Raw genomic sequence first — 69,032 nt, 5'->3', positions numbered from 1 at the left:
ATGTTTTGCAGGTAAGCCAAATTTGCTTTTAAAATTGAATTTTTGATCATCATCAAAAAGGGGGAGATTGTTACCAATAAGGAGTATTGGTAAATCTTGAAGAAATTTGTTTTGATGATGTTACAAGAAGTTTTAGTTGCAGAAGATATTAGAATTAGTTAAAAGCAATTTGTAGAAATTAAATGTAGTAGGAAATTCTTGTAAACCTTGTAAACTCACATTTTTAACTACAATAATCGATTATGATGAAGCAATAATCGATTATCACAAGTCATACTTGAATAATCGATTATCACTTCATATAATCGATTATCACACTTTTGAAAACCTATAACGGACTTGAATAAATCGATTATCACTTACAATAATCGATTATTCATGGCAGTTGGGAGCTGACCTTTGGCATTCAGTGTACTTGGCTATATATTTTGTTTTGGAGAAATTAGAACGTTAACGTTGTTTTTGAACTGAGAAAGCTTAGAACACTGTGTGTCAGAGGAACGTTCTCAGAAAGCTCTTTGTTCATTGTTCCCTTGCTTGGTCTTGTGAAAGGAGAGGCTCGCGTATCGTGTGTCGATAGTCGGAGCAGACTCTCTTCAAGTTAGCAAGGTGCTCTGCCTGATCTTGTGAAAGGAGAAGCTTGTGAATCGTTGGTCGATTGCTGAAGTGGTTCTCTTCAAGTTGGTAGAGTAGTTCTATTCATTTTTATTGTTCATTATCTTGTAATCTGTTAAACAATTTTTAGTGAAAAAGGTTAATCACTATTTATAGTGATTAACGACTGGACGTAGAATCTTTTGATTCGAACCAGGATAAAAATTCTGTGTTGTTCTTCTTATTCCCTATACTTATTTTATTGTACGTACATCAACGGTTTGGAAATTTGTCTCTAAGAAAATTAAATTTCTAAAACTGACCATCTTATTAAGAGTTTGACTGAACACGCTTTCCGCTTTATAAGTTATTCCGCTGTGCAAAATTCTATAACGGTACCGATTGTTCCAACAGAACGCTCTATGTGAAAACGAGAACAAGGACGAACGCTCAATTCAGAGAAATGTTTGGACGAACGTTCAGTGTGAAACCGAACGCTAACTGATGCGAACGTTAGGTGTGAGACCGAACGTTAATAACCTTAAATAATAGATTTTACGAACGAAAATAGACTATTTCAAACATACCAGATAAACAAGCTTGGCCGAACGCTCAACAAGGCAGTGGAATATGAGGACGCTCGTCCTCGACCAGGGATCATTCCAAATGAATGAATCCCATTATGCTAATTTATCAGGAAAACCGAACGGTCAAGGACCGTTCAGCAACGAACGCACATGATCATATGGAGGGTTCTTATTCAATATTCATTCATATTCCGGTTCATTTCTCATCATACAATATCAGAGTTACGTTCGTTCATATCATCATTAACTTTCACATTTCATACGATCCATATCATGTAAATTCATATTTCTCATTTCACCAAGAAAACGAACGTTCATGCAGTTCAGTAAATCAAATATCATGCATTTTACTCATACCATCAAATAACGGACGTACATATCAATTCATTCATAGCATCCATCATGCATTAATTCCATACAGTAAAATAACGAACGTTCACATACAGCATGCATCAAAAACAGTTAAATTAAATAAGCTTCCCTTACCTGGAAATGAACGAACGTTCACAGACGCACACAGACGCTCTTCACTCAAATCCTTATCGCCAACGCTCGTTAATCCCCTATACGAACGAACCCCAATACCAAAAATCAGAACCACTCTACTCTAAGAAAATAACGAACGTACAACTCAAAACTGAGTTTTCATGCACGGAGGACGAACGTCAGAATAAAGGGAGGACTTACCAGCTTTGCTTAGCCGAACGTTCTCCCTGGAAGTTCTACGCCGAGCGTCCTTTAGTTGTGCAGGAATGTTAAACGGAAGAGGATTAACGGTGGTTCTTAGAGAGAAGGTGCAGAGGGAAATGAAGAGAGAATGCTCAGAGGTCCAGGAAAGAGGGTGAAGAGGGAGATCTCTCAGAATTAAAATTGAGAGGCGCGTGTAAAGGGGTGGGAATATTCCGCCCCACTCAGCAGGACGCACGTCTCCACTCCACCAGTGCGCTCCACTTCAGCCCATACCGGACGGTCGCTCATTCTGAGCCGGACACGTGTATTCCATTTCTGAAATCTGACTCGTGCTGAACGGACGTCCATTCGCAGGCGGACACGTGTATCTCACTAACGTTTTCCACTACCGGTTCTGACTCAGCTCCACGTTCGACAGTGGGCGTCCGTTAGTGGCTGTCGGGCGCCGCTGTCGTCCATGTGCGCTCTGAGGTGTCGCTCTCGCCGCCTGCCACGTGGACTCCACAGACGCTCGTCAATTAATTTTTTTTTTTTTTGAAACCTTACACCCTCCAAGCCCTAGCAAAATTTTAATATTGTGTTGGGTTTTGTAAAGTTGTATCAATCGGTAGTAGATTTTACCTGAGTTTATATTCACGCTAACATGCGTTCTTTATCACCTGAGCGGGTTTTGCGCTAATAGTTCCCCAGCGAGATTTCATAAAAGAGCTTGCTTGAGCTTGCCTTGCCGCATGATTTAGGTCTTAGGAGCTCTCTAGAAGCGTGCCCTAAGACCAAGGTGAGAGCTCACGAAGATACTGCCTCACCCGCTCAGTTTAGGTCTTAGAAGCTCTCGAGGAGCGTGCTCTAAGACCAAGGTGGGAGCTCACGAGGAGACTGCCCCACCCGCTCGGTTTAGGTCTTAGAAGCTATTGGTGGATCGTGCTCTAAGACCAAGGTGGGAGCTCACGAAGAGACTGCCCCACCTGCTCGGTTTAAGTCTTAGAAGCTATTGGTGGATCGTGCTCTAAGACCAAGGTGGGAGCTCACGAAGAGACTACCCCACCCGCTTGGTTGCTTAAGGAGTGTCAAGTTCTGTCATCTGCATCGAAGAAAAATAACACACAAATTTCGAACGGTCAGAAATATGTAGCTAAATTTAGTTGAGCGGTTTGATCGAACAAGTGAGACCGTTCGGTCTTCAATTGAATGTTTATGCCACTGCCTTAGTGCCTTGTAACCTATAAGATAATATTAGCATGTTGAGGCCGAACAGCCGAGAATCTGTTGAGGCCGAGCGGGTCGAGATCCCACTGAGACCGAGCGGCTGATAAAATGATGAGGCCGAGCGGCCGAGAATCAATTGAGGCCGAGCGGCCAATAATACGTTGAGGATAAGCTGAGAATTAAATGAGGCCGAGCGGCCGAGATCAATTGAGGCCGAGCGGCCGAGCAGATATTTGAGGCCGAACGGCTGAGAATAAGGCCGAGCGGCCGAGATCAATTGAGGCCGAGCGGCCGAGTAGACGTGGAGGTCGAACGGCCGAGATCCCGTTGAGGCCGATCGGCTGAGAATCCGTTAAGGTCGAGTGGCCAAGAATTTGTTGTGGCCGAACGGCCTAGATCACGCTGAGGCCGAATGGCCGAAATCATTCTGAGACCGAGCGTATGTTCATGCCGAGATCATGCTGAGGCCGAGCGGCCGAAAATATATTGAGGTCGGACATGACCGCTCGGGCTAAATTTGGTTAACATTGGAGGCGGGATTTTTTTTGGTATTGCCGATCGGTTCCAATAAACTAGCCTGATTCTGGTTACCGAGCGGCGACTCTACTCATGTTAAGGTAACCTCGCGTTCGGGTTAATAAGCAAGTGTATGGTCCTATCACCTGCATTTCCAGACTGTAAAAAAGAATAAACGTTGACGATGATTGCGTGAACCTATTCGCAGATATCATAAAAATTAAACCATAGATGTTGAAACCGGTTACGCAGTGATCATCATCGAGGAGACAAAACTGCTCGGGATAGTGAGTTATGCATCTCCCTTTAGGGTTTGAACCAAGGAAAACGGCCCTGTTGCGGTTACTGCCACTGCTGAGGGTCGGACTTAGCCCATTGAGCTTCCCCTGCAACTTAGTCAGATGTTCCAATTTAAACGCAATTTTAAGCGGGAAGAAACAACAATGAAGTGGTCTCTTGGGCTCGTGGTCAGCGGTGACAAAGAAACACTGGTTGTCGTGGTTGTGGTGCGGCCATTGATGGCGCGCTTCCGGGCGTCGTCGGGCACCATGGCGAGATTATCGGAGAACATGAGTTTCCATAACATAGGAGTTGTCGTTTGTGAGACCCTAGATATTTAACGCACCAAATCCCACCCTCTGAACCCATTTAATGCACTGTGCCACGTCAAAACCCAATCTGCATGCGCCTGCCATGTGTCACTGAGGGAGCGTTCCAGATCGTTGGTGGAAAGCAAGTGGCAGGCAGAGAATGGACGTTCGTCCTGCGGGAGCGCTCTCTGAATTCTGCATGCGCTGACGCCATCTGTCACGTCCGGAGCTTCTAAAAACTGTAGTGGAAGCCAGGTGGCCGTACGTGGTTGCATGGTCGTTCGGCGAGGAAGAGAAAATGATTTCTCTGAAAAACACTTTCTCTCATTTCTGCATTCATCTTCTTTCTCACGAAACTCTGGCCATTTCTTTTCTCCAGCTTCTCTCTAAACTCTTTTCATCTTCTCTCTAAGATCACTCACCACCAGAACCTCTGCTTCCATTTCAGAAACCGTAGGATCGTTCACGGTGTCTGGAACTTTCATTTGAACCGAGCGGAACTGAAATCTGAACTGGTAAGTTTTCGAACCCTAAAACGCTCCGTTCAGAGTTGCATGCGGACGCTGGTCCTGCTGCATGTTAGAGTATAAGCTGAGTTTGTCTCCATTTCTTGTGGTTAGATTTAGTGAAACATTCGAAGAGCACGTTGAGGGTAGAAATCTGTATTTGGACAAGTTAAACGCATACGCTTAGGGAGTTCATTGCTAGACCAGGTAAGGGAAGCTTTAGTAATTTAATTTATACTTGTATGATGTGTGTGAAAGCATGAAACTGTACTGGATGTATGAACTGTATGATATTTAAGTATGCATGAACGAGTACTGTGAAATGGATGGATATGAATGATATTGTTTGAACTGGATGTTGAGAATGAAACGTATGATCTGGAATATGATTGAATTCTGTATGAGATGAAATGATAATATGAATTTTGTAATGTATGAGATTTATGGTGTAGAGAAATTATGAGTTATGAATCGTATGAAACTGTAAAGTTATTGAAAACTGAAAAATCTGGAAAATATCATGTTCTCTGATTGATCAAATACGCTCGTCCTTGTACGGTCATATACCGTTCGTCTTCTCTAAAATTGAATTAGAGTTAAATTCTTTCTTTTGGAAAGAATTCTGTTTTAGAACGAGCGTCCCCATTTGAAATGCTAATTGAGCGTTCGTCCTAAGTGGCGTTCGGTCTTAGACCGAACGCTCGTTCAAAAAGATACATGATAAGTAGCGCTCGTCCTTATGTCGAGCGTTCGTCCTTGATAAGTAGCGCTCGCCCTTATGTCGAGCGTCCGTCTTTGATAGCGTTCGACCCTCTGTCGAGCGTTCGTCTTCGATAAGCGTTCGGCCTTATGTCGAACGTTCGTCTTAAACGGCGCACGGTATTCTACCAAGCGTTCGTCCGAGATAGTGCTCGGCTTTATAACGAGCGTCCGTTTCTAAATCGCGCAAGGTCTCCTATCCAGCGCTCGTATTAATTGAATAATTATTGATTTCTAAATAGCGTTCGTCCTGATTTTAAATATCGTTCGTTCCGATCACAAATAGCGTTCGTCCTGATTTCTAAATAGCGTTCGTCCCGATCTTAAATAGCGTTCGTTTATACAGTTAATTAACGTTCGTCTTTTTAAAGAAGTGTAACTAAGAATGAAAGTGTGATGTTGAGTGAATTATGAAGTGTGCGAACCATATATGAGATGAGATTATGATTTTGGAATTTGAACGAGCGTTCCAAGGAGGAACGTCTCTATGAATGATTATGATGAGTTGTAAAGTGTGACCATGGTAAAATCGCTGATGGCTGATCATCCTGATATTCCGTGAGTGCTCTTCTCAGGTAGAGGAGAGTAGGTCATGCGTGGGAATGGCAGGAGGCCCTAGCCCTATTGAGTACTTTGAGGCTGATAGGGTTAACCTCGGTTGGCAGCTGATGAGGGTCCCAGTTACTACACCAACCGGGTGCATGAACGCCTGCGGTTACATGGATTCACACAGTCCGGACGGTCGGTCTTAGGAGAGTTTTGGATGGATTATATTATGCTTTGATGTATTGATGCTTGTCTTGTGTGTTAAATTCGTATGTTAAATTGTATGTGATATGTATGAATTAAATTACCTAAGCTTACCCTTGCAATTCCTTGTGTTGTCTACTGTTTATGTACGTCCGTCTTGTCAATGCAATGATCATCCGTTGTGGATGTGAGCAGATGGAGAGGCGCCACTTGAGGCTATGCTGGAAGAAGAAAATTTGGAGGACGCCAACCTAGTCGAAGTGGAAGTTAAGGCCGAGCAGTAGATCGCTCGTTTTTGCAGTTGTTAATAGTTTTGTTTATGTTTTAGGACGTTCGGTTAATTATGTTGTAAAACCGTTCGTTGTTAGCGTTCGCTATTTTGGGACTCGACGTTGTAACGCTGTACTCCTAGCCGTTCGGCTTGTATTCTTGTTTAGCTGTAAAAACTGTTGACTGTTTACTGTTAATTGTAATTAATTCTAATTAATGGTAATTACTATTTATTGGGATGTTACATTTATTGGTATCAGAGCAGTTTTGTTCTTTTAAGGACGTGTAGGTTATGAGTACACTATGTTTTCGTTGTGTGCTTGTATTGTGTTTAATGAGTTATGGAATTTTTTTAACTCTTGAACAATTCTAACGCTCGTTTTCTGATGAACCAGAGAACGAATGGCTCCTAGACTTCCTCCCCCACCTCAACCGAGTGAACCTGATGCTTCCAACAACTCTAGATTGTTGGAGAACGTCATTGAGAGACTCCAACAGCAAAATACCACCCTCATGGAGCAAAACGCCACTCTGATGCAGCAAAACCAAGCTGCTATGCAAGGTTTGGAGGCCTCGCGTGTTAATTCTGAAAACACGCAAAGGCAATTGATGGAGATTTTGGCTGCCACTAGAGGTGCGACTGGAGCTTCTTCTTCAAACGCCACTCAACATGCCACCCAACCTAATGCTGAATGGAGCTTGGAGAGTTTTCTTCAGCACCATCCGTCCAAGTTCAGTGGCAAGTGTCTTCCGGATGAAGCGGACCAGTGGCTGAGAGATATGGAGAGAATTTTCAACGCCAAGAGATGTCCGGATGAAAACCGCTTGGCATATGCGGAGTACTTGCTGACTGGAGAAGCCAGCCACTGGTGGGCGAGCGCCAGAGCCATTCTGACGGACGCTCACCAGCAGATTACTTGGGAAGTGTTCAGAAACAAATTCTATGAAGAGTACTTCCCTGACAGTGTCCGTTTTGCAAAGGAGGTTGAGTTTTTACAGCTGGTTCAGGGGGGAATGTCAGTCTCTGAATATACGAACAAGTTCAAACACTTGATTCGCTTCAACACAATGGCCACTAGTGAGGAGTGGCAGTGTAGAAAATTTGAGAACGGTCTACGCAGTGATTTGAAGGTTGTAGTTTCCAGTTTGTGTATCCGAACGTTTCCTGCTATGGTGGAGAGGGCCAAGGTGTTGGAGAAGAACCTGGCAGAGGCGGAACGGCACAAGAAACAGCAGACAGTAAGGGGGCCGATTGTCTCAAAGGGAAATGTTAATCAGAGAGGATCCCCTTACGCTCGTCCAGTCAACGCGAGTGGATCCCAAGCCTTGGCTACTGTCGGCCAGTCTGGACAGCCAAGGAGTGTGGCATGTTTCCAGTGTGGAGGACCACACCTGAGGTGGGCTTGTCCTCAACTGAATGGGGGAAAATACTGCACTAAATGCAAAAGGAATGGGCACTTGGAGAACGAATGCTATGTGGGAGGACGTGCGGCAATGAGGCCGCCGAACGCTGGAAGAGCCCAACAAGGAAGAGGTGGACGTGCACAAGCTACAGGAAGAGTTTATGCAATTACGGGTGCTGAAGCTGCTCGATCAGGTACGCTCATCACCAGCACTTGCTTCTTGTTTGGAAAGCCGTGTGTAGTGTTGTATGATTCGGGGGCAACTCATTCCTTCATCTCGAAGGCATGCGTTGAGAAACTGGGACTAGTGGAGAGTGAATTACAGTTCGACCTGGTGGTGTCAACCCCAGCGGCTGGTGGGATTAAGACGTCTACAGCTTGTGTGAGATGTCCAATAGAAGTTGAAGGGCGTAGATATAAGGTCAATCTCATTTGCTTACCCCTTCAAGACTTAGAAGTAATTTTGGGGATGGATTGGTTGGCTACCAATCGGATCCTCATTGATTGTGGAAAGAAGGAGTTAGTCTTCCCAGGTGAAGAAGAGGAGGAGTTGTCTGTCGATTGCGGTCAGTTGAAGGAAGACATCATGGAAGGGGCGAGCTGTTTTCTGATCATGACGTATGAAGACAACGAAGTGGAACGTTCGTCCAATGATGAGAGCAGTGGAGGACGAACGGTAGTGGATGACTTTCCGGACGTCTTTCCGGATGAAGTCCCTGGTCTACCTCCTATACGCGAGGTTGAGTTCACGATCGACTTGGTGACCACTGCTGCACCCATCTCGGTTCAACCTTATAGAATGGCACCCGCCGAGTTGGTAGAGCTTAAGAGGCAAATTGAGGAGTTGATGGATAAGAGGTTCATCAGGCCGAGTGTTTCACCATGGGGAGCACCTGTGTTGCTGGTCAAGAAGAAGGATGGCAGCTCTCGGCTCTGCATTGATTATAGGCAACTTAATAAGCTGACTGTCAAGAACAAGTATCCACTTCCAAGGATAGACGACCTACTGGATCAGTTGCAAGGTGCGTGCGTGTTTTCAAAGATTGATCTGCGTTCGGGCTATCATCAAATTAGAGTGAAGGAGGGAGATATTCATAAGACAGCATTTCGGTCTCGTTATGGTCATTACGAATACGTGGTGATGCCCTTTGGAGTGACGAACGCACCTGCAATTTTCATGGACTACATGAACAGGATTTTCAGACCGTACCTGGACAAATTTGTAGTGGTGTTTATTGATGACATCCTTATCTATTCCAAGAGCTTTGAGGAGCATGAAGACCACTTGAGAATCGTGTTGAGCGTGTTGAGGGAGAAAGAATTGTATGCCAAGCGTTCAAAGTGTGAATTCTGGATGAAGGAAATCCAGTTCTTGGGGCACGTCGTTTCTACAGGAGGTATTGCAGTGGATCCAGCCAAGGTGAAAGCAGTGCTGGATTGGGAGAGCCCACGTTCGGTCACAGAGGTTAGAAGCTTCGTGGGGCTCGCGGGCTACTATAGGCGGTTCATTGAGGGATTCTCTAAGATAGTAGCCCCTCTGACTTATCTCACCAGGAAGGATCAGCCGTTCGCATGGACTGATCGTTGTGAGGAGAGCTTCCAGGAATTGAAGAAAAAATTGACGAGCGCCCCAGTGTTGGTCATTCCAGACACGACCAAACCTTTTGAAGTGTATTGTGATGCGTCGTATCAAGGTTTGGGCTGCGTATTAATGCAGGAAAGGAAAGTAGTGGCGTACGCTTCTAGACAGTTGAAGGTCCATGAGAAGAACTATCCCACACACGACTTAGAGCTGGCAGCAGTCGTGTTTGCATTAAAAATCTGGAGACATCATCTGTATGGAGCAACGTTTCAAGTCTTTAGTGATCACAAGAGTCTTAAGTATCTCTTTGATCAAAAGGAGCTGAATATGAGGCAAAGGAGGTGGCTAGAATTTTTGAAAGATTATGAATTTGAGTTACTTTACCATCCGGGAAAGGCTAACGTAGTAGCGGACGCACTGAGCAGGAAGTCGGTTCATGTTTCAGCTATGATGGTGAAAGAACTCAATCTAGTAGAGAGCTTTAGAGACCTAAAGTTGCAGTTCGAGTTGGAACCGAACAGTATCAAATGCTGCACCTTTAAAATAACAAGTGATGTGTTCGACCGAATCTGGATGAAGCAACGTGAGGATGTTGAGCTAGTGAAGATTTTAAGCGCGCTCGGTACGGATCAGGCCAAACATTTCAACGCTGGAACGGACGGTATGTTGCGTTACTTGGGTAGGACGTGCGTTCCTAACGATGGCGAGCTGAAGCGAATCATATTGGAGGAAGCACATCATAGTCGTCTTAGCATACACCCTGGGATGACTAAGATGTATCAAGACCTTCGACGTTCGTTCTGGTGGCCAGGAATGAAGAGTGATGTCGCTCGTTTTGTGGCCTCCTGTTTAACCTGTCAACGTGCCAAAGCGGAGTATCAAAGACCGGGCGGCTTACTACAACCTTTGGAGATTCCCGAATGGAAGTGGGACAGCATTTCAATGGACTTCGTGACTCACTTGCCTCGCACGGTCAAGAATCACGATTCTATTTGGGTAGTAGTGGATCGTCTAACGAAGAGTGCTCACTTCCTAGCGGTCAACTTGAAGATGTCTATGACAAACTTGGCCAAGCTCTACATCAAAGAGATCGTTCGTCTACATGGAGTACCGTCCAGCATCATTTCAGACCGAGACACGAGATTCACATCTCGTTTTTGGCAATCGTTGCAAGGAGAATTGGGAAGTAAGTTGCGAATGAGTTCTGCCTATCACCCTCAGACGGACGGCCAATCTGAGCGAACCATCCAGACGCTCGAGGACTTATTGAGGACGTGCGCCCTAGATCATATGGGAGTTTGGGATGAAGTTCTGCCGCTCGTTGAATTCACATATAACAACAGTTTTCAAGCAAGCATAGGAATGGCACCGTTTGAAGCTCTTTACGGAAGGAAATGTCGAACGCCACTGTGTTGGTTCCAAGAAGGCGAGAATGTATTAACCGGACCAGAATTAATCCAGCAAACAACCGAGAAGGTGAAACTGATTCAAGAACGATTGAAGACGTCTCAAAGCAGGCAGAAATCCTATGCTGATAAGAGAAGAAGACCCTTAGAGTTTGCTGCTGGAGATCACGTGTTTCTCAGGTTGAATCCAATCACTGGAGTGGGAAGAGTCCTTCGTCCAAAGAAGCTTTCACCCAAGTTCGTAGGGCCTTATCAAATTCTGAAGAAGATTGGATCAGTTGCGTATGAACTAGCTTTACCACCTCAACTGTCCAATCTACATCCGGTCTTTCACGTTTCCCAACTCCGGAAGTATGTAGCTGATCCATCACACGTACTGGAGTTGGAAGATGTCCAACTTCGCCCAGATCGAACGCTGGAGATGCAACCAGTCTGCATTGAAGACAATCGCACCAGACTCTACAAAGGGAAGGACGTTCGTCTTGTGAAAGTGGTGTGGGATGCGAAGACTGGCGACTCAACATGGGAGGTTGCAGAGGCCATGAAGGAGCTATACCCTCAATTGTTCCCTGGTAAGTCCTAGAATTTTCGAGGACGAAAATTTTTTGTAGTTAGGGAGATTGTGAGACCCTAGATATTTAACGCACCAAATCCCACCCTCTGAACCCATTTAATGCACTGTGCCACGTCAAAACCCAATCTGCATGCGCCTGCCATGTGTCACTGAGGGAGCGTTCCAGATCGTTGGTGGAAAGCAAGTGGCAGGCAGAGAATGGACGTTCGTCCTGCGGGAGCGCTCTCTGAATTCTGCATGCGCTGACGCCATCTGTCACGTCCGGAGCTTCTAAAAACTGTAGTGGAAGCCAGGTGGCCGTACGTGGTTGCATGGTCGTTCGGCGAGGAAGAGAAAATGATTTCTCTGAAAAACACTTTCTCTCATTTCTGCATTCATCTTCTTTCTCACGAAACTCTGGCCATTTCTTTTCTCCAGCTTCTCTCTAAACTCTTTTCATCTTCTCTCTAAGATCACTCACCACCAGAACCTCTGCTTCCATTTCAGAAACCGTAGGATCGTTCACGGTGTCTGGAACTTTCATTTGAACCGAGCGGAACTGAAATCTGAACTGGTAAGTTTTCGAACCCTAAAACGCTCCGTTCAGAGTTGCATGCGGACGCTGGTCCTGCTGCATGTTAGAGTATAAGCTGAGTTTGTCTCCGTTTCTTGTGGTTAGATTTAGTGAAACATTCGAAGAGCACGTTGAGGGTAGAAATCTGTATTTGGACAAGTTAAACGCATACGCTTAGGGAGTTCATTGCTAGACCAGGTAAGGGAAGCTTTAGTAATTTAATTTATACTTGTATGATGTGTGTGAAAGCATGAAACTGTACTGGATGTATGAACTGTATGATATTTAAGTATGCATGAACGAGTACTGTGAAATGGATGGATATGAATGATATTGTTTGAACTGGATGTTGAGAATGAAACGTATGATCTGGAATATGATTGAATTCTGTATGAGATGAAATGATAATATGAATTTTGTAATGTATGAGATTTATGGTGTAGAGAAATTATGAGTTATGAATCGTATGAAACTGTAAAGTTATTGAAAACTGAAAAATCTGGAAAATATCATGTTCTCTGATTGATCAAATACGCTCGTCCTTGTACGGTCATATACCGTTCGTCTTCTCTAAAATTGAATTAGAGTTAAATTCTTTCTTTTGGAAAGAATTCTGTTTTAGAACGAGCGTCCCCATTTGAAATGCTAATTGAGCGTTCGTCCTAAGTGGCGTTCGGTCTTAGACCGAACGCTCGTTCAAAAAGATACATGATAAGTAGCGCTCGTCCTTATGTCGAGCGTTCGTCCTTGATAAGTAGCGCTCGCCCTTATGTCGAGCGTCCGTCTTTGATAGCGTTCGACCCTCTGTCGAGCGTTCGTCTTCGATAAGCGTTCGGCCTTATGCCGAACGTTCGTCTTAAACGGCGCACGGTATTCTACCAAGCGTTCGTCCGAGATAGTGCTCGGCTTTATAACGAGCGTCCGTTTCTAAATCGCGCAAGGTCTCCTATCCAGCGCTCGTATTAATTGAATAATTATTGATTTCTAAATAGCGTTCGTCCTGATTCTAAATATCGTTCGTTCCGATCACAAATAGCGTTCGTCCTGATTTCTAAATAGCGTTCGTCCCGATCTTAAATAGCGTTCGTTTATACAGTTAATTAACGTTCGTCTTTTTAAAGAAGTGTAACTAAGAATGAAAGTGTGATGTTGAGTGAATTATGAAGTGTGCGAACCATATATGAGATGAGATTATGATTTTGGAATTTGAACGAGCGTTCCAAGGAGGAACGTCTCTATGAATGATTATGATGAGTTGTAAAGTGTGACCATGGTAAAATCGCTGATGGCTGATCATCCTGATATTCCGTGAGTGCTCTTCTCAGGTAGAGGAGAGTAGGTCATGCGTGGGAATGGCAGGAGGCCCTAGCCCTATTGAGTACTTTGAGGCTGATAGGGTTAACCTCGGTTGGCAGCTGATGAGGGTCCCAGTTACTACACCAACCAGGTGCATGAACGCCTGCGGTTACATGGATTCACACAGTCCGGACGGTCGGTCTTAGGAGAGTTTTGGATGGATTATATTATGCTTTGATGTATTGATGCTTGTCTTGTGTGTTAAATTCGTATGTTAAATTGTATGTGATATGTATGAATTAAATTACCTAAGCTTACCCTTGCAATTCCTTGTGTTGTCTACTGTTTATGTACGTCCGTCTTGTCAATGCAATGATCATCCGTTGTGGATGTGAGCAGATGGAGAGGCGCCACTTGAGGCTATGCTGGAAGAAGAAAATTTGGAGGACGCCAACCTAGTCGAAGTGGAAGTTAAGGCCGAGCAGTAGATCGCTCGTTTTTGCAGTTGTTAATAGTTTTGTTTATGTTTTAGGACGTTCGGTTAATTATGTTGTAAAACCGTTCGTTGTTAGCGTTCGCTATTTTGGGACTCGACGTTGTAACGCTGTACTCCTAGCCGTTCGGCTTGTATTCTTGTTTAGCTGTAAAAACTGTTGACTGTTTACTGTTAATTGTAATTAATTCTAATTAATGGTAATTACTATTTATTGGGATGTTACATCGTTCATGCCGACCGGAACTATCTACTTCCTCCAACTCTACACATGTCTTTCATCGACAGATCAAGCTCCAAATCAGAATCTGCATCTTTAAGCTTTTCGGTTCTTGATACCACCAGTCTCAACTCCATCTTATTGGGAAAATAATTCCCCTTTTGTTTCAACTCTGACAAAGACACCGAGGAAGAATTATTGTCGTCGCGTTGAGTGCTGAATGCTGTAAATTGAAATGCAATCTGTGGGGGAAGATTGTTTCGCAGGGAAGAGAAAAGAAAAGATAAACCTATCCCAGAATCTTCAACCTACTCTTGCGATACTGGGTACAGCAAATTTTGAAACTTGCGTGTTAACGTCCCGTGCAGTCACCCTAAATGTCTCCAGATCCTAAGATAGGAATTCGGGCAACGGTAAGGAAGGCAGGATAGTCTGGAGGGAAGATCAGATTTCTTCAGAGTAATAAATGGCTTGTCGGCGTAATCCAGCACTCCGCACATTTTATCCATGATGACACGTAACGAAGCGTTGCTTTTCTTTGCCTCGTTCCCGACCAAACTATTTGGAACCTCTATTTCTTCCTTCAATTCAGCGAATCCCAGTCCATCATCAAGGGTAAACAAATGCAACCTTGAGATTCCTGATGTCGTCGGTGAAGATGAGCTTGAATTTCCCTATTGTCCTGAACGGATTACTCGCTTTGGTAAAATTGGTTCACCGAGCGCGGATATCGTCGGAGCCGCTCGGTCCCTGGTGAATTGTAGGTGTTTCTACTATCCTGCAAAATAGATAAGGTGACCGTAATAACATTATTGTCACATCTGTTTGGACTTTGGCCACATATGAGGGGCTCGGCAGGAGTTGGAAAACATTCACTGCTAGTCGGTTGCTCAAAATTGGCCAAGTGCTCGGTATGCTGTATTTTGCACGAGTAGTAAGCTCTCGTTTGCTAAATAGCTTGTATGCAGGGTCGCTTCCTTTGCATTGAAGAATAATAATTCCGTGCAAGTGAGACCGATCGATTTGGAAGATCAAAATGGGAAGTGAGACCGGATTGGTCGCTTGGATAAAATCGGTTCAGAGCGCTGATATCGTCGGAGACGCTCGGTACATAGAGACCGCCCGGAGTATTCAGGAGTTGAACACCTCTGCCATCGTGACGCGCTGGAATGCACCGACCGGGTGAGTTGGAAGATCCGAGCGGCGTAACATTTTCTGGAACCCTCATCATATCTTCATTCGCTCTCTACCCGAACGGCGCGACAGAGGACGCAAAGGTTGGCAAGACGCTCAATTTGATGTTCGGAAGCGCCGCTCGGCCCCGTCCTAACAATGGAGGGGTCATCATTAACGAGAAGCGAATTGGTAAGGGATCGGGAACCTTCTTCGTCGTGTGGACCAAAGGATGAAGGCTATGCTCTAACAGCGGAACCGAACGATGAACACAGCGGCCTGGCCATGGGAGGATATCTTCCTCCTGCAGAAGCTATCGGACTGGCTTTCGCGGCCGCTTACAGAGAGGATGAGGCTGTATTTGTCTGCCAGCGGGTGAGGGGTAATTACCTTCCTTGTCTGTGAAAATTTATGTTCTCATGTGCAAGCAGTAAAGCACATGATACTCCGAGAATGAACGCCAGACTTTCATCTTCTCTGTTGTAGCTACCATATTCTGATGCCAAGATGATTAGTGCAGTTCTTCTGTTGAAATGGATTACAATTTCCCCTAAAACCGGATGAGCAGAGAGACGCGCTCTTGAGTCCACTCTACAAGCCTTCCAAAGCTTTTGAAATAATGTCGTGCGGTGTCGCGGCTGACGGACCGCTGACGGGCCCAGATGAGAGCGCTGGATTGACATAAAACTTCCAATTGCCACTGTAGCAGCATCGTGATGATGGCCGTACGGGAAGCGGTGTGGTTTTTTAACTTTTATTTGAGTTGATCTTTGATCATGGGATCTATAATGTTGACTTCACTTTGAAATTTATCTGGTTGATTACGTCTGTTGGGCGAAGAAAAAATCTATATCATTGGCAGTGGCACTTTTTCAGGTGGATCTTACGGCGGACTGTCTTGGGAGAGTGTCCTTCCCCTTCAAAACATTTGTTGATCATGCCACCTGATTACCTGTAACATCCCGACTATATAATAATCAATATTATATAATAAGGACGTTAACATTCAAATATAGAGAATAGTCGGAATTTTGACGTGTAATTAAAGTGAAAAATTACAGTCATCCAAATAAAAGGAGTAAAAATTTAAACTTAAACAGTTGAAAGGATTAAACACTACAAGTGTTCAATCAGGAAACTCTAAGAAGACTATTCTGCAATATCAGCAACCTCCAGCTCTTGCTCCAAGGGATCTCCTCGACAACATCTGCTCCCATCCAAGTGGATGATCATCGCCAAAGAAACATACCCAAACATCACATAACAAAAACAATGCAAGGGTGAGCTAGGTATAAAAAGCATGTTATACAGATAGCGCAGTTAATTCAATGTTATCATACTTATATTCGTATAAAAGAGCAATTAGAGCATGTTCATAAAACCATAATTCCACCCACTCATACAACATGCAAAAGTCATCCAAACATGGTAAATTGACACCACAAGACTTGTTACTTTATACCCCGACTCGTCCGGACTAGAATGTATGTAGAGCTGGGGCGGGTTGTGCACTTGTGATGGCCTCTACTGCTTTGCAAAGCCATTGCCGAGGGGTTCCACCCGACCATACACAAGGCTAGTCCGTTACCGCAGAATAGACCTCCAGTGATAGCGTCTACCCTAGGACCTCCCACTACTCCCACCACACGCGTCAATCCTCTCTAAGTGAGAATGAAAGACCGTTGGAGTGTTAGGGATAACCCCCCATATGGAAGCCTCTTACATTCATTCAATACACTAACCGATCCCACCGAGAGATCTTAATTTTCGATTAAATCCTACCATTTTAAATCTCATGATATTTCTTTTGGATCAACAATGTACATCATAACCTACTTATAACCATACACTTTCAACCAATCTGGATCACATGAAGATGCATTCATAAATTGTAACCGAAATATTTAAATAACATAACTTACTGGATAAGAGAAAACATAACAGAAAATATCACCACTGGACGAACACTATTTGAATGAGCGCCAAAAGACCTTGGGCGGACACTGTTTGGACGAACGTCAGAAACCCATTGGACAGACACTGTTTGAACGAACGTCAAAAGCACTTGGACGAACACTGTTTGGACGAACGCTCAAAGATTAAACCTCCTGATCGAACGCTACACTCACAGGACGAACGCTCAGTATAATACTTAAGGACGAACGCTCATACTATTTATTTAAGGACGAACGCTCATACTGTTTACTTAAGGACGAACGCCCAGAATACTTAAGGACGAACGCTAGAATACTTAAGGACGAACGCTCAACATATAACTTAAGGACGAACGCTCAACATGTAACTCAAGGACGAACGCTCAACATGTGACTTAAGGACGAACGCTCAACATATATCTTAAGGACGAACGCTCAACTGAATACTTAAGGACGAACGCTCAACTCAAATTGAAGGACGAACGCCACACTCAAACTGAAGGACGAACGCTACACTCATATGGAAGGACGAACGCTACACTCACCAGGACGAACGCTCAGCTGAATACTTAAGGACGAACGCTCAACTCAAATTGAAGGACGAACGCCACACTCAAACTGAAGGACGAACGCTACACTCATATGGAAGGACGAACGCTACACTCACCAGGACGAACGCTCAGCTGAATACTTAAGGACGAACGCTCAACTCAAATTGAAGGACGAACGCCACACTCATGCTGAAGGACGAACGCTAAACTCATATGGAAGGACGAACGCTACACTCACCAGGACGAACGCTCAGTTGAATACTTAAGGATGAACGCTCAACTCAAATTGAAGGACGAACGCCACACTCAAACTGAAGGACGAACGCTACACTCACCAGGATGAACGCTCAGCTGAATACTTAAGGACGAACGCTCAACTCAAATTGAAGGACGAACGCCACACTCAAACTGAAGGACGAACGCTACACTCATATGGAAGGACGAACGCTACACTCACCAGGACGAACGCTCAAAGATTAAACCTCCTGACCGAACGCTACACTCACCAGGACGAACGCTTAGCTGAATACTTAAGGACGAACGCTCAACTCAAATTGAAGGACGAACGCCACACTCAAACTGAAGGACGAACGCTACACTCACATGGAAGGACGAACGCTACACTTATATGGAAGGACGAACGCTACACTTTAAGGACGAACGCTCAGAACAAAAACCGAACGTTCAGAATTTGGTTTTTTTGGACGAACCGTTCAGAAAATACCGAACGGTCAGAAATTTGGTCGAGCCATTTGGACGAGCGTCCAATTGGGCTCATCAAATTGGGCGAACGCGCGTTTCTGCAGAATTCTGCAGAATCGCAAACAGTTTTCCAGAAACCCATTTTCATCCCCAAAATTCCCATATTTGCATCAAACACAGCATAATTCAACAATCAAAACGAAAAATCTAGCTCCCCTTACCTCTTGAAGACTTCCTTTGTGAATCTTTGAATCAATCTCTTCACTGTGTTTCTCCTCTGCCGTTTCAACCCCCTGCCACAGTGTCCAACTCTTCCTCCCTTCTTCTTCTTTCCTCCTTCAAGAATCTCTAAAATGAAGAAGTGAATCTCCTTTCTTTGCAGTGGCTTGCCCGTAACCATCCAATACTCCCTCCAGTTATTTTATTGTGCCTCCATTCCCTCCACTCTCTCTCGGTCTCTCCTTTTCTCCTTCTCAGCAGCTTCCAACTTCTCCTTCCCACCTCTTCAACAGCTGCCCCGTGAAGCCCTTCCCTACCATTCCAATCATCAAAAGACGCCCCCACCACATCAATTATCAACATGTGCTTGTCCATACACCACCCCCAAAATTATTTAGGTCTTTACATTACCAACTGCTTCTTTACCCAACCCCCGGAATAATCAAGTTAAACGATACTGAATTAAATTATTCCATAAAAAATAATAAAACAGAATAAATCTTGAATATATTATGGTGAATGCTTCACCGGACTTTGCTCTTGAATGAATCAATCTTGAATATCATGATATTCAATTATTCATTAATAGTAAAATAAACTTATGATAGTCCGCATGTGTTTCTGACCCTTTGTATGCTAAGTTGATGGACATTGGTATATTAAATAGTTGTAATATCTAATATATATTGTTGGGAAACAGCGGTATTTGTTCCCTCCTCTGTGAACCCCAAAATGGGCACTATGCGGAAGCGTAAAAATGAAAGTGTAAGGAAAGAGAAAATTAACACTGGAAATTTTAACGTGGAAAATCCTCTCGGAAAATACCACGGGACCTAGTCCAGAAAAATATCTCCACTATGAAAGTAGGATTACAGTGTTTCTCTCACTCTCTGAGGATCTCACAATTAATCTCACCCTCTCGGATGGTATACAAAACTCTCACTTTAACACACTCACAAAATAGACTTTCTCTGTTTTTCACTCACACTAATATGGCTTCACTTCTCTCTTCACCGGTTTTGATTCTCGGTGGTTCTTCCCTTGCTCTCTGCTTCATGAATCTTCACGCTGCATTCCTTATTTATGAAGGAAGAAAGATGCAAGAAAACAAGAAATGGTTGGTGTAGTGGAGCACTTCATTTCCGTGAAACAAGGAGAAATGGGAGACATTTTCTCCAACTTTCGGTGCACTATATTTTGTTCAACAAGTGGTGGATGGGTCCCTTCTCGTATCCAATGATACCGCACGTCGATGTGCTTCGAGCGTGAATGGAACATGGGATTCTTGGTCAGATGGATGGTACTTTGATTATCACAGTTCACCACATAATCGTCTTGATTATGTCCTAATTCACTTAGGAAATTCTTCATCCATAGCATCTCTTTAGAGGCTTCAGTCACCGCTACATACTCTGCTTCAGCAGTAGACAATGTCACACATTTCTGTAGTTTTGACTGCCAAGAAACAGCTCCCCCTGCAAAAGTAATCAGATAACCTGATGTTGACTTCCTTGAATCGACATCTCCAGCCATGTCTGAGTCTGAATATCCGATTAGCTTTAGGTCTCCATTGCCAAAACACAAGCTTCTTTTGACAGATCCTCTTAGATACCTCAGTATCCACTTAACAGCTTCTCAGTGCTCCTTTCCTGGATTCGACAGGAATCTGCTCACAACTCCTACAGCATAGCCAATATCTGGCCTTGTACAAACCATTGCATACATAAGGCTACCCACGGCAGAAGAGTAGGGTACCTTGTTCATTTCTTCCTTTTCTTCTTCATTCTTTGGACATTGAGACTTACTGAGTTTGAAATGTCCAGCGATTGGAACACGAGCAGGTTTGGCATTGTGCATGTTGAACCTTTTGAGAATCTTCTCAATGTAATCTTCTTGAGATACACATAGCATTCTTCTAGAACGATCTCTGGAGATTTTCATTCCAAGTATCTTCTTTACTGCACCCAGGTCTTTCATGGCAAAAGACTTGCTCAATGCCTTCTTGAGAGCAGCTATTTTAATTTTGTTCTTCCCTACAATCAACATATCATCAACATACAAGAGAAGTATGATGGACTCACCATTTTCATAATTCTTCACAAACACGCAATGGTCTGCGGAGGTCTTCTTGAAATTATGTTGGATCATGAAGGAATCAAATTTCTTGTACCATTGTCTTGGAGCTTGCTTCAGACCATAGAGGCTTTTCTTCAGACGACACACCAAGTGTTCTTTGCCTGGTTCTTCAAAACCTTCTGGTTGCTTCATGTAAATTTCTTCCTCTAGGTCTCCATGTAAGAATGTTGTTTTGACGTCCAGTTGTTCAATCTCCAGGTCTAGTGTTGCTGCCAGACCGAGAATTGCTCTAATGGATGTCATCTTCACCACTGGTGAAAATATTTCATCAAAATCTATTCCTTTCTTCTGGTTGCACCCCTTCACGACAATTCGTGCTTTGTACCTTGGGCTTGGGTTGTTCTCTTCATTCTTGAGCTTGAACACCCATTTGTTCTGCAATGCTCTCCTTTCTTTTGGTAGTTCTACAAAATCAAAAGTTTCATTTTCCTTTAAGGATTGCATCTCTTCTTCCATGGCTTGCAACCATTTGCCTTTGTCTTTCGTCTCCATTGCTTCTACAAAGCTTTGAGGTTCACCTTCATCAGTAAAATTAACATATTCATCTGAAAAATACTTTCTTGACGGTTGCTTCTGCCTTGTTGATCGTCTCAATTGGGGTTCTTGAGGAGCATCCTCAATTGGTTGATCTTCTTCCGTCAGATTAGGTTGATCTGCTTCTTCAGCCATTTCATCAAGTTGTAACTCTGGTTCGGCTTGATGAGTCTCTCCCCCTAAGTTGTTCATCACAATAGGGCTTTGATCACTTATCAGCTTAAGTGTTGGTTTCTCCACTTTCTTGATGTCTTGGATTGTCTGATCTTCAAAGAACACCACATCTCTGCTTCGAACAATCTTTCTGTTTGCAGGATCCCATAATCTGAAACCAAATTCATCTCTTGGAAAACCAAGGTATATGCACTCTTTCGCTTTAGCATCGAGCTTTGCTCTTTCATCTTTCGGAATGTGAACAGATGCCTTACATCCGAAGACTTTCAAGTTGCGATATGAGGCCTTTTTACCGGACCATACTTCTTCTGGTATCTTACCGTTTAATGGTCTTGACGGTGATAAGTTGATCAAATCAGCTGCTGTCACCACTGCCTCCCCCCAGAATGTCTTGGGAAGTTTTGCGTGAGACAACATGCTCCTGACCTTCTCGGCAATCGTTCTGTTGAATCTTTCAGCTACTCCATTCATCTGAGGTGTCTTGGGAGGTACTTTCTCATGTTTGATCCCATGAGTCTTGCAATAGTGCTCGAACGGACCTCTGTACTCTCCACCATTATCACTTCTCAGACATTTCAACTTTCTACCAGTTTCACGTTCAACTGAGGCGTGAAACTCCTTGAAGATTCGTAGAACTTCATCTTTTCTCTTCAATGGATAGACCCACAATTTTCTGGAGTGGTCATCAATGAAGGTAACAAAATATTGAGCACCACCAAGGGACTTTTCAGATGTTGAGCAAACATCTGAGTGTACAAGATCCAAAATATGCTCTTTTCTTCTTCCACTTTCAGATCTACGGAAGGACACTCTATGTTGTTTACCTGCTAGGCAGTCTTCACATAATTCAAGTGGTTGTCCTTTTATACTTTGGAGATGATCTTTTGCGAGGATCTCCAATCCCTTCTCGCTCATGTGGCCTAGTCTTTTGTGCCACAACTCCTTACTTTCTTCTTGAGTAACATTCGTCTCTCCTTTGTATATTTTTCCTTGCATGCAGTACAAGGAGCCTTCCTTCTTGCCTCGAGCAACAATCATGCTTCCTTGACAGAGTTTCCATCTTCCATCGCTGAATTGGTTGTTCATTCCAGCATCATCTAGCTTACCGACTGAGATAAGGTTTAGACGTATCTCTGGTACATGTCTTACCTCCTTCAGCACAAGTTTGTTTCCATTTTGTGTCGTCAAAGTCACTTCTCCTATGCCCACAATTTTGCTTGTGACATGATTACCCATCTTCACTGTTCCAAAGTCTCCTTTTTGATAGGATGAGAAGAATCCCTCATGAGGAGTAACATGGAAAGATGCTCCGGTATCTACTATCCAAGTGCAGTCATCAAAAGCAATATTTAGATAGTTTACCTCAGTGATAAGGAACACATTCTCATCATTTGATACCACCGCTGTTGTAGTCTTTTCCTCCAACTTCTTTTTGGGATCTACCACATCAGGGTGTACAGTTCCATTCTTCTGATCTCTCTTCAGGAATCTACATTCTGGCTTCTTGTGACCATCTTTTCCACAATAAAAGCATGTCAGACCTTTGGAACGAGACTTGAATCTTCCTCGTGACTTTTCACGTTTTCCTTTGCTTTTGTTTTCACTCCTTCCTCTATTCTCAACAACATTGGCTTCTGAGTGACTACTCGATCCCCTTTCTTTCCTTCTGGATTCTTCATTCAGTAAACTGTCTGTGATGTTATCCAGACTGAGCTTTCCATCTGGTGCTGAGTTACTGAGAGTGACCACCAACGTGTCCCAACTCTCCGGTAGAGAACTAAGGAGTAAAAGAGCTTGTAACTCGTCATCAATCTTCATATCCGCCTTCATTAATTGGTTCACAATACCTTTGAAGGTGTTGAGATGCTCGATCATATTCTGGTTGTCAGTGTACTCCAACTTTACGAGTCGTCTGACAAGGTGAGCTTTATTTCTGGGAGTCTTCTTTTGAATCAAAGATTCAAGCTTTGTCCATAACTCATATGCATCGGTATAAGTCGATACATGCTCAAACAAGCTTTTGTCGATGTATTTCCGAATCATAGCCACTGTTTTACGATTCAGAATCTCCCAATCTTTTTCAGCCTTCCCTTCCGGAATTTCCGGATTTGTGATCGGCTCATACAAATCCTTGCAGTATAGATGATCTTCCATCATCGGCTTCCAGTAGGAATAATTATCTGCAGTTAGCTTGAACATGTCTCCTTCCATCTTGAGTTTCACAGGATTCTGACTTTTTCGAACCGGTAGCTCTGATACCACTGTTGGGAAACAACGGTATTTGTTCCCTCCTCTGTGAACCCCAAAATGGGCACTATGCGGAAGCGTAAAAATGAAAGCGTAAGGAAAGAGAAAATTAACACTGGAAATTTTAACGTGGAAAATCCTCTCGGAAAATACCACGGGACCTAGTCCAGAAAAATATCTCCACTATGAAAGTAGGATTACAGTGTTTCTCTCACTCTCTGAGGATCTCACAATTAATCTCACCCTCTCGGATGGTATACAAAACTCTCACTTTAACACACTCACAAAATAGACTCTCTCTGTTTTTCACTCACACTAATATGGCTTCACTTCTCTCTTCACCGGTTTTGATTCTCGGTGGTTCTTCCCTTGCTCTCTGCTTCATGAATCTTCACGCTGCATTCCTTATTTATGAAGGAAGAAAGATGCAAGAAAACAAGAAATGGTTGGTGTAGTGGAGCACTTCATTTTCGTGAAACAAGGAGAAATGGGAGACATTTTCTCCAACTTTCGGTGCACTATATTTTGTTCAGCAAGTGGTGGATGGGTCCCTTCTTTGTTTTATTCCAACATATATTTGGATGTTATTCTTGTTCGTCGTGAAACTCGAACAATGTTTCAAGCTAATTAATGAACAGGTTTTTTATTATTTCATTTTCATGTTGAAAATAATATTTCAAAAAATACTTATCTCTCTTGGTTGAAATTCCACGCCGAGATGACAATCTATGCTGTGTAGCTTTCGCTTTGCTTTGATGTAAGGATGTCGAGACCGAGAGCATATCTTGGTTCCTTGTAGTTCTTCAGTGGAATGCCGCTCGGCCCCACGATGGGCGCCAAAATGTTTCTGCGGAATTGGACCGGGGAAGATTCCAGCCGTCTCCGTCCTGAAACACTCCTCCTCCGGCGGTTGATGCTCCTTCTCTCTTCCTCTGCGGTCGATCTTCCTTCTAGCTTCCTCTGCGGTCGGTCTTCCTTCTAGCTTCCTCTGCGGTCGGTCTTAGTGTAAAGGGGGGGTGGACCTCCGCAGCTTCAAGATGAACCCTTCGGTCCTCCTTCTAAGTGTAAAGGGGGGGTGGACCTGCAATAAACACTCCGACGATCAAGTCAGAATGGATTTTTATCAATGTATCATTATACCAGAATAGATCCCTTGCCTGATCCTTGGATCATTTATTTATATGATTTTTAGAGTAGATTTTCTAATCATTTCTCAATGTCAAATCAATTTTATGTGGAAACAAGGGATTTGCTGCCCATTTAGGGAAACAAGGGGTCCCTCCACTGTCTCCTTTAATAATTTTGCACATTCAATCATTGTCTTCATAGTTTTTTAGGCACCCATCTAATCGGTCATATCACAAGAAACCCGATCGGATGTGTGTGTGCCCACGTCTTAGAAGGGTTTTTATCAATGTATCGCCCATACAAATATTGATAAATACAAAATAATTCTCCTCACGTAAGTAACACGTACTCAAAAAAGATACAAAATTTTATCAATCTCCTCTCTTTCTCTTCTTTCGCTTTCTCTTGATGTTTGTTGATTATTGGCTTAATGAAACAAGGTTGGTTAGACTAACAAGACAAGCAAGAACGACTCAATTCAACATAACATTGCAATTTTCATTTTCAAAGATGGTCCATCAATATAGAAAGGAACCATTTTAAACATAGTCAAGAAAAATAAATAAATTAAACTCGTAAAAATTAAAATTGCTGCACATAAAAGTTGCTAAATTTTTAAATCTATTAAACCACCGACAGATGTTCGGTCACACATTCTAAATGTCACAAACACGACTCATAAGATATTTTAGATATTAGGAAAGGAATGAGATTTTTGTTAAAAATAACAGATAGAGGTATTTAAGTAAAACATTAAAATTGTAGGGGTGAGAAAAGAAAATAAAGTACCAAAAAGAATTCAATGCCGTTTTACCTGAACGAGGAGTGGGCTTGGGCTATACTCTTTGGTTAAGGAGGGTACGAGAAGAAAATATTAAAATATTAATAAAGGTTTTTCTTACTGCATCCCATAATTTCTAGTTGCACTCCCATACTTTTTAAACTCACCATTCTACCCTTTGGTAAAGTAATTTTCATAATAAGATTTCCAAAATTTTCAAAACATGATTTAGGGAATAAAATATTTCAAATATAATTTTTAGAATATTTTTTTTGAAACGTGCATTATAAAATGTATTTCTCAAATAAAAATTGTAACATCCCAAAATACAGTAATTACCATAATCAGAATAAATTACATTTAATCAGTAAAACAGTGCAGTCTTTACATTTCTAAACGAGGGTCAAAAAGCCGAACGGCTTAAAATACAGAAATAAACGAACGCAACAGAAACAGGAGTGCAGGGACGAACGGTCTTACAAAACCTTGACCGAACGTCCATAATAAAACTAAAAGACTAACAAATGAAAACACGCGAGCGCTCTAAGGCTCAGCTTTAACTTCCACTTCCACCAGATTAGCGTCTTCCAAATTTTCTTCTTCTAGCATCTCTTCAAGTGACGCCCCTCCATCTGCTCACATCCACACGGATGATCATTGCAATGACAGGACGAACGTACATAGACAATCGACAACACAAGGAAAAACGAAAGGGTAAGCTTATGTAATTTAATTCATACATCAACATATACATTTAACATTTCAATTCACACACAACATGTAACTTAACATATAACAACATAGAACTATATATATATATATATATATATATATATATATATACTAGACAGACCGTCCGGACTGTATGAATCTGTGTAGTTACAAGCGTCCTTGCACCCGAGTGATGTAGTAACTGGGATACACCAAACAGCTGCCACTCGAGGTTAGTCCGTTCTTACGTCGCCCATGTTAACTTATGGACTAAGGACCTCCTGCCATTCCCACACATGAACTACTCTCCTCTACATGAAGATGAGTATCACGGAATATCAGGATGGACCAAGCGAGTCTTAACTTATCCACAGTCATACTTTACCAAATTTAATATTTAATATGTAAGAGTCGTTCCTCCTCGGAACGCTCATTCAAATTCCATAATCGTATAATCATTCAATATAGTGTTCACACTTCAACATCTTATAATTTATCATCATCATTATCTTCAGTTTTGAAATTATAAAATAACGAACGTTCATACTTCTGAAGGACGAAGACGAACGCTAAAGACTAGATTTAAAAAGATTCGCTGTCAATCCGAATAATTCAACACCTACTTATACGACGAACGTCAATGCTACCCGAATTTATTGAACGAACCGACTCTTAGAGATATAAAATAATTATTCAGAATAATTTAGGTACAAAGACTCTAGGCCGAATCCAATTGGATAAAGATACAACAAGACAACTATTTAATTATACTGAGAACAACCTGTTTAAAGGGATCGACTGCCAGTCAATGACCGAACGCGATAATATACTTTTACTAATCCTTTGGACGAACGCTATTTACGCTCATTTAGAAATCAACAGTAAGGACGAGCGTTCGGTATAAGACCGAACACTACTTAGGACGAACGCTAGGTAGATGACCGAGCACTAATTAGGACGAACGCTTAGTCTAAGATCGAGAGCTCATTAGAACGAACGCTAGGTATACGACCGAGCGCTACTTAGGACGAACGCTAGGTATAAGACCGAGAGTTACTGATTTTAAGGTATAAAGTTATTTGTATACTGCTAAGCTGAACCGAGCACTCAAACCTAGCATTTCACAAGAGGACGCTCGTTCTTGATCAGAGTTCTTTCCGAATGAAAGAATTCCATTTTAAGTCATTTACTAGGAAACCGAACGGTATAAGACCGTTCGGCGACGAGCGTACATTATCAAGGTAAGGATTATCATATTCAGATTTTTCATCTATTCTAACTCAACATTTCTCATACGATTCATAATCTTATAATTTCATATTCATCATTTAATTCACATACTTTATAGAATTCATATTAATAACTCATACTATACAATAATCATCCAGTTTCCAATTCATACGTATCAACCAACACATACCATATTCATTCATGCATAACAGCGATCGTTCAGGCATACTCAAACAGCATACATCTCATACATTCAGTTCATATCATGATTTCACATACACCCAAGTATAAATTAAATTAATAAGCTTCCCTTACCTGGATAGCAGTGTACGTCCAAAAGCAAGGGTTTAGTTCGTCCTCTTACAGCGTTCTATCCTCAGATTCACTCAACAACTTTCACTTAATCTAAAACACCAAAAATCAGAAACAACTCAGACCTATAACCCATGCATGCAACCAGAACTTGGGTTCGCATGAAACTAAGTGGACGAACGGTTAGAGACGAGAAGTTACCAGCTCATATCTCAATTCTGTTCGGTCCAGAATGATGCTCACGTCTCAGGGAACGTTTCTACGGTTCTGAAACGTAATCGGAGAAGAAGGTGATGAGTTACAGTAGAGAGAAGGTGAACTGGTTCTAGAGAGAAGGTGGAGAAAATGGAGAAATCAGTTTTGAGAAAGAAGGTGAGTGCATGCAGAGAATGGGAAGGAGTGTTTCAGAAAATTCAGTTCTCTTCCCCAAGTCAACCGGACGTTCTCTCATACGCGGACACCTGTCTTCCACTACTGTTTTCAGAATGTTCCAACGTGACACATGGCAAACGTGCAGCAGAGAATGTGAGTGCGTTTTAATGAGACTGAGTGTGTGGCACGGTGCATTTATGGAAGCAGCCAGGTGACTCAGCAGTGCATTAATAACAGATTAGACATGATAATTATGGTTTAATTTTCCGAGGTCTCACAAAAATTTTCAAAATAAGCTTTCTAAAATATATAATACATTTTATAATCAGTTTTGTGGAATGATTTTTTTTTTCTTTGTCAGTTAATAAAAAAACTAAAAATAAATATTTCTGCTAAAGTTAATTGATTCTTTTTCAGAATAAATTAATTTGAATTTTTTTCATGGTTTAAGGAATTATGTAACATGATTTTTAGTATTTTTAAGATTATTAGTATAATTTAATTACTCTTAATAGTATGAGTAATATTCTAAAGACAAATAGATTTTTATTCAATTCTAATTATTTAATGGGTAAAACATACTGCACTTTTAAAATATGTAAAATTTGATTTTAATTCCTCAACAAAAAAAATGGACTATTTTTGTTTTTATTATTTTTAATCACATAATTTTGTACATTTCACTCACAAAACCCAGTTAAATCTCACAACTGATTGTGTTCTGGAGCCAATTGTCTGTTTCAAGATTGCAAAGCTTAGTGCATTTTCTTCTCTAGTTCAAAATCAGTGAAGCATACGCGATTAACGCTATTAATGGACATTTTAGAAAGAAAACCTAAACCTAATTTTTAGTTCCCTCCTCCAACTATCGTGTATCAACCACCGCTGACCTCCGCTCCAAGGCGGCATTCGTCTGTAAAGGGATCTCAAGAGTCTGCCCACTTCATTCACTCGCCCCCCCTCTCCGCCAATTTCACCAATTCTCCCGAATTCAGGTTTTTAACAATTTTTTCAATTTAAGATTTTTATCTTGCACGTGTACCGCAAGCTATGTGATTTCTCGTTGATCTTACTTTTGGTTGATGTGTTTATAGTCTTGTTTAAGATGTGGCTAGAGCTGTCAGCTGAACCCCAACCCCATAGGCTGGCCCTAGCCCCATTTAAAACTAAGCCCATTTTCTTTGGCCCATTTAATGAGGGCTTTTCTGAAACCCCAGCCCCCAAAGCCCCTAGGAGGAGGGTTGGGTTTGGGATAGGATGGGCTGGCCCTCAATCCGAAATTCCTTCTTTTCACTCAACATCTTTCGTAGATTCTTCTCTTCCACGACTCATCCACGACTCGGTTTCTTCGTTCTGTCCCTTCCGCAAGGCCAAGGGGTTCACTTCCTCCATCATTTTCTTGGACATTAACAACTAAAGAATTGAGAGAGTTTCTCCGTACACCACTACTCCCTTCTCCTTACACCTTTCCACTTTTTTTTTATTTCCGTCTTACACCTTCCCAATTTCTTTTATTTCCAAAAGTAGTCTTTTAAGTTAAATTTTTTTTACTTTTACCATTTAGATTTTATTTTAAACCCTAATTCTACCCTCTCTTATTTGCTCAGTCACTGCACCCCCACCCCCACTTCTCTCTCTCACGGATCTCTTCCCCATTTCCGTTTTCTCCCTTCTTCTTCCTCCCCTTTCACTTTTGATTTTCGTTTCCATTTGTCATTCTCATTTCTTCTTCCTTTGCATTTCTGTGGTGTGGAGCACCGTCGAGGAGCAGAGCATGGAGTAGAGCGGAGTTCTTCGTTTCGGCATCCAGGTTGGTTTGTTTGAGAGAGAGTGCTGCACCGAAAGATTTCTTGTTTGCTTGTAATGAGTGATATTTTGGACCTTGTGTCCTCCTTAATTATAAAAGGGGTAGAAAGAAAGTTTATGTGTGTTCTGTGAGAACCGTGAAAAGCAAAACAGAGAGGAGGGTTGTATTTTAAATTGTGAGTGTATATTTGTTGTATGTTTGTCAGATTTCAGAGTGTACAGAGTGTTGTGCTTATCTATTCTAGATTTCCAGAAAAAATTGTTAATTTATTAACAGAGAATATATTTCCAAAATTCTACTGGGGGTGTAGAGATGATTTTAAAATATTTTTACCAAGCATCTTTAACTCTAGGAATGTGGTGGTGTAGGAAGACGAGGGTGGTGGTGTAGGAAAAGTCCCCCAAGAATTGATTCGCTATTCACAGCTATTGCGAACTCCCTTCCTTCCTTCAACGTTCTTTCACTGTGTTCTTGCAACAGGTTGGTCCTTTACCCTTGTTTTATTTTTCCTCTGAAATTTTGTATACCACTTTCTGATTTTGTATATACATTTGTGCAAAATTTTAATGATTTTGTATATACAACTTGTAAAAGTTGCTCTGTCTATGCTAGTTGATGGGTAGAGTGGAAAACATTGTTATTACCATAATGTTTCTGTCTTCTGTCTATGCTCTGATTTGAATTTAAAGGTAGGTAAACGGGTGGAATATATGTTTTTGTCTTCTGTTTAATGCGTGTCAAATATGCTAAATTTCTTTACTTGTCTCAACACTAATTACAAGTCCGTTTATTAGAATGAATGGTGGATTAACCTTTGCATGTCACTAGTTTTTCTCAGTCATTCTTTAGTTGATAATTTTTTAAACGCAAAGTTCTAACCCTTGGCTTCAATTTCATTGACTCTTCATATCTTTATCTAGGAAAAACGTTAAGCAAAAGAAGTTTAACTCTGAACAGAATAAAGCATACACTCCATTTTTTTTGGGTTTTATTTTTTAGGTGTGTGAGTAAAAAAAATGAAAAACGAGGTGAAAAAAATAAGTGAGAAAATATAACTGTATTTGAAAATGTCTTTGAAAGACAAACAACTACTATTGTAGTTGTCTGGGTGTGTGCTATTTTGTTGTATAAATGTTGTGGGAAGTTGAAACAATATATTGGCCACACTGATTTGTGATAACAAATAAAGATTAGGATAGTATGAAAGATGTGGAGATCAGATACAGATGAAGATATGCTCTTTATTAATCTTAGAACATGGGTAATGAAACTAGTGGCACGCTTTTTCTTTTATAAAAAAGTAGCAGATTCATTTTGAAAGAGGATTTTTTCAGCTTGCTTAAATGTGCAAAAGACGTATCTTAATTTATCTTTGTTTTTAAAAAATTCATCCTTTTTTAAAGCCGAAATTTATTGAATATGATAAATCCTGCTTTAGGTGCTTGTAAATTCTGATATCTATCAGAGGCAATAAAATATGTTTATATCAAATTAGGTTTGTTTTTATCTGTATCTTTATTACAATTTACCCTATTTAATATCTGCTTGTAAAAATCAACATGGATCCACTAGAAAAGCAAGAATAACTTTTATGTGGTTAGGATAATCATTAGCTTATTGAAATATTTCACACTGGTTAAGTTTGCTTTATAAGGGGTTAATTACACCATGTGGTTAATTTTGTGAAGCAAGTAGTTAATAATATTGTTAATTGGAAAATGATACTTGAACAACCTCTTTTGACAACATTTAGACACGGGACAGGTGTCTAAATGGGAGTGGTCCACGTAGAAAATCAATTTGAAAATGAAATCTGACGTGGAAAGGGGGTGGGCAGGGTTTTCAAGACGTGCCTTTCAAATTTGAAATTCATTTTTGGAAGAATTGTAGAGAGAGAAGCGCGAAGGTTGAGAGGGAGAGTGTGACCTAGAGAGAGGCCGAGAGAGTTGGAGAAAGGGCATTCGAGAGAGAGAGAGGTCCGACGGAGTGCTTGCCGGAGTGCCGCCGGACAACGTTGAAGGCTTGTCAGAGCTATTCAAGCCCTCCAGCCGGTACCAATTGACGGCCGCCGCAGCTCCGACGTTGGCCAACGAAGCGAAGACGGGATCGTGTTCCGTCCGGCCCAGCGAAGTAGGGGCGCGTTCAAGGTCTCGCTTCGTCCCACCTGCTTCCGTCCCTGTGTCGGAGCGCCGCCGGAGCGTCGCCGGAGCATCGCCGGAGCGTCGTCGGAGCATCGCCGGAGTGTGGACTGTTCGGTGGACGAAAAAGAGGGGTTTTCCGAGTTGTTAGTCCCACCCACACATTTTTCTTCCTGTGTGTTCGAACCGGCACACGTGTTCATTGAAGGTTCGTTTTTTTTTTATTTCAGTGGAATGAAGCTTTAATCTATGTATGATGTTGTTTGTGGATGATTTTGGTTATGTATGATACGTTGTTTGTAAGCTGTAAAAATATGACTTGTTCGATGGCGGTGAAATGTTGTTTATGTATGATGGAGGTGGTTTGTTAATAGTATTTGTTGGATGAATTAAATGTGTGGTGATTGATACCATGGACATGAGAACATAAACATTATTCCTTTGACGATACTGAAAATGTGTCTCCGAAGTGGGAAAATTTATGGAATACAGGACCTCCAAAAGTAATGTAATTTCACTTTTTAGATGAAAATGTGTCTCTGAAGTGAGAAAATTTTTGTGCTTTACCCGTAATCTAGATATTTGATAAGTTATTAGATGAAATAAATGTGGTGGGATGACTTGGGATTTTAGAAGGTCCTTTGATATAATTAATGATACTGTGTGTGTGGTTGTCCATTTCATGTTTATCCTTTATAAATTGACATATAATTGAAGTGTAATGGATTTTCTTGTGTTAATGATTTTTATAGATGTTGTTGAAGCATGTTTCAAGGCTGAACAATATAATAACATTTGATAGTTTATTCTAATTTTGAACTGCATGATCCTTATCGTGTTCTTATCAAGATGATACCGTATATTTTTAGCCCGTATTCAATTTGAATGAGGTAAATTGAAAATTCTAAATTATCATCCATACATATTAAGATTCGTAAAAAAGTTTTCCAAGATTCATAATCCTTTCCACATACTTTTTATTGATGCATCACTGATATTCATTATAGTTCAGAGTAAAAGGACATGATTTAGTTTGTTAGCACACTATTTAGTATTTCGGAAAATGTTGTATCTGGCCATAATAAATTACCTATGCCTGGTGCACCATGGATGACTGCATGTGCACCATTATCTTTGAACCAATTTTCGTACCAAATTGACCCTTTTGAAGCTTGAAACATGTTTAATCCTCCCTTTTTATCTACGTTTGTGAATAAGTTTAGTGTATACTTTACATATAAGTTTTCATCATTAATTCCTCAAATTTGTAGGCAATTTGCGTGTATTGGAGAAGTACTTAACTACTAAGAGGGGGAACCAAGGAAAAGATACAAAAGCAGGATGCTAAAGGAGTAAGGAAGGCACCTCGCGCCTGGGCGTGACAAAGGGGCGCCGGGCGCGACATTCCAGAGAGTCTCGCGCCCGGGCGTGACAAAGGGACGCTCGCTCGCCCAGGAGAACGAACGCTCGTCCAGTATGGACGCACTAGAGGACGCACGTCCAGCGAGAAGAGGACGCTCGCCATGTGGACGCACGAGAGAACGCTCGCCCAGAGAGAAGTGGACGCTCGTCCAGCGAAGACGCGCAGTGGACGCTCGTCCAGCGAAGACGCGCAGTGGACGCTCGTCCAGCGAAGACGCGCAGTGGACGCTCGTCCAGCGAAGACGCGCAGTGGACGCTCGTCCAGCGAAGACGCGCAGTGGACGCTCGTCCAGCGAAGACGCGCAGTGGACGCTCGTCCAGCGAGGACACGCAATGGACGCTCGTCCAGCGCGCTAAGAGGACGCTCGTCCAGATTGGCGCTTAGTGGACGCTCGGCAGCGAGAAGTGGACGCTCGTCCACGGTTAGTGGAAGCTGTTTTTCCAGAGAGTTTCACGCCCGGGCGCGCGACTGAGAGGGCGCCGGCGCGACTTTTGCTGTTTTTCCTTCTTCCATTTCCACCATTGTTGTAAGCTTGAGCTCTCCATTCATGGAGAGTTAGTTTCATTATTGTTGGGGGATTGATGTAGCCACTGAAATCTTATGTAAACTACTATGTTTTGAATGAATTTATGCCTCTTTCATTGATTGTTAGTATTTAATTCCTTTTCTTAATGTTATTTATTTGAATGAAAGGATACACATAATATTGAACAACATACATACCCTAAAAAAGAAGTTTATTCCCACAGTGCATGGGTTAAAGGTGTGTATAAGTATTTGGTGAGAAGTCATTTGGAAACACTTATTTGGAATTTATTAACAAATTCCTGGCACAGAAAGCACAATGGGTAACGCTCCAGGTGCAGGACCAGAACTGGTACCAAAGGCTAAATAAGTGGGTACCTGGGTATAACTTTTTGCACATAAAGGCCATCTTTGTCCACCACACTCATTTTGGAGTGCCTCATGTGTTGTAGCTCATTTCATCTATTTCTGAGTAATTTGGAAACAATTATTTAGGAATTAATTAACAAATTCGTGGCACACAAAGCAAAATTGGTAACGGTGCAGGTGCTGGACCAGAACTGGTACCAAAGGCTGAATAAGTGGGTACCTGGGTATAACTTTTTGCACATAAAGGCCAACTACGTAATTGGGTAAAACGTTTTGCACATGAAAGTCAATTAAGTTCAACAAACTGAATTTCAACTGCCAAATATATTTCTCAACAATTTCTGAAATCAGATTTGATGTCCAACCAATACATAAATATGAAAAGTAACAAGTTTTCTTTCATCAATAATCTCCAACATTCTACAAAATGCCTAAATCTTCCAACACTTGATTCCTCCGCACGTTGTCCACATCCAAAATCCATTGACAAACATATTGCTCCCTAACTTGTTGTAGTTCTTCCTGCAAAGACAGTAATGCACAAAACATGAATCAAATGCAACATTTGTATGAAAGATGCAGAACATATAAATTTTTACAGCTTACAGTTGTGTAACTGGGCATTGTGTTTCTTTCATATTTCTCAATGTCATCCCACAACTCCATAATTTTCAGAACAATTACTCCACAATCAAATCTACAACAAAACAACGACCACCACACTAATTTTGGGGTGCCTTCTTTATTTTCCCTCATTTGATCTACTTCTACGTTATCTGGGAACAATTTCTTAACATTTTTTTAACAAATTCGTGCCACATAAAAATACATTTTCTAACACTCATGGAACAGGAACATAACTGGTACCTTAGGCAGAATATGTGGGTACCTGGGTTCCAATTTTTGCACACCAAGGCCAACTACGTCCACCACTCTCATTTTGGGGTGCCTTGTTTGTTTTCCCTCGTTTCAGCTACTTCTAAGTAATCTGGGAACAATTTCTTAACATTCGTGTCACATAAAAATACATTTTCTAGGACCCTGGCTTCACCAACATAACTCGTACCAAAGCCGAATGAACTGGGTAATTGGGTTCAAGTTTTTTCACAGCAAGGCCAACTAGGTTCACCACTCTCATTTTGAGGTGGCTTGTTTTTTTTCACAGCAAGGCCAACGCGGTCCATGACTACCAATCGAAAAAAATTACAACAACAATGTAAGATTAAGCAAACAACAAGTATACAAATCAGTAACACAACAAAATGCACTTGGGAGACATTTCATACATAAGCAAAACCATCCACAAACAACATCATGCATGAATGAAACCTTCATTCCACTGAAATAAAAAAAAAACGAACCTTCACTCAGCACGAGGTGCGGCGGTTGGAACACAGACGAAGATAAAGGTGTGGGTGGGACTGACAACCCGGAAAACCCCTCTTTTTGGTCCACCGAACAGTCCACACTCCGGCGACACTCCGGCGATGCTCCGGCGACACTCCGGGACAGGGACGAAAGCAGGTGGGACGACGCGAGACCTTCAACGTGCCCCTAGTTCGCTAGGCCGGACCGGACGGAAGACGATGGCGTCTTCCCTTCCTTCGCCAACGTCGGACCTGTGGCGGCCGTGAATCAGAATCGCCTCGAGGGGTTCGATAGCTCCCAGACAGCCTTCAACGTTGTCCGGTGACACTCCGGCAAGCACTCTGTTGGACGTCTCTCTCTCCAACTCCCTTTCTCCAAGTCGTTCGGCCTCTCTAGGTTACACTCTCTATCTCTGAACCTTCGCGCTTCTCTGTCTAAAATTGTTCCAAATTCAATTTCAAATTTGAAACGCGGACCTGCAAACCCTGACCACTCTCTTTCCACGTCATATTTCATTTTCATTTAATTTTTCCAACTGGACCACTCAAATTTAGACACGTGTGGCGTGTCTAAATGTTGTCAAAAATGGTTGTTCAAGTATCATTTTCCTTGTTAATTTATAAGGATTTTATGAGCAAGTTTCATTTTACATTTGATTCTGATTTTTATGCATTCTTGTTTGTATAGTTTTCCTCTTTGGTATTTTTTCCCTTTTCATGAGTGTATTAGACTAAACCTCTCTGTCTAAGCAAGTTTGAGAAGAAACAATTCTTCAGCTGGTTTCTTTGCTTGGGTTGTTTGCCATGCTGCAAGAGCTCGGTTTCAGATCCCCCAGTTGAAAGTAGACCACACAACAGAGTGTGTTCTGAGGAACCTAATAGCATTTGAGCAGTGTCACTATCCTGAAGAACCTTACATCTTCAACTATGTTTCTTTGATTGACTCTTTTATTCACTCCAAAGATGATGCAGAGTTGCTGGTTGAGAAAGAAATTATTGTCCATGAACTGGGAAGTGATCAAGAACTAGCAAATCTGGTTAATGATCTTTGCAAACATGTGACAAATTCAACATGCTACCACCAGATCATGGAAGATGTTAATGAACACTACAACAATGATTGGAAATGGGCAATGGGGACATTGAGGTGGGTTTACTTCAGAGACCCTTGGAGAAGCAGTTCTACTATAGTGGGGGTTGCTGTCCTAATATTCACTGCCTTCAACTTCTACCGTGTTACTGATCTACTCTTTTAGTAAATTGAGAATTATATTGATGGAATCACCTTTTCTGTATTACATCATCGTCCATGATTGCCCACTAACTGTTCCATTTCCCATTTTCTCGCAAATAAGTGGCCTGTTTATTATCAAACATATGAATTGATAACAAATAGCAGTTTCACATCCTTAACTCTAGGAGAGGAGTTAAAATTTTGTAAAAAGAAAAGTCCATGGGCTGGCCCTAACCCATAGGGCTTTGGGGTTTTTAGCCCTGTGGGCTTTTTTAGTGAAGGCTTTTTTTTGGCCCGAGCCCACATGAGTTAGGGTCAAATCTTATTAAAGGAGCTCACTTGACAGCTCTAGATGTGGCTTTGTAGTGCTCCTCGAAACTCAGGTCCCTTGCGCTTGGATTTATTTGATAATTCAAAATTTTGGGCCTCTTTGGTTGGCTATGTTTTTTATTATAAGGCCAGAGACCTATTATTTGTGTTTTTGTCTTGTGAACCTGATTTTTTTTATTAAAATGTATCCGTTGGAACTTTCAACAGTTGAGTTAATTTTTTTAATTGCCTGTGTATCGAAAGAGACTTTGTTCGACAAATCAGTGGAAGAAATAGCCAATGATGACAACCATTTGAGATATCTGAGTTAGGATTGGTTTCCTTATTTCAATTTAATGACTTTCTGCTTTTTGGTAACTCAAACGGCAGGTTGGGAAAATCATTCTAAATGATTTTAGACTATATTGTTCCGCATGGAGGGAAGCATGCTTCTGAGATGTATTCAAATACTAAGAATTTGAATTGAGAAGGGATACACTTTATTAATAAGATCATTTTGTTCCCATCAGCAATAATATGGATAATCAGAAAGTATATACTTACAACTTAGACTGTAACATAGTGGTACACTGCTATCTTGGCTTGACAATTAGGCTTGATACAGAAATAGTAACACAGTATTTAAGAGTTTCCGATTTGTACTTGTAGTTACGAAGTTTCAAAAGAGGAAATCTTGTTTTACAGGTATGGTGGGTTTATCTCTCGGAGAAAAACATTTCATACAAGGTGGCATTGCTCATGATCTTCGATGTGATGGTAGAAAGAGATTGACATATCGACCAATCTTGGTTGAAACTGGAGTGATTCCCCAGGTAATACTTTAATCATTTGGCATTTGACATTTGGCTGGCAGACCATTGAAAATTTTCTTTTTAAATAGTTCTAATCTCTTCTTTGATAAACTAACTGCTTGGCAGGCAAATGGTTCAGCTCGAGTCAGAATGGGTGCCACAGATGTCATTGCCAGTATTAAGGTTGGTTAAAAGTTAAAATGTTTGTCTCTTATGTTTTAAATTGCAATATCCTTTTGTTTAATATTAATACTATGAACAATTTTTGTAAATTGAACGTGTTATTTTACTAACCATGATATATTGGCTACACAATGCAGGCTGAACTTAGAAAGCCAAGCTTGTTGCAACCTGACAAAGGAAAAGTCTCTATATATATTGATTGCAGTTCGACTGCAGAGCCAGCCTTTGAGGTTGCGTATTCTATTATTTTTCTTGCTTCTTTTTTCATGTCATTCAACTTTAAGTACCATGATCATTGAAATTGATAGCATACCAAATAAATTAATCCTTAAAAGCTTTAATTATAGTTAAATGGTGCATTGATTAATAACCTTTACATTTTCATCCATTTTAATGTTTTCTATTATCGTTGTGTTATTTGCCATTTTTGTTCAATATATGGCTTCTAATGTTTCAAAATTACTATTCTATTTGGTACTCTTTCTCTGGCTTGTATATAGGGTAGAGGGGGTGATGAATTGGCAGCAGAGCTGTCAAATGCTCTTCAAGACTGTCTCTTGGGTGGTAAAAGTGGAGCAGGTCTATTTCCTTCTTGGGTGAAGATTATGATCACTACCATATCATTTTCCTTCCTTGTTGTTGCCTCTTTTTAATATATATGTGGGGCTCGTGGTTTTTTTCCTCAGGTGCTGGAGTTGACCTTTCATCACTTATTGTGGTTGAAGGAAAAATTTGTTGGGATCTTTACATTGATGGGCTTGTTGTTAGTTCAGATGGAAATTTGTTGGATGCTCTAGGCGCTGCCATTAAGGTACAACCTAAAATGAAAAATAGAATAATATACCATAAAAGCTGGAAAAGATTATGGTGGTGGATTTGTGGTTATAATAATTAGCATTGCAGAGGTCATCCTTTTCTGATGTAGTCAATTTTAAATGTTTACTTTTCAAGTTTTCTTGTTCATTTACCATAGTTTGGCCATTGATACTGTGTGGGCTGTTTGAAAAGACTTATATAAGGAAACGGTTAAAAGTTAGATACCTTGTAGTCTCTTATCTAGTTGTTTCATATAGCTAAAGTTAAAACTATCCTTTTACTAGCTGTTTTCTGTAATCTTTATAATATCACAGACCAAATTGCTGTCAGTTTCATGAGATTTTTCTCATGGATTTCCTTAATACCATATGCAAATATATTTTCAAAATTAACTGGAAAAACCCCAATGCAGCTAATAACTATTGTTCTTTTAGGCTGCTTTGTGCAATACAGGTATTCCAAGAGTCCAAGTTGCTGCTGGAGCATCCAACGATGAGCAACCAGAAGTTGAGTCCCTGTTATAGTTACACTAACTAAGGTATAGCATGTGTTATCTTCTCTTTTTGACCATAATTGTGATAGTTTCTTACCATCTCTCCTTTCTAGATTGGGAGGCACTATATTGTGGATGCAACGTCAGAAGAGGAATCACAAATGAACTCTGCCGTTTCCATCTCTGTTAGGCAAGGGCACATCTGTGGCATAACCAAACGAGGAGGTGTAGGGCTGGATCCAAGCATCATTCTTGATATGATATCTGTTGCCAAGCATGTAAGCGAGCAATTAATGAACAAATTGGATTCAGAAATTGCTTCTGCTGAAGCTGAAGACGAGTCATGACACAGAAGAGCATGGTGATAACTAGGTGTACCCTATCATTCAATTATTTAGGACAACATGTTGTAACTTGGTAACTACTGAGTCGGGATTAAATCTATTAAGTGTATGATGGAAATTGGTTTGCCTGCCTAGCTATGGCTTTGAGATGACTGTTTAATGCCATACAAACTTTCAACTTGCACAACAATTGCATGGTAGCATTAAAGATTGACATGGCTTGCAATGTTGGATTAGGTTTGTAATAGTACGGTGACGCATTCATGCTTTGCAATAGGCAACAAAGGAAATTTACTAGAAAGAACATTAACAATACAAATCTTTAACTACTTAGCGAACTTGGTAAACAATGACTGTTCCTAACCTAGGTTTCATTTCAATACTGCCCAAATATATTCATAAAATAATTTTCTTTTAAAAAGTAAATTATAAATCTTCAAAGGTGATTAAGAATAATCATATATAAAGAAAAAGCAGCAAATAGATAAAATTTTCCAAACACGAGATTCATAAATTCCGTGAAGCAGTTAACCTAACGCACGTTGAAAAGTAGTTGAAGAATGAAATTTTATGTTTGTGTCCTTCTGTCGTTCTCATACTGAAGTCATGAATAATTAATTTCTTACATTTAACTAGTCAACCTAGAATTTTAGACGGAGTTTCGTTCTGGATGACGATTCAGAGATTTGAAGGGTCAAGAAAGCTCATCATTTCAGCGTTCTCATCAAGTAACGCGGATGCTTTTCATTCAAAGGTAACATTTTTTATGATACCTATGATTTTCAATTCACATACAAGGAGTTACCTTTTCGCAGATTATAAATGGCTTCTCTAATCGTTGAAGCTCAACGTTTTTTGTTAGCAACCACGTTTTGCTGCTAATCTGTTCCAGTTTTAGGTTACAATAAGAAGAGATGGAAGCTGAAAGGGTTGAATTGCTTAGTGTTGTTGAGGATCATTATGGAGGAGTTGTCGTAAGCTTGGAGAATCAGGAGCCTGTGGATTCTGAGCTCTTCTTCAATGAACATATTGGAAGCTTCAATGAACAATTGGAAGCAACAGGTAAATTGATTCATAACATTTTCAATCCAATAGAAGCAGTACACATTTTTTGTTACCTTCAGTAATTATTTCCAATGCGTTTTTTGCAGAGAAAGAAAGGGTCTGGCTCAAATTGCCCATACTGCATTCAAATCTTGTTCATACTGCTGTCAAGGTAAAAAAAAAATTGTTTTCTTTTAACTAATGTGGGTCGTTTTTTCATTCAGTGGATGCCAGTTGAAGATTATGCTGCACAGCCTTTTGTGCAAGAACATGAACAATTTGACTTTGTTGCAAAAATATGTTCTTCAAAGTTGGATGGCAACTACACCGGTTTTTCTAACGTGCCTACTTGTACTTCATCTGGCAAAAAAACCTATCTGTATCTTAGCAACAGGGAAGCCAGCCTTTTGTTAGCTTCCAAACAAGACCAAGCTTGACATTTCCTTGCAAGTTTCCTCTACATATACTTGTAAACTATATGGAGAACATTTATGGATAGTAGACACCTAGATAGATAGAGACAAAAGCGAGATAAATACAAGCTAGGATGTTATAAGTTGAAAATATTCATGCAGCATTATTTTTGAAATCTGAGACCATAGTCTTGGACAGTAACTTTATGTTCTGTTTGAAGGTGCTAGAGAGTGAAAAAAAGAAAAAAAAAACGATTGCTTAGATAAATTGAACTCTCATTTTTTTACTGTCACATGGTAAAAGTTGAAATAAGTGGGGCCTGCGAGACTTTCTATTGAATCTGCTGCAACAATAGACACAACACATCGATATGCAGAGTGTTAAGGTAGAAAGAAAGTAAGTGTGCACAGGTAGAAAAAGATGCTAAAAAGAACAGACACTTTTTGTTTGAACTAGGAAGTAGGCACTGTTGTTTTTTATGGTTAAGATTTGAAGTAGTCACTGTTGTGATTATAGAGAATCCGTGTCTGTTGGTAGTTGTACAGCATACAGATCCCCTGCGATTGTATAATTAATAACTGCAATACTAGTACATTTTCAATTATGTTTTTGTATCAATCTTTTAAGTAAAAGACATATTAATGACTGAGAGTGATGCAGAGGAAAAATGTATATATATGCAAAATGTTCCCTTCCCTGGAAAAGTAGTAAGTGAAGCACCTAGAAATGTCTCGAATGCAGAACTGATTAGAAATGGAACCAATGGATACTGAGAAGGAAACGTGGCACTAACCATTGTTGTTTAGGAGGAGTGTTAGAGTGTAAAACAAAACAGAAAAAAACAGTTTATTCTCATGCTTATAAATACTATAAATCATTTCTGTAATGGTTAATATACAATTTTGAGAGTTATTCAGTATACCTGTGAGCCTTTGCAACCTGTTGATCAGTCTGAAACTGTGTGTGGTGGTGGTGATCGTGGAAGAGGGTCGAAACCCTAGCAGAGAGTCGCGTGCCCCTTTCTCTCTCTCTGATTCTTGCCTCTCATTTCTTTTCTCTTACTAAACACGTGCACATATTACGTTTAAGTGAAAGTAATATCTGGGTGTGGGCTTTTACTATTCTGCCCTTTATTCTAATATTTTGTTGTTTCTTTCAGAATTCGGATTCTGTTGGACAACTCAAAATGGGCATATATGAGAGGCATCACAGAAGCAAAACAGGTAGGTTCTGAATTTTGCTTGTTGCCAAAAAACTAAAATACTGTTTTCCATTCTCACTTGACTTGTAGTCCTAGGTGGTGGAAACAAATTAGTGTTTTATTTTATCAAATTGGTCTTGGTCAGGTTTCTGTTTGTGTTTTTGTGCTGTAGCTGAACTGAGAATTTTTTAACATTCATTAGAAAATCAGAAGGAGGAAAACTGCCTCATGGTTAAGAGAGTCTGTATTGCAGCTTGGTCCAACTTTCATTAAACTTGGTCAGTTGTCATCAACAAGGTCGGATCTGTTTCCACGTGAATTTGTGGATGAGCTCGTAAAATTGCAGGTATTTCTTCTGTCATTTTCAGGATCATCATCGTAGACATTTCCTATTTTTTGTTAATAAACGAAAAGGGCTAGTTTTTTTGAGTAAATAGAGTGAATTCATCAAGATTTATTTATATTTTGGACTAGTATACAAGAGTTTTACTTGATAACAATATAACATTGTACAGGACATGGTTCCTGCCTTCTCTCCTGAGAAAGCAAGAAAATTTATTGAGAGTGAATTAGGAGCTTCCATTGACATGTTATTTAAAGAGTTTGAAGATCGACCAATTGCCGCTGCTAGTCTCGGTCAGGTGTTTGATTTATATTTTCGTTAAATTGAAAATTTGACTTACACTTTTAAATTACTGCTGTTATTAATATGGTAACATGAATTCCGGGGACACATATTTGTAGGTTCATCGTGCTATTCTGCATAATGGAGAAAAAGTAGTAGTCAAAGTTCAAAGGCCAGGTCTGAAGAAGCTTTTCGACATTGATTTGAGTAAGTTGTGCTCATTTTGTTTCGTGAATGATTTTGTTTGTTATTCTGACATGTTTGCTTGCTTTATCCAGAAAACTTAAAACTGATCGCAGAGTATTTCCAGAGAAATGAAGCTTTTGGGGGTCCACTCAGAGATTGGATTGGAATATATGAAGAATGTGCAACGTAAGTAATAAGCTTGGAAGTATATCGTTATGGAGATTTCATGAAGTAAATCATATGTTAAATTAACGTCATTGCATATCAGTAATTTCACCTTCTATTATTCCAATGCTTTCTACAATTTACAGTGTTTCTGTTAGGAACCTTTGTAAGAATCCTATCTATATCCTTTACTCTCACACCTCAGTACTCTAACAGAAAGCAATTGAAAAAGAAATGATTTGTATTCACATCCAAGAATCAAGAATACAATTGGAAAACCAGGAGCTTAACCTCCCTCAGCAAGTCTAAACTGGTCTGTAACTCAAGAGTAAAAAACTGTCCAACTGAAAACAATAACAGAGGTCCTTTTATAGAGACCTTTTTCCCGCCCCACTTAACTGTTTACAGTTAAGTACTCTGCCTCACCTTTCGCCTCTCATAAACCCTCCAATTCCTAACAGTATGACTCAGCTGTACTTCAAAATTTTGTTTTGTAGCGTTTCATATTTAGTTTTTGTTGCTTTCACGTATAGGTGAAGAAACATTTGAAAAATGGGAAAATTGTTTCTATGGGGTTTGGATTCATTGAGTTTGACTCCCCTGAAACTGCTACAAATGTTTGCAGAGATTTGCAGGTATTTACATGTTATTTGCATTTTCAGATCCTAATTCTGCTTCTCATTTTTTAAATTCTATTCTTGTTTTTTGGATCTAGGGGACAGTTTTGGACAGCCATGCTCTTATTTTACAACCTTGTCATGTCAAGAATGATGCACAGAAACAAAAGACAATTGAGAAGGATAAGAGTTCAACAGAGAAGGATCTAAGACGATTGTTTAGCCCCTTTGGCCAGGTGATTAATTGTTGTTGAAATAATTAATTTGAGATAGGGATGATACTCAGATCCAAACCCAGTGGATACTCTTAATTGAGACACAAGTAACAGAACCTGATATCGTAGCTATTGTTTATAGGAGTTGTTATGTGACTATTTTACCTTAATTTTGAATTCTGTTTTTGCTCAATTTTAGCTTATATCTAAGAGAGATATCCAGTGCATGAGCTTCACATGGATTTTGTTTAATTATGTGTATTTAGTTTAGCCAGAACATGTAGATTCAGTTTTCCAGTGCATTTTATTTCTTTCTTTTCACTCATGTTCAATTGCTCTAAACTGTTCAGATTAAAAGCTTAAGGTTGCCAATGAAGTTTGGAAGCCATAGAGGCTTTGCTTTTGTAAAGTATGTTAATCAGCAGGAGGCACAAAATGCTCTCAAAGCACTTTCAAGCACCCATCTCTATGGGAGACATCTGGTAAGTCAAACAAAATCTTGCATTTGATAACTTTAGTGAATCCTCTTGTGTTCTTCCAAGTACTTTAGAACTAATAGCCACTATTTTCAGGTGATAGAGAGAGCGAAAGAAGGTGAAAGTTTGGAAGAAGTGCCATCACGAACAGCTTCTCAATTTAGTGACAACCACAGTGGATTTCAAGCTATTGAATTATCCAAGAAAAGAAAGGACGTTGACATCTTAGATGAAGAGAAGATGAAGTTTGGAAGATTTGATGACTAAACAGTTTTTGTGCATATGTCCTGAAAATTCTGGGATCACAATTTTGTCATAGGTTCTAAGATATCGCATACCATCTCAAGTGTTAAACAGCTTCTAACATTAGTTTTGTATTCTGTATCCATAATTCAATCTCCTATAAAATTTTGTTCTCTTATTTACACTAAACTAAAATCCTCGAAATCATAACAAGTTTTAAGTACATGCAGAGGCAAACACTGAACAAGAAAGAGGAGGTGATTAACTAACAATGAAATCAGAAAAATAACACTGAGTAAGAGAGATTCTAATATAATGAACACATTTCAAAACTAAAACTCACAACACAACAGAACGATCCGGCCTTCAATCCCAAATCTTCTAACTTTGTAGGAAAATTTCGAGAAATTTGAGTTGAGAAACAAGGAAAAGAGGCTAAAAATAAAATAAAAGAGCATGAAAAGTGTGCGTGAGAGAGAGAAACGTACTGGTTAAGGAAGAAACGCGGCTAGGGTAGGGTTCGATCTTTGTAAAGGAGACGGGTCGTCGTATCACAGTTTGAACTAAATTACCCAAATAACAATCATACTCTAATATTGTAAATTGAGAAATAATACTGGTACACTGTAAAACAAATTAATCTTTCAAAATTTAAATTCTTCTACGAATTATATTTTCTATTTACAATTTCTCAATTAAATATCCATTCTTTATGCTCAAAGTCGTAGAAGTAAAGGTCGGCAAATACATTTTTCTATATTTATTATAATTTCCTGTAACTATTTATTATAATTTTATATGCATGCATATTTATTCGATAAAAATATTTAATTTTCCTTTCTTTATGTTTGGTTATGTGGTGATAAATAGAAGAGCACCTATTTTTATGTGAAAACAGATATTTGTATCATATTTCACTCCACAATAATAGTTCTTTTCGGTGAATCCCATGAAAAATATTCCGCCCTTTCCTATTTTTCTTCCAAATAAAATTATAAATATAATATTTTATTATATTTCTCCTTGATGTCAGTTATAGAAGATTAATTTTTCTTTCTTGCTCGAATAGGTGCTCACTTTATAAAAAAAATTATATTTCAACGAACTAGGTGAAAATACATTATTAGCATTTTTTACATATAACATAAGAGGTTGGAGTCATTTGTCACATTAAGTTACGTTTAAAAATCAAATTAAATTCTAGGACATTTGTGATTTAATTGTTATTATAATTTTAAGGTTTAATCCTTTTCGACATCCCTATTTATGTACGAATGTATCAGATGGGTCCTCGTTTTCTAAAGTGTATCAAAATGGTCCTTAATTTTCAAAATTGATATCAATTGAGTCCTTTCCGTTAAGTTGGTTGGACGGCGTTAAAAAAATTGATGAGTGGATGCTGAGATGACGAACGAACGCTCATTCACCAGCGAACGAACGCTCGTCCACCAGCGAACGAACGCTCGTCGACCTCTTACTGCTGGACGACCGTTCGTTCCACACTAGACGACCGTTCGTTCGGGGGTCGACGAGCGTTCGTTCGCTGGTGGACGAGCGTTCGTTCGCTGGTGGACGAGTGTTCGTTCGCTTGTGGACGAGCATTCGTTCGTCATCTTAGCATCCACTCATCAATTTTTTTAACGCCGTCTAGCCAACTTAACGGAAAGGACTCAATTGATATCAATTTTGAAAATTAAGGACCATCTTGATACACTTTAGAAAACGAGGACCCATCTGAGACATTCGTACATAAATAGGGATGTCGAAAAGGATTAAACCTAATTTTAACTATATAGAGATTAAAATGATTAAATTATATGTTAATAATTAAAAATGAATATAATCTGGATCAGAATATAATTTTATACTATACTTGATTGGTATATATATTCCAAAAATCATAGTCTAATTACTGATTTGGATCAGCTTTATGCAAGTTCAACTATCTAACGATAACCACACATTAACGATAAATTTGCAAACAAAAGATCGAGATCGAGATCAAGAATTTTTGTAATGTTGTACTTGGAATAAGAGGCTTGAAAAGATTCACTCCAACTCTAAACCAAAAATCAAATTACGACAAAAAAATGTTTAAACCATAAATCAAATTACGCCAGTAACATATAACAGAAAGATTTTCTTTTTTTTATTGATGAATGATCTACTTGGATACTAAGAAAACTTCACGTTCACAGTATCTAAGACTAAAACCTAACAATTATGTAGCTAAATTTCGGTCCACCCTTCCTGTAAAACCCGTAATTTTAGGCATGGTGGGGACATGGTGGTCACCCACCTCTTGCATTATTAGGAAGCATTTATTTGAGGTATTGGGTTACGGGGGAAAGGCTCAGCAAAGGAGAGCTTTCATTTTGGCATGTGAGAAGGAGAGAGAGGCTTATCTTTGGTATGAGGGAGAGCTTCCAGAAGAAGGGAACCCTTCCTCCCTTTCGTTTCCAGCCGTTCTAGGAGCACCTATGGGAAGCTGTTCCAACTTCTGAAGGCCTGAGAGGAGGATCTGGTTGAGCATCTGGTGAGAGGGGAGTCCTTGCAGCAAGATCTGGGAGAAGAAGTGAAGAATTGTTGAGGTTGCAAGGAGATCTTGATCTGCACATCTAGGAGGAGATAGATCCCAAAATTTTCAAGGAAGTCTTCAAGAGGTAAGGGGAGTTTGATTTATTTCATTAATTGTTGGTATAATCTGTATTTTGATGCAAATTTGGGAAGAAGGGGTTGAAAATGGGGTTTTCTGGGTTTCTCTGGAATCTGCGCGATTCTGCAGAATTCTGCAGAATGCGCGTACGTCCAATTTTGGTGAGTCAAAATTGGACGTTCGCTCCTTCAGTGCTCGACCAAATAGTGGACGGCCAAATTTATGGACGTTCGGTAATTGTTCTGAGCGTCCGTCCAAATCAGCGATCTTGGAACGTTCGTTCCAACAGTGCTCGACCAAATAGTGGTCGGCCTAACGTTCGTCCAATTCTGGTGAAATTGGACGTCCGTCCAAATTGCTCAGTGGTGAGCGTTCGGTTCTGAACGAACGTCCGCGTTCGTTCGTCATAATATATGGGACACTCGTCCAAATCGTATTTAAACAGTACATTAATGAGCGTTCGTCCTTGGTTTTGTGAGCGTTTGTCCTTGGTGTTGTGAGCGTTCGTCCTTGGTGTTGTGAGCGTTCGTCCTTGGTGTTGTAAGCGTTCGTCCTTGGTGTTGTGAGCGTTCGTCCTTGGTGTTGTGAGCGTTCGTCCTTGGTGTTGTGAGCGTTCGTCCTTGGTTTTGTGAGCGTTCGTCCTTGGTTTTGTGAGCGTTCGTCCTTGGTGTTGTGAGCGTTCGTCCTTGGTGTTGTGAGCGTTCGTCCTTGGTGTTGTGAGCGTTCGTCCTTGGTGTTGTGAGCGTTCGTCCTTGGTGTAGTGAGCGTTCGTCCTTGGTGTTGTGAGCGTTCGTCCTTGGTTTTGTGAGCGTTCGTCCTTGGTGTTGTGAGCGTTCGTCCTTGGTGTTGTGAGCGTTCGTCCTTGGTGTTGTGAGCGTTCGGCCTTGGTTTGTGAGCGTTCGGCCTATGATGAGGATTGATTCCAGAACGTTCGTTCAGACAGCATCAAAGTTGGAAATAGCGTTCGGCAATAATGCATAAATCCGTGGGTGTATTTTGAAGTAATTATTGAGAATTGTTGGTTATTTCCTTGATCCAATATTGGTTTAGTTATACATATTATTGAGAATATGTATGACTTCGTGATTGAGCACGTTTATTCTATTGGTTTAGTTATACATATTAATAGAATATGTATGACTTCGTGATTGAGCACGTTTATTCTGTTAGAGGTGGTACATACACTATGTTATTTACTTGTAACTTTGTCTGTCTTTTGAGCATTTTTGCTAGTCTCACGCGTGAGACTGAGATTCGAGTGTCACCTTCTTCTGCGCGAGGAGGTGAATGTCTCGCCCAATGACTTCGGCTCGTGTTGAGTATAGTGCATCGTTACGCGTAGTATCGATGTTTTTACTCGTTAGTCCTTGAGGAGTCGGGGAGATAGGTTTGAAGTCGCGATGGATGACGGCTCGGGTCGCCTGTTATTGAGAGCAGGTTATGACGACGAATTACAAGTAAACGACATCAGTTTATGAAAAAAGACTAGTCTGCAGTGTCATGTGAGTCGATTTATCATGGGAATTGTTATAGTATTTGTAGTGGGTTTATAGTGTGATAATTCTGGTTATTCATCTTGCATGTTGTGGCTGTGGTTTCTAACCGTGATGGTCGTACGGATACGAGAGAGATGGTAGTGTAGATAAAGTTGGATTTGGAATACTTCTTCGAGAGAGACGGGGAGTAAAACTTGTTGGGTCTATAGGTAGTAACGAGCGTTCTTACTAGTGACGTTCGGTCTTGGTGTTATTTATTTTCAGGTAGCGAGCGTTATTAGATAACAGTTGATCTTGATGTTAGTGGATCTGAGGTAGCTAGCGTCCGATCTTAATTTGGTAACCTGAGGTTTAGTTTGATTACGTTCGGTCAGTACTGAGGTGTTCAGTAGAGTACTCTAGGCGTTTATCCCAGACTCAAGCGTTCCTTATTATAGTGTTCTGTCTCGTAGCGATGGTTCTTAGGGAATGATCTTTATTGGTGATGTTGCTCTGAGGTTGTAATCATTTATAGGGAGTGACCGGCTTTGATAGTCGTTGAGGTATCGATCGATTGATAAATAGTGATTTGTCGTGATGATACATGATTCAGGAAGTGATCATTCATAGGTAGTGCTCGGGTCGGATGATGCCTGTCTCAGGTAAGGATCATTAATAGTTAGTGGTTGTACGTAGGGAACATCCGGTCTCGATGAGGTTACCCTCAGATAGAATTAAATTCAGTAAAGTGATCAATTAAGTGTTCGTCCGAATGGTACTTAATCTGTGGTGTGCGAGATTTGATCTTTGAGCAATCGTTCGAATAGTGTTCGAAATAATAGTAATTGTTCTAGTAGAGTACACTGTCTTAACGTGAAGTCTAAGTACTTGATCTTAATTAGCGTTTGATTTTTTGGTATTCGACCTAATGGTATTCGTATAATAGCGTTTGATGCTCAGTTTCTAGCTTAAGTGATCAATCTTAATGTTCGTGTAAATAGTATCCGATGTAATATAAGTTCGTTGTTTTATCGTTTGATTCAGTAATGTTATGATATCTGGGTATGTATTGAGGTTGAGGGTACTGTAGTAGGATGTCTTGATCTATGGTTGATTGTGGACATATTGAGGAGACTAAGAATGAAATCACAAGCGGGGCACCTTCCGTTGATTTGCTCATCAACGTATCATCCGGATGAGAGTTTATTGTGTATTGGGTTGATTATTAGGTACTATGGAATGAGTGTCCAACAGGAATTGTGGTACGTTGGTTGAGGATGTCGGATTTAATTATTATATGATATTTATATTGAAATAACTATGCATGTTTTATAAATGATGTGTTTCAGGTTAGCTCACCCTTACTTTGCTTGTTTGTGCATGTGAATGCGATGATCGTATAATGTGTGATGTTATGCGGGAGCAGCTGAAGGATTGTCTCGTAATCCTGTGCAAATGGAGGAAGAGATGGAAGATCGAATTAGAAGGATTCAAGGTTATCTTTGCAGTTGCGTTTGAGCTTAAGACTGATGTATAGATTTTAGTTTATGTTCGGGATGTTATGTATTATTACAACATTTAAGTTTTGAAAAAAAAAAATTTTAGGGTGAATTTTTGGGATGTTACACTTCCCGTCTGGTGCGTAATACATTTGGAATTTGCATGTATGGTGATGAAGGAAGCAGGATCTTTGAGCTTTGCACGAAACGTTGGCTCTGAAAAAGGGCTTACAAAAGCTCAACAACAAGGGCAGATGCACCACCTCCTCCGTTGCAAATGCCACCGACTCCGTACTTCCCATTCTTCTGCTTCAATACCTGCAGTATATAACTTTTCGATTAACTGAATCCAAAAACAACATTCAATATTATGGAAAGACCGAACATGCTACTCTATATTGTAAAATAAGAATGTTTTGAACAGAGCATATACCCCCAAAAGCGTCACCAGAATGCGAGCACCACTGCAACCGAGAGGATGACCCAGTGCAACAGCTCCACCACGTACATTTACTTTTTCCTGCAAAATAATAGTTACTTGAGTGAAAGGAATAAATGGCAGGGTACAGCCATTAATGATCGCGGTTAAGTTAAATTATGGATTATAGAAAAACATCTAACATGTTCTGCACTATGCAAAGATGGGTTTGAAGCCTACGATAGCATACATTCTTTAAGATAATTAGAGATACGGCCATTAATGGCCACAATAATGTTAAATTATGGGTTGTAGACAAATTGTAGCATGCTCTGCACTATGCAAAGAGGGATTCGGGACCTACAACAGCATCCACTCTTCAAGACAGTCAATAGAAAACACCATAGGATTACAACTTTCACTCGATGACACAGAGAAGAACTTACCGAATTTAGTCCAAGAAGTTTTTGGTTTGCAAGAGCCACAACCTATGGACAATAATATGAACAGTTAAAATCTATAGCATCATGAATTGAAAAAGTACTACAATTCAGCAGTAATTCCTACCGCAAAAGCTTCATTAATTTCATAAAAGTCAATTTGTGAAGCCTCCAACCCTGCATTGGAAATGGCTTTGGGAATGCAAGGGATGGAGCCGTCGTAAATAACTCTGGTTCCTGCACAGCCCAAACTTATGAGTATGAAATTATACTAATAATATAACAAATGCTAGAAATAGTGTGAATCCCGGAATCGTTTTCTCTATTTCTTATTTCTTATGGTCTGAAGATGTAGTTCATATTTAAAATATATTTCATGTACCTGAGCAGCGTCAGCAAATCCAGTGATTTTTGCAATAACTTGAAGCCCAAGCTTCAGTGCTTTCTCTCCACTCACCAAAACTAATGCAGCAGCACCATCACTGTTGGAAAGAGCATTTTCATTTTTATTAAAATATTAAACTAATGATGGGTGTTAATTATCATTTGAGAATTTAAATTAATGATAAATGAATACACAAAGAAACATATAAAATATTAAATATGTCTAAATACAACTCTAACTGAATCACTTGTGGCTCAAAGATAATATAGGCAAAAAAAACTTGTCTTCCTGACGACATTTTTTGCTATCTATACTACCAGGAGAACGAGGCAGATTTACAAGCATTGTTCATCCTCATACTACCCCTTGGTCCAACACACATATAAGAGATTTATATAGTGGAAAGTCCATTTTTTATAAGAATAAGATAAGCAAATTTTAACCATAAACCAATATATGGATGGACCATACAACCATATGGATGGTCAGTATTAAAAGTTTTTAAGTTCACATAACAAATTAAAAAAGTCATTTGACAGTTTAAAACTACTCACATGACTAGGGGGACTTTTACATTTTTATCATTCATAATAACATCAAATGGTGAGTAAGTAGCATCCAAATCGTTAAACATTAAAAAAATGAGCAAATTTTGATAACATATTAACCTTATGCTAGAAGCATTGCCAGCAGTAACAGAACCTCCGGTCTCCTTGAAACTTGGACGAAGTTTGCGTAACTTGGCAGCATCAAACTGGCATAGAAAAAGGAAAATATAACAATATATTAACTTGTATTCGACAGCCAGTATAAACAAATATATTGACTATAAACTTACTAAATTTTTGCAGCTAGAAGCTGTATAAAAGTTTTGTTTATGAGGAGAAAAAAAAAACTTTAAATTCCAATCCCAACTTCTGATTAATTGTTTACCTTAATAGACCTGGACATATTCACAATATTATCCAATATCCATATAACTCATGCTTAGAAAACCTATGGCGTTCAAACATATTTCAGACTCATAAACTGGGAATATTATTAGATAAACAAGTGTTTTTGTAGGCTAAACTACTATTCATACAAGTATTACCAAGTTTCAACTTATTTATGTGGTTACCTTTCCTATGCCTTCATCCCTATCAACAACTGTTGAAGGTTTTCCCCTTCCACCAGAGACTTCAACTGGAACAATTTCCCATTTAAAGGCACCACTATCTTGGGCACAATTTCCCATTTAAAGGCACCACTATCTTGGGCAGCAATTCCACGTTCAAAACTTTGAATCGCATAGTTGTCCTGAGGGAAAAACAGAGACATCACAAAAATTTATTACAATAATCCTGCTAAAATCTTTCTAAAAAGACAATAATCCTAAAGACCTGGTCATCTCTTGTAAATGCATGGTTATCTGCACATAGCTCAGCACACACTCCCATCCCAACATCCTTATAGACATCCCATAACCCATCTTTCAACATCCCATCAACAAGTGAATCATGCCCGAGGCGCAATCCTTTCCTGAAGTTTTACTGCTGAATCAGTTTCTGCCACAACTAGAACAAATCTTAAAGAGAGTCAAATTAAATGCAATATTGACCTTGCTTCAGCCAGGTACTTAGGTACATTAGACATACTTTCCATACCACCAGCCACAACAACATCATTTGTGCCTAATTGAATACTCTGGGCTGCAAGCATTGTTGCTGCAATAGCCAGAACAAATTTAATGTCCTTTTTCTATATTTTAAAAACATAAAATGATACAAATAGAATTCTCTTAATAATAAACCCACCTTTCATTCCTGATGCACAAACTTTGTTAACAGTAGTGCAGACTACTGAATTGGGTATTCCTGCTCCGAGAGCAGCTTGTCTTGCAGGAGCTTGCCCCAAATTAGCACTAAGAACATTTCCGAAAATTACTTCTTCCACAAGGGATGGATCAACATTAGCCCTTTTAAGAGCAGCTGCGTATCAATGAAAAAAACATGTAAACATGACAAGATCAAATGCAATGTAATGAGCACTGAAATATGGTTCCATAGTTACCTTCAATGGTTATAGAGCCTAGCTTAGTGGCAGATAGAGATGACAGAGTACCAAGAAATCCACCCATCGGCGTACGTGCAACACCAACAATGCAAACATCTACAGAAATCAAACATACAAGATCAACTAACGCTTTAATTTTTATTTTTTCTTCTGTCTTTATGATTGTGCCTGACGGATCAAACGAACTGTTTTACAGAGGAAACTTTACGAGGTGAAATAAAGGGAATATAAGCAGCGCGATACAACAATATACTCCAATTCGAAAGTGTAAGTAGGTAATCCAAAATATTTTATGAACGACCTTGGGGTTTTATGTAATCTGAAGAAGCTGCAGCTGCTGGCGCCATTGATAGATGAAAACGGAGTCTGAAATCCAAAACATTAAATACGGAGAGATTTAGGCTTAATTAGAAAACGAAGATACATAATATTTGTAAACTGATTTCAAGTACGGAGGATACAAGAATCAACAAAACTGATTATCAAAGCCCGAATCAACCTCTTAACAGTTAAACATTCAGAAATTGGAAAATACGAAAAGCAGAGCGAGATTGTACGACTGCTCCTCGTTCGTTGTTTTCGTATGCAAGCAAATAATATGCAATGAAAGATGACGATGAGAGAAGCGAGGGGGAAATGGAGATCTAGGAGAGAATCAGGAGTAAAAAATAAACGATGAAGAAACAGATAAAAGCTGATGCATGCATCAAATGGATCTGAAGAAAATTGAGGAAAGAAAGTTTGGAATATACCTTTGTTAGCTATGTGTTTGTTGTTTGGTGGAAGGAGCAGTGAGAAGACGAAAGAGGAGTGAAGAGCGAATGAAAATGGGTGATGCGTGAGCTTATATATGGCGTGGTGGAAGACGCCACGAGTTACACGCGCCTTTCAATGCATACTATTGCTTAACGTGTTACTGGACAAGGCCAAGCACAACCCAATCGCTCTTATCTTCTTAACATTCTCATTCGTCAACTTCAACTTTAATCCAAATGTGTGTTAGGTAGTAAGCAATAATTATAATAATAATAATTATTATTATTGTTATTGTTATTATTATTATTAACTCAAATTCATTATTAGTGAGATACATTTAAAAACCATTATTATTAGATTAATAATATGAAAAGTTATTAAGAGTGTGTTAAGGTTGATTATGTTGCGATGTTACAAACCGAGGTAATATATTGTTGTACGAAACAGGATCTTTGAGCTTTGCACGAAACGCTGGCTCTGAAAAAGGGCTTACAAAAGCTCAACAACAAGGGCAGATGCACCACCTCCTCCGTTGCAAATGCCACTGACTCCGTACTTCCCATTCTTCTGCTTCAATACCTGCAGTATATAACTTTTCGATTAACTGAGTCCAAAAACAACATTCAATATTATGGAAAGACTGAACATGCTACTCTATATTGTAAAATAACAACGTTTTGAACAGAGCATATACCCCCAAAAGCGTCACCAGAATGCGAGCACCACTACAACCGAGAGGATGACCCAGTGCAACAGCTCCACCACGTACAATTACTTTTTCCTGCAAAATAATATTTACTTGAGTGAAAGGAATAAATGGCAGGGTACAGCCATTAATGATCGCGGTTAAGTTAAATTATGGATTATAGAAAAACATCTAACATGTTCTGCACTATGCAAAGATGGGTTTGAAGCCTACGACAGCATACATTCTTTAAGATAATTAGAGATACGACCATTAATGGCCACAATAATGTTAAATTATGGGTTGTAGACAAATTGTAGCATGCTCTGCACTATGCAAAGAGGGATTCGGGACCTACAACAGCATCCACTCTTCAAGACAGTCAACAGAAAACACCATAGGATTACAACTTTCACTCGATGACACAGAGAAGAACTTACCGAATTTAGTCCAAGAAGTTTTTGGTTTGCAAGAGCCACAACCTATGGACAATAATATGAACAGTTAAAATCTATAGCATCATGAATTGAAAAAGTACTACAATTCAGCAGTAATTCCTACCGCAAAAGCTTCATTAATTTCATAAAAGTCAATTTGTGAAGCCTCCAACCCTGCATTGGAAATGGCTTTGGGAATGCAAGGGATGGAGCCGTCGTAAATAACTCTGGTTCCTGCACAGCCCAAACTTATGAGTATGAAATTATACTAATAATATAACAAATGCTAGAAATAGTGTGAATCCCGGAATCGTTTTCTCTATTTCTTATTTCTTATGGTCTGAAGATGTAGTTCATATTTAAAATATATTTCATGTACCTGAGCAGCGTCAGCAAATCCAGTGATTTTTGCAATAACTTGAAGCCCAAGCTTCAGTGCTTTCTCTCCACTCACCAAAACTAATGCAGCAGCACCATCACTGTTGGAAAGAGCATTTTCATTTTTATTAAAATATTAAACTAATGATGGGTGTTAATTATCATTTGAGAATTTAAATTAATGATAAATGAATACACAAAGAAACATATAAAATATTAAATATGTCAAAATATAACTCTAACTGAATCACTTGTGGCTCAAAGATAATATAGGCAAAAAAAACTTGTCTTCCTGACGACATTCTTTGCTATCTATACTACCAGGAGAACGAGGCAGATTTACAAGCATTGTTCATCCCCATACTACCCCTTGGTCCAACACACATATAAGAGATTTATATAGTGGAAAGTCCATTTTTTATAAGAATAAGATAAGCAAATTTTAACCATAAACCAATATATGGATGGACGATACAACCATATGGATGGTCAATATTAAAAGTTTTTAAGTTCACATAACAAATTAAAAAAGTCATTTGACAGTTTAAAACTACTCACATGACTAGGGGGACTTTTACATTTTTATCATTCATAATAACATCAAATGGTGAGTAAGTAGCATCCAAATCGTTAAACATTAAAAAAATGAGCAAATTTTGATAACATATTAACCTTATGCTAGAAGCATTGCCAGCAGTAACAGAACCTCCGGTCTCCTTGAAACTTGGACGAAGTTTGCGTAACTTGGCAGCATCAAACTGGCATAGAAAAAGGAAAATATATCAATATATTAACTTGTATTCGACAGCCAGTATAAACAAATCTATTGACTATAAACTTACTAAATTTTTGCAGCTAGAAGCTGTATAAAAGTTTTGTTTATGAGGAGAAAAAAAAAACTTTAAATTCCAATCCCAACTTCTGATTAATTGTTTACCTTAATAGACCTGGACATATTCACAATATTATCCAATATCCATATAACTCATGCTTAGAAAACCTATGGCGTTCAAACATATTTCAGACTCATGAAACTGGGAATATTATTAGATAAACAAGTGTTTTTGTAGGCTAAACTACTATTCATACAAGTATTACCATGTTTCAACTTATTTATGTGGTTACCTTTCCTATGCCTTCATCCCTATCAACAACTGTTGAAGGTTTTCCCCTTTCACCAGAGACTTCAACTGGAACAATTTCCCATTTAAAGGCACCACTATCTTGGGCAGCAATTCCACGTTCAAAACTTTGAATCGCATAGTTGTCCTGAGGGAAAAACAGAGACATCACAAAAATTTATTACAATAATCCTGCTAAAATCTTTCTAAAAAGACAATAATCCTAAAGACCTGGTCATCTCTTGTAAATGCATGGTTATCTGCACATAGCTCAGCACACACTCCCATCCCAACATCCTTATAGACATCCCATAACCCATCTTTCAACATCCCATCAACAAGTGAATCATGCCCGAGGCGCGATCCTTTCCTGAAGTTTTACTACTGAATCAGTTTCTGCCACAACTAGAACAAATCTTAAAGAGAGTCAAATTAAATGCAATATTGACCTTGCTTCAGCCAGGTACTTAGGTACATTAGACATACTTTCCATACCACCAGCCACAACAACATCATTTGTGCCTAATTGAATACTCTGGGCTGCAAGCATTGTTGCTGCAATAGCCAGAACAAATTTAATGTCCTTTTTCTATATTTTAAAAACATAAAATGATACAAATAGAATTCTCTTAATAATAAACCCACCTTTCATTCCTGATGCACAAACTTTGTTAACAGTAGTGCAGACTACTGAATTGGGTATTCCTGCTCCGAGAGCAGCTTGTCTTGCAGGAGCTTGCCCCAAATTAGCACTAAGAACATTTCCGAAAATTACTTCTTCCACAAGGGATGGATCAACATTAGCCCTTTTAAGAGCAGCTGCGTATCAATGAAAAAAACATGTAAACATGACAAGATCAAATGCAATGTAATGAGCACTGAAATATGGTTCCATAGTTACCTTCAATGGCTATAGAGCCTAGCTTAGTGGCAGATAGAGATGACAGAGTACCAAGAAATCCACCCATCGGCGTACGTGCAACACCAACAATGCAAACATCTACAGAAATCAAACATAGAAGATCAACTAACGCTTTAATTTTTAACTTTTTTTCTTTCTTTATGATTGTGCCTGACGGATCAAACGAACTGTTTTACAGAGGAAACTTTACAAGGTGAAATAAAGGGAATATAAACAGCGCGATACAACAATATACTCTAATTCAAAAGTGTAAGTAGGTAATCCAAAATATTTTATGAACGACCTTGGGGTTTTATGTAATCTGAAGAAGCTGCAGCTGCTGGCACCATTGATAGATGAAAACGGAGTCTGAAATCCAAAACATTAAATACGGAGAGATTTAGGCTTAATTAGAAAACGAAGATACATAATATTTGTAAACTGATTTCAAGTACGGAGGATACAAGAATCAACAAAACTGATTATCAAAGCCCGAATCAACCTCTTAACAGTTAAACATTCGGAAATTGGAAAATACGAAAAAGCAGAGCGAGATTGTACGACTGCTCCTCGTTCGTTGTTTTCGTATGCAAGCAAATAATATGCAATGAAAGATGACGATGAGAGAAGCGAGGGGGAAATGGAGATCTAGGAGAGAATCAGGAGTAAAAAATAAACGATGAAGAAACAGATAAAAGCTGATGCATGCATCAAATGGATCTGAAGAAAATTGAGGAAAGAAAGTTTGGAATATACCTTTGTTAGCTATGTGTTTGTTGTTTGGTGGAAGGAGCAGTGAGAAGACGAAAGAGGAGTGAAGAGCGAATGAAAATGGGTGATGTGTGAACTTATATATGGCGTGGTGGAAGACGCCACGAGTTACACGCGCCTTTCAATGCATACTATTGCTTAACGTGTTACTGGACAAGGCCAAGCACAACCCAATCGCTCTTATCTTCTTAACATTCTCATTCAACAATTTCAACTTTAATCCAAATGTGTGTTAGGTAGTAAGCAATAATTATAATAATAATTATTATTATTATTGTTATTGTTATTATTATTATTAACTCAAATTCATTATTAGTGAGATACATTTAAAAACCATTATTATTAGATTAATAATATGAAAAGTTATTAAGAGTGTGTTAAGGTTGATTATGTTGCGATGTTACAAACCAAGGTAATATATTGTTAATATTATGATGATTAGGGTGTGCGAAAATGCAAGATAGAAAAAATTGATTTTGATACTCTTTATTTTGGTAAGTAATTAATTTGTAACATGAAACAAAGACATTACAATAATGGTTTATTAAAAATAATTAATTTAAGGTAATTTGGTGTTCAAGAATGATTTAAGTGGAGAGTTTGATAAATTAAAGACTGTTATTGCATATAAAATTTAAAATGCGACCCATGCAATGCACACTTATTACTTTTTTAATTTCCGTAAAAGGACACACATGCAACCTTAGTCCACCTACCAAAATATTAAACAATTTATTTTTAAAACACATAATCTTATTCAAATTAATATATCTCGACTTAATAGAAAATATGTAAAATTTGATCAAATTTATTTATAATATAAATAAAAAACGATTTAGTTTAAAAAAGATGCATGCATGTTACATAGATGTGGATGGAGGGCATGGTACAGATAGAAAGCTTCACATGTCTTCTTTCCACGGTGGAAACTTAATTTGACTATAGGATAAAATATTTTTTAAATGAATGACTCATTTTTTCCTCCTTCCTGTGGGTTTATACGAGGTTTAATTGAATGATTGATTTTTTATTATCTACATTGATCTTAATCAATATTTTATGGATAGTAATCGACTTGGCTTAGATGATTTCTTTTTAATTGATAATAAGTTAAGCTTTTCCAAATTAATTTTTATAAACTTATATCTAAGACTGACCACTTTAAGCAAAACTTGTTTCATCAACTCATTTAAATCATTCATCATAGATTGATTTCTTATATAATCTTGATAATCATCTTTATCGAACAATATAATCGTTTGATTACATAATAATCATGACCAACAATTATAGTATAATTAAGTTAATAATAATAATAACAAATCAACCTCTTAATATTAATTAATATATAATTATATTGTTATAGATCTACATAAAGATAAAATGTTCATCATAACTATTATATATAAAAATATAAAATTTGACTTATACATACATACACACATAATATATATTATTACATTAATTGTTAATCCATCAATCATACACTAATTATCATTAGATAATCTTTTATAGGTACCTTTAAAATAGAATAACTAATGACCCATTAACAATTTTTTAATGATGACAAACAAATTATAATTTAGTTTCTGGTTTTGAAAATAATTAATTTTCTATTAATCCCCGGTCTCGTAATATCTTTAAAGTATTGATTAATGAATTATTGTTTTTTTCTTTATCAACTACATTATTATTACTATACTTCACTTTAAAAAAAAAACATTAAATGGCTTTTTTGAATTTTTAACACAAACGCTACTCTCCGGATAAAAATTTTCATATTGTGAATATAAACACAAATAAAAAAATACTTAAAAAATGAAAAATCACGGTGATGAGCACTATTACTTATTAAAAATAGTCAATTTGGTATAGGAAGAAAGGAAAATATAAATAATGAAGTGAAAAAAAACACATAAGGTAATTAAAAATATATAAGATGTAGAATAAAAAATATTTAATTTAAGACAGTGAGTTTGAGTATGAATAAGTAAGAATTACAATATGAAGTTGTCTATTGAAGTTAAATTTAAAACGAGTAACAAAGGAAATTTTTGAACTAGTTTTTAATTAGATTAAGAGTGAAATTAAAATTAAGAAATATATTTAGTAGAAATAATTCATTTAAGAATAATTTCTAATAATAATTTGATTGAAAACTGTTTCTAAAAATGCTACAACTTAAAAAGATATCCACATCTATGCTTATTTAAAGCATAAAAGTATTATTTCTTTACTATAATTTATATTTCTCACCATTAAGAAATGTTATAAATAGTGCGATTGTAGGAGCTATTATTAAATAATTTTGTACAAGTTATTATTAAGCCAAATGTCTTGTCTGAATTTATACATTTATAAAATTATTAAATTTTATATAGAATAAATATATATTTATATCAGACTTGATAAAAAAAAATATGATTTTAAAGTGCAGTTTAATGAAATAACTCTACCAATGAAACGGTGGCGTAGCACCCAATGCATGAGGAAATGCACGTTACTTCAGCCACCCACCTAACTGTTAACTACCTTTTCATGTATTTGTCCCTCTTTTCTAGTAGAGTGATGATGGAGATATTACAATTATTTTTGAGGGATTCTTCTTACACCTTATTCACTTTATCCTGTAACTCCAAATTTACTTCTTTGTCCTTCATTTAATAAAAAGTCAAAAAGTGATTCTCTCTACATCTCACGGTCTTCGTCCTGCATCTCCAAAACATATTTTAATTTCAATGATACCCTTTGTCTTTCACACAGAGAAACCGCATTTCGAACTGCAAAAACAAATCGCTTCGATCTACGGAAAGCACAAACCCACCCACCGCAGTTCAAAATGCGTAAAGCACGGAGATCCCACCGCATTTCGATCTGCGGCTGAGACAAACCGCACTTCGAAGTGCGTTAGATTTTTAAGGTTTAGTTTTTTAATTTTTTTTATTAGGTTAGTATATATTTATTTTATTAGGTTTTATTTTTATTAGGTTAGTATAATAAATTTAATTTTTTATGTTAGTTGTTAAATAAAATGTTTTGTTTTAATATATTTTGAATTATTTTATTTGTTTGTTAAATTTTGTTGAATTTGTTATTTTTCAACATATTATTATTTTCTTAATATATTATTTATTATGTATTTAATTTTATTTAAGTTTTTTAATTTTTTATGAAATTGAAATAATTATTAAATTGTTTATTGAATTAAATAATAATTATTATATGTAATGTTAAATATTATTTTGGATTTAAAGTGCAACAATTAATTAAAACGCACTTCAAAGTGCGGTTAGGAAACAATTAATTAAAATAGGAAACGCACTTCGAAGTGCGGTTAGGAAACAATTAATTAAAACGCACTTCGAAATGCGACCACTAGGAAACGCACTTCGAAGTGCGGTATTAATTTTTGACTTTTTGTTAATGAAGGGTAAAGAAGTAAAATTGGGGGTGCAGGATGAAGGCAGTGAGGTGTAGGAAGAATCACTCGAAGTCAAAACGTAATTAATGAATTTATTTTTTTTAACCCCCAACCATTTTCCTAACTGCCAACCACAAAAATATTTTTTGGGTATAAACCCTCAGGTGCGCCATGTTCTTCGTTTTTCACTATAGCAATTCACTGTAGCAAGCATTGTTATTTTTCTTCAGTTCTTTGCTGTGTATTGAATTGGATTGAGTTGGTGGTTAAGATTATCTGGTGGTGGTAGTGTTGGGTTTGTTGGGAGATTTGGACATCTACTGTGACAGCGAGAGGAAGAAGACACTCTGACGTTCGACGAGAGGAAGAAGACAGGTACACGAATCTCGTAACCGCACTTCGAGGTGCGGAAAGCAGTGACCGCACTTCGAAGTGCGTTTTTTATTTTGTAGCCGCACTTAAGTGCGGTTTATGATATTTCATGCATGCTTTTGTTTTATTTTTCTTTTCTTTATTTTTTTTTTTCTTTATTTCATGCATGTTTTTTTGATTTAATGATTTTTTAGTTATATTCCTGCAATGATTTTTTTTACATGTTTTTTTATCTTTTTTTTTATGTTTTTTTATTATGTTATTATTTTTTATTTAAATTTCTTGTTTTGTGTTATGATTTTTTATTTTAAATTTTTTGTTCATGGATTATGCTCTATACTGGAGATCACATACATATTATTAATAGAGAGATATTTAATTAAAAAAACTAAGTTTCAAAACGCCATTTGAAATCCGGTTATCCGCAGATCGAACTGCGTTTCTCCTTGTCGCAGATTGAAATGCAGTTTTGTGCCTCACCAGCTCCGGTTATCCGCTTCCGCAGATCGAAACGCGGTTGTATATGTGTGCCGCAGATCGAACTGCGGTTTGTGCTTATCGCAGATCGAACTGCGTTTCTCCTTGCCGCATATCGAAATGCGGTTCTGATCCCTTTCCGCACTTCTAACTGCGGACGTGCACCTCCAGCGAGCTTCGAACACGAACCACGAACCGAACCAAGCACAGATTACAGCAAACAAATATAGTAGATGCAAGTTACTAACCTGGACGGCAGCTCAGATCTGTGAGGAAAACAACGGAGGAACGCGAGCAACGCAGCGTGGGATGGCAGAGACAAGATACGGAGGACGGAGAGAAAAAGAGGGAGGAAGGAGGGGGTGTAGGTGTAGGGTTTCACTGTGAGATGCGGCAGAAGAGGAGTTAAAGTTTTACTAAACTTTTTAAAAATCCATAATATTCTTCTCTCTCCTCGTTGACTGTGGCAAGGGCATAGTTGGAATTAAAATTTTTTTTGGAGATGCAGGACGAGAGTGGTGAGGTGCAGGGAGAATGACTCTTATCTTTTTTAGCAGTGCATGTTAAATGTCATTTATGTGATTTTTTTTCTTTTTTTTTCTTTAGAAGTGATATTTATTTTGTTTATTTCTCAATAAATTTTATCTAATTTTTAAAATTTAAAATAGACATTTTTTGTGGCTATATTGTAATAAAAGATACTTACTTCTTTTTTATTTTAATACAATTTTTCTTATTTTACTTTAACTACTTAACTCAGAAATCAAAATTGTAAAATAAAAAAAGTAGATATCAAAAAATAAAGAATTAAACTCATATATTGAAAATATCATAAAATTGTACTGTCACTAAATAATAATCTACCTTGTAAATTATAAATGTTATATTTTTAAGAAGTAATGTTTTTTAATATAAAAAATAAGTAATTATAAAATATATGATTAAATTCGTAAGAAACTAGAAAATATATAAAAGTAGTTAACACTAAAATATTTTAATAATAAAAGTTGAAAGTATAAATAAATTTCCAAGTTCGTTTTATAAAAAATATTATTTTTGTAACTTTTTTTAAAATTTATCATTTATTTATTTTTTAATATTTGACTTAATTATTCATAAATTTAAAGATCAAATAAGACTCTTAATGTTGAGGTTTACAATCTTAGTTCATCAAAATCTTGAACAAAGTCAATTCATCTTCCCTAGTTATATGTGCAGTCTTCGGACTTGCAAGTAACATTTAATAACTGAAGTTAAATCTTTGTTTGATTACAATTGATAATATATGTTATGATCGTTGATCAAAATTTTCTGAATGCAAGTAGAACAACCTATGTGAGGTTGAGTTTGTAAGAAATATTTTATGAACCAAGCAAGGAAAGCTATATATTCAACAATTTTGTTGTGATTGAATAAATGGAACATGTGTTATGATTTTGATTTATTTATAGATGTGTTTTTATGAAATATTTGATTTGAACTTGAGGCATTTGATGTGTACATGAAATTGAAGTGGTTGCAATTTATGAATGAGAGAAATTTGCTCATTTGAGAGATTGTATGTGATGTTTGGTTGATTTGATAGCGTCATTGCATATGTGAAATTGTGATTTGTATGTGTTGGTATCAATGAATGATAAATGAGTTTTCATTGGTTTTTAGTGGTTTGACAAGTTGAATCTGATTATAAATTGTGAATAGAAAAGAAAAACACAATTTGAAACAAAAAGAGTAGATCTATCGATCAGTTGAGCTATATTATATCTTTGATAAGTAAAATATTGTTTGATTGAAGTTGAATTGTAAGTTGATATACTATGATGAAATGGTTTGATATTGAACTTATAATGATAAATATGTAATTTGTTTTGTATCATAAGATTTATTTAAAAATAAATAAAGTTGATTAAATTGATATCAGAGATTGTATTTTATTCTTGTAGAACCTTGATTGGTTTGTTGATAAAAATTCCTCTATAAAATCTTTGATTAATTAAATTTAGTATTTATTAATCTGAAATATATTTATACTATAAATTTTATAAAATTCATTAAGTGAAAAATAATTTAAAGAGTCAAATTACTTAATTAAAACTTTTGACTTCTGAAATGTGAGACTATACAAAAATGATTTATAAAAGATGAATATTCTCTACCAATGACATAATTAATAAAGAAACAATAAAAACTCAATAAATTTTACAATTTTTCATAAATTTCAACTCAACAATTAATAAAATATTTAAAATTATACACAAACAGGGAATTGCTAATATTTTCTTCAGGAAATAGAATTTACTTCGAAATTATTTCTGTTTTAGTGATTTTAGAAATTGTTTATTTTTAATCCGACAATGGTACTTGTAAATATTAAACTAAAGTACAATACATAAAAATGTGTCTTGAAATGCATTGATTAAAAATATATAATAATGGAGGTTCTTAATACTATATTGTTCTGCATTAAGTCAATGAAGAATTAATGCACTCTCAGTTTAATGTTATTGCAACTACATCTCACTTCCTAATACAGTAAGAACAAACAAGTATAAAAGAACAGGAGTGTTGCTTAAGTCAACAAATAATTAATGATCCGTCACTTAATGTTATTTGCCAACCGTATATGTCTCTTTCTTGGTTTCTTTTTATAAAAGAGACATTAGGGACTTAAAGCCAAGCACAAAAATGGTATATTTTTACATAAATTGTTTTATTAATAAATAAAAAATTGTATTCTTAAATTTGATTTAGATTTTTAAAATCTTCGAGTTCGTCTTTGAAACAAACACTAAAAAGTAAACGATGAGAAAGGAAATAACTAAAAGCAGGTGAGAATTATAATCAAAGTCAAATTTGTCAAATAAAGAAAGAAAATAAATTATGAAATTGTCATATTTGAAAGAAAAAATAAAAAATAAACATTATCATAGAAAAAAAATTTAATTCAATCTTATAAAATGGAGAAAAAGAAGTTTACAGAAGCCTGAAAGAATCGAATATTTTGGTAAGCAATTATTATATCATTTTTTCAAACTTATCAAGCATCTTTACCCTTTGCATGGATCTGACAAACAGTGTCATAAAAATACCTGCACATTCAAATCAAATGCTACATCTATCAGTTATATGAAGAAATTTGAACATGATTGGACAATAGGCTTTGTAAGATAAAGTAACCTGCAGCAATGAAAGATCCATTTCCCATAGCTACATTGCCTTGGTTGCTCATAGTGATACCAAGATTTAGCAGAGTTCCTCCTAACACGGTATACATAGTTGCCATTTGTAAAGTCGTTGCTTTCCGAGCAGCTCTTTCAGACTGCCAAATTAACTTATTAATCTCAATTTTAAAAAAAGGGTTCTGAATAAAAATAATGCAACCAAAAAAATATGGATAAACTGAGGAGTAATGATAACGTAACATTTTTATATTCATTTGATACATAATACAAAGGTAAAATAGTCATAAAAATGTAAATTTTTTGTATTTTTTTAAGAAAAAGAGGATAAAAAGTAAGAAGGTATAATATCAAATGAATAGAACAAATTTATCTGTGTTTTTTAAGGTATGATTTTTCTAATCTGACCTCGAGAACTCGGACTCGAAGTTTTAGATCCCCTGCTTCAAGTTGCTTTGTAAACTCTTCTATTCTTTGAACTCTATGTGGCATTGACATGGTGTAGGATCTAGCCTAAAAGCATTACACCAGAGTTATAGATTCAAATGGATCATCACATTGAACAATGGCATAAGTACATGCTTCACATCAAATAGATGTAAAAAAACATCATAGAAAAAAAAAAAACAAACAAAGTTCAGGGAAGAGGTGTGTGTGGTACATCATCTGCTTGCTTTCTTATCTCCTCCACAAGCTGTGGTGGTGTAATCTGCTTTTGCCTCATATCTAAAAGTTCCTGTAACGTGGTAAGAAAGTATGAGCACTAATGCAGTATGGGAAGTATAATTGTTCATGGACTATCTGAACTCTGAACCTGTGCATAGGGTGCAGCAATCCTTGCAAAGGAGAAATTTGGATTGAGTGTGTAGCCTATGCCTGTCAGAAAAATGAAAGAATCATTACTGAAACTTACTTTTAATTCATTTTAAAGAAGTTAGTTTTTTCACCAGAAAGGATGATGTTACCATATTATAATTTATATATTAATGTGAAACTAATAATAAACACTGGGACATGCTCAAATTTTTTGTAGGAGAATTTTCCAATTGGGAAGATGCACACCTTCAAGTGTTGAAAAAGCCCTGAGAACAAAGGCAAAGGTAGATGGAAAACGGAATGGCTGGTCTTGTGCTATTGCAAATAAATCCTGACACAGAAAGTATTGAATAATAAATTGTGGACTGAAGATTCAGCAGATAATTTGTAGTAATCAAGTGAAACAAACAGCAAAAATATTCTGAATTCACTGATGCAATGTAACAGTGTTGACCAACCTCCCCGATTGCAGAAAGGGTCTGCTGCTGATCTGGTGCCTGGCTTTGCAAATGGTCAAGGAAAAACTGTACAGATCTCCTCACCTGGAAGGTAAATTTATCATCTAAGAAGCCAAGAGTGAAGACAAAAATGAGAATATTTGAACTGCAAATAGTTTGCATTCTTACTGAAGACAGATCCCCAGTAGGTTGGAGTGCTCCCAGCTCTATAAGGCGTTGCATAACCTGCATCATTGTTTCTCGTATACTATTATTTATGTTTTAAGAACTCTGAAGATGGATAGCAAAGTTCATCAGCTAAAAGTGTTGGAAATCTCAAATTCCTTGATAGCAACTTGTGATTTCTTATTAGTTAGAAGTAAAAGACAATGTTGTAAATTTAAATAATCCAAGGGTAGTACAAAATCAAGACCTTTTTGGCATCCTTTTCATACATAGCATAGAAAAGTTCAAGCAGTCTCTCTCGGGTGAAAGATTTGATCTCTCCCATCATGCCGAAGTCATAATAAATAATTGCTTCTGTGAAGGAGAGAAGTCTCACATCTAGTAAAACATTGTAAGTGACTTCCTCCTTTGGTTAGAAAAGAGAGGTTAAGGTTCCCCTTTCCTCATCCCATTCTCTTCTCTTCCTTCTTTAGTTCTCTTGCTTTTAAGAAATTGAGGAATTCTTAAGAGTGTTGTAATTTCTCCTCTTAGTATAAAATTTCCAGTCTGGGAAAGTTCTGGCTAAGGAAAGACTTGGTACTTAAGAGTGTCCGTTGTGACCCACCTCTCTTTCCTGGGAACTTCTTAGGCTTTACTTTACGGTCTACCTGTGTAGTTCCAGTAGACAATACTATTCATAGTGAGAAGTGCATAAGCCGGTTCTGAGAAAAAAAAAATGACGACAAAATATGAGAGAGAGAAGTTTAACGGGAACAATTTCTCGTTATGGAAATTAAAGATGAAGGCAATTCTGAGAAAAGACAATTGCATAGATGCAATTGAAGAAAAACCCGCAGAAATGACGGATCAGGAGTGGAAAGAAATTGACAACAACGCTATCGCAAATTTGCACCTGGCAATGGCAGACTCAGTATTATCTAGCGTGGCGGAGAAAAATACAAATGCTACTATTGTGGCAAGAA

General features: G+C 38.3%; 4 protein-coding genes, 2 long non-coding RNA genes and 2 pseudogenes across 16 annotated transcripts; 4 read left to right on the top strand and 4 right to left on the bottom strand.

Moving 5' to 3' along the window:
* The first annotated feature begins 6,870 nt into the window (after window positions 1-6,870).
* LOC128195353 (uncharacterized) lies at window positions 6,871-10,643 on the top strand. The gene is made up of 3 exons (XM_052872620.1): window positions 6,871-9,726; window positions 9,850-10,114; window positions 10,432-10,643. Exons 1-3 carry the CDS (start codon window positions 6,871-6,873, stop codon window positions 10,641-10,643), a joined length of 3,333 nt encoding a protein of 1,110 aa, XP_052728580.1.
* An 18,830-nt stretch (window positions 10,644-29,473) lies between these two features.
* LOC128195422 (uncharacterized) lies at window positions 29,474-40,266 on the top strand (annotated as a pseudogene).
* On the bottom strand, window positions 34,767-35,805 carry LOC128195426 (uncharacterized). Its single transcript, XR_008246896.1, has 2 exons — window positions 35,351-35,805; window positions 34,767-34,983 (listed from the first exon to the last, which is right to left on the bottom strand). It is a non-coding gene; the product is annotated as an uncharacterized LOC128195426 (long non-coding RNA).
* LOC128195352 (putative UPF0481 protein At3g02645) lies at window positions 35,949-37,755 on the top strand. The gene is made up of 2 exons (XM_052872618.1): window positions 35,949-35,985; window positions 36,579-37,755. The coding sequence occupies exons 1-2, from the start codon at window positions 35,949-35,951 to the stop codon at window positions 37,082-37,084; spliced, it is 543 nt and encodes a 180-aa protein (XP_052728578.1). The 3' UTR covers window positions 37,085-37,755.
* Window positions 39,441-45,814, bottom strand: LOC128195424 (uncharacterized). 5 transcript variants are annotated; one of them, XR_008246890.1, is made up of 4 exons: window positions 45,694-45,814; window positions 41,138-41,569; window positions 40,825-41,055; window positions 39,441-39,939 (listed from the first exon to the last, which is right to left on the bottom strand). It is a non-coding gene; the product is annotated as an uncharacterized LOC128195424 (long non-coding RNA). The 5 variants fall into 5 exon arrangements; XR_008246889.1 differs by lacking the exon at window positions 45,694-45,814 and adding an exon at window positions 42,400-43,188; XR_008246888.1 differs by lacking the exon at window positions 45,694-45,814 and adding an exon at window positions 42,400-43,184 and having other exon boundaries at window positions 41,138-41,227.
* Window positions 40,943-44,968, top strand: LOC108321223 (protein ACTIVITY OF BC1 COMPLEX KINASE 7, chloroplastic-like). Of its 7 annotated transcripts, none has more exons than XR_008246883.1 (9): window positions 40,943-41,081; window positions 41,171-41,235; window positions 42,637-42,700; window positions 42,881-43,024; window positions 43,194-43,319; window positions 43,423-43,480; window positions 43,582-43,675; window positions 44,377-44,507; window positions 44,837-44,968. XR_008246883.1 is itself a non-coding variant. In XM_052872871.1 (9 exons), the coding sequence occupies exons 1-8, from the start codon at window positions 41,040-41,042 to the stop codon at window positions 44,479-44,481; spliced, it is 705 nt and encodes a 234-aa protein (XP_052728831.1). In that variant the 5' UTR covers window positions 40,943-41,039; the 3' UTR covers window positions 44,482-44,507; window positions 44,837-44,968. The 7 variants fall into 7 exon arrangements, 3 of the variants coding, with proteins under 3 accessions (XP_052728831.1, XP_052728829.1, XP_052728832.1); XR_008246882.1 differs by having other exon boundaries at window positions 43,423-43,510; XR_008246885.1 differs by lacking the exon at window positions 44,837-44,968 and adding an exon at window positions 44,188-44,289 and having other exon boundaries at window positions 44,370-44,405.
* Window positions 45,815-50,941: 5,127 nt separating the features above from the next.
* Window positions 50,942-55,038, bottom strand: LOC108322516 (acetyl-CoA acetyltransferase, cytosolic 1-like; annotated as a pseudogene).
* A 301-nt stretch (window positions 55,039-55,339) lies between these two features.
* On the bottom strand, window positions 55,340-59,218 carry LOC108322514 (acetyl-CoA acetyltransferase, cytosolic 1). The gene is given in 14 exon segments (XM_052872864.1): window positions 55,340-55,468; window positions 55,584-55,670; window positions 56,015-56,056; window positions 56,136-56,212; window positions 56,215-56,245; window positions 56,391-56,490; window positions 57,062-57,147; window positions 57,515-57,658; window positions 57,742-57,880; window positions 57,960-58,065; window positions 58,156-58,329; window positions 58,412-58,510; window positions 58,716-58,780; window positions 59,168-59,218. Coding segments are annotated over 13 exon segments (1,221 nt in total). The 5' UTR covers window positions 58,762-58,780; window positions 59,168-59,218; the 3' UTR covers window positions 55,340-55,378.
* Window positions 59,219-69,032: the final 9,814 nt, after the last annotated feature.

Source organism: Vigna angularis, chromosome 2, assembly GCF_016808095.1.
Source record: "Vigna angularis cultivar LongXiaoDou No.4 chromosome 2, ASM1680809v1, whole genome shotgun sequence".
NCBI lineage: Eukaryota > Viridiplantae > Streptophyta > Magnoliopsida > Fabales > Fabaceae > Vigna > Vigna angularis.
Note: the sequence above shows the minus strand (reverse complement) of the source record. Positions and strands in the feature narration are given on the sequence as shown.

Excerpts from the sequence above, each read along its gene's own strand:
- LOC108321223 (XM_052872869.1), top strand. The coding sequence starts at position 41,040 with ATGAACATATTGGAAGCTTCAATGAACAATTGGAAGCAACAG. Across the intron at positions 41,236-42,636 it reads TTGTTCATACTGCTGTCAAG|AATTCGGATTCTGTTGGACA; the intron begins GTAAAAAAAAAA and ends TGTTTCTTTCAG. Across the intron at positions 43,676-44,369 it reads ATATATGAAGAATGTGCAAC|GGGACAGTTTTGGACAGCCA; the intron begins GTAAGTAATAAG and ends TTTTGGATCTAG.
- LOC128195353 (XM_052872620.1), top strand. The coding sequence starts at position 6,871 with ATGGCTCCTAGACTTCCTCCCCCACCTCAACCGAGTGAACCTGATGCT. Across the intron at positions 9,727-9,849 it reads TGTATGGAGCAACGTTTCAA|GCTAACGTAGTAGCGGACGC; the intron begins GTCTTTAGTGAT and ends CATCCGGGAAAG. Across the intron at positions 10,115-10,431 it reads TTTCAACGCTGGAACGGACG|AATCACGATTCTATTTGGGT; the intron begins GTATGTTGCGTT and ends CGCACGGTCAAG.
- LOC128195352 (XM_052872618.1), top strand. The coding sequence starts at position 35,949 with ATGCTCCGGCGACACTCCGGGACAGGGACGAAAGCAG. Across the intron at positions 35,986-36,578 it reads CGGGACAGGGACGAAAGCAG|CAAGTTTGAGAAGAAACAAT; the intron begins GTGGGACGACGC and ends TCTCTGTCTAAG.